Genomic DNA, 72,089 nt, shown 5'->3' on the forward strand with positions numbered 1-72,089 from the left:
ATATGAGCCAGTATCATAGAGTGCAGGAATGTAATTGCTGCTGTATCCGTTAATGATGTACGAATATGTCTAAAGTTCCGTATATTAACATTTACAGTTTTCACTACTTTTTTTAACGTGTTTTTTAAAGGATAATTTCGAGTCTATTACCACTCCCAAATACTTAAATTCCTCAACATTAAGCAATTCTTGTCCACCCAAGCGAACTTTTACTGCGGCCACGGTTGTTTTAGGTTTACTAAAAAACATTGATACAGTCTTTTTAACATTAAGGCACAGGCATGAATCATTCAGCCATTTTTGTAAGTCATTTAATGCTAATGAAAGCTGATGGGCTGCATCATCAGCACTTTTTGCTTGTGTAAAAATTACCGTATCGTCTGCGTACATAATCGTGTCCACATTTTTGCACACATTGGGCAAGTTATTTACATAAAGTGAAAATAGCAGGGGTCCTAAAATTGATCCCTGAGGGACACCTTGCGTATAGTGAAGGTAGGGTGACTTACTATTCTTTATTTGCACGCATTGTTTTCTTTCTGACAGATAAGACTCTATCCATTTAACGGTTTGATTGCTGAAGTTAAATGTTGACAGTCTAGACAAGAGCTTAAGGTGATTCACAGTATCAAACGCACGCTTAAAATCAACAAAAACAGCCGCAACATAACTGTTTTTGTCTAGATAAGACTTCACCTTCTCAACAAAAACACAGACAGCCGTTTCAGTTGAGTGAAGAGATCGAAATCCGAATTGCATAGGGTGCAAACCCGGATTAGAATCATTAAGATGTGCAACAATAGAGTTAGCAACCCACTTTTCTGCTATCTTTGAGAAGATAGGGAGTATGCTAATAGGTCGATAATTAGCAGGGTCTAATTTATCACCCGATTTATATATTGGTATGACATTTGCCACCTTCCAACATACTGCCTGCGTGATTGATAAATTAATCAGATGGGTCACAGGCACCAAGATACAAGATTTGTAATGCTTCAAAAAATTGGTATCAAATCCAAACACATCCCTTGCTTTAGAACTTTTCAATTTAGAGATTATGTTTTCTACTTCATTTTCTGTAATTATTTGAATATTAAACTTAAAATTTTGAGTTGAGGCATCCATATGGGGGTCGGTGTTGCCAATATTTTGTTGAGAGTCACAAGAATTAAAAAACAATTGTGCAATCTCATCAATGGTACTTTGGAAATAATCATTTAATTTAGTTGCTAGGCTGAGAGGCTCTGATACCAATTCATTGGCAAATTTGAGTTCAAGGTCTTTATCAGCATTGTGCTTACTTTTACCAAGGAGTTTATTAATATTTTCCCAAATTAGCTTACAATTTCCTTTGGCACCATTAATTACAGTCATGAAAAAATTTGCTTTTGCCATTCTCAAAGTTTGTGTGACTTTATTCCTTGCGGATACAAAATTTAATCGATCAGTAATTAATCCAAATTGTAATGATTTTTTAAGTAATTTGTCTCTGAGTGTCATAAGCTGTTTACACTCACTATTGATCCAAGGCAAGGAATAAACTCGTTTCTTTAAATGACCCGCTTTCTGAAACTGAGACAGAACCCCTTTAATAGAGGAGTATAGTAGATCACAACATTTATTAGTGTCATCACAAGATAGTATGCTAGACCAATCAAGATTATTTAGAGCTGCAGTTAAACGTTGTTCTTGGCTCTTTGGAATAAATGTTTGTTTTATATTAATGCTTTTACTGACACTTCTCAATCGTTTTTTAGTCAGCTTTCTAGAAAAGAATATGGCATTGTGGTCAGACAAGCCAGTCAAGAAATTATATGTTTTTATCATTCTATCTAGTTTGTTAGAGAACACCAGGTCTATTAGAGTTTTAGAGCGATTTGTTATTCTAGTGGGATCACTGATCATTTGTGTTAGTCCAAAATTATCTGTAATTTCTTTCAGTTTCTTTCTGTCAGTTTTGTTGTCCCAATTTACATTTAAGTCTCCCATTAGAATAACCTCATTATTAAAGTCACAACAACTCAGAAGTGCCTTAAATTGATCATAAAAATCTACTTTTGCTGAAGGTGGGCGATAAAGACATAAAACAGTAAATGACATTTCTGCTGAGAGTGACACTTTAACTCCAACACATTCAATAGTGATTTCATTAGGCCAAATTATTTGTGTACATTTTAAAGAGTCCTTCATATACAGTAACACCCCTCCCCCCTTTCCTTGATGCCTATCCTTTCTAAAGACATTGTAGCCTTGTAATGATACCACTGCTTGTGGGGAAGAGGGTTTAAGCCAAGTTTCTGAAAGTCCCAAGAAATCTACATTTGAGTTAATGAGAAGATGCTCCAATTGTTCCCTCTTACGGGCCATACTGCGTATGTTCAGATGGCCACCTAAGAGCCCTTTGTTTTTACACTGTGGATCCCATATAGTCCTGGCTTGATTAAGAGTCTGAAATAACTTACACGATCGATGTTTTTTAAATACAGGGTTCCTCTGTGTACGCATGGGTGTGATGGGTTGTGGTGACATACTGGGCTTAGTTGTAATAGGGTCCTGCAGTGGTGGTGTTAGTCCAGAGAGCTGCTGTAGCCCAGGTAGCAGAGGTGGTGTTATCCCAGGTAGCAGAGGTGGTGTTAGCCCAGGTAGCAGAGGTGGAATTAGCCCAGGAAGCCTCTGTAACCCAGGTAGCAGTGACAATACTACTGACAGTAGCGCGGGAAGGGGGGTGCTGCGGGGGCTGGAGCCCCCTCGTCATAGCATCAGCACCCCCAAGTAGGGGGCTGTGGACTAACATAATATTGTACCTTAAAAAACGTGAAATAAAAATAAATAAATGGACAGCGTTAACTAACTCTCTTATGCCTAATGTAGTGAGTGTTCAAGCTACGGAGAAAATGAAATACAGTTTGAATTTGTCATGCTTTGTTCCGATCAGAGCTCATGAGCGGAGAGCGCATTTCTGAATATTCCGCTCCCTCGCTCATTCCGCTCAGGGTCGCTCGCTCAACCCAGAATATGTGGAATAAGGGCTGCCTCCGACTAAAGTTTTTTTCTAGTCGACTAGTAGTTGTTCATTTAGTGGACAAATCGCCCCTTTATATTAATTTTATAACTTTAATAGGCTAGCCTATATACAGGATAATGCATGTGTACATAATATAGCCACACTCAAGCGCACGGCCGCACGCAAAGATTGCCACAAAGAACCGGCAAAAGTATTAATGTGTCAAAAATAGCAAGGAGACATTTAATTGTTTATTAATAAACTGGTGTTTTCTGTGTCGCTGCAAAGATGAAGTTGGCGTGGGGACTCGCATGAACGTCAGAGAGAAATGCATGTGAAATGTGATAATTACATAATCAGAGTGTAGCCTATTTCTTTGCGTTTTGAATAGTTTCGTTTAAAAGTAGACATTTCAAGCTTTCTATAATAGATAGCCTATATTTCTCAAATCTGTGAGGCACAAGCTGAGTTTCGGCGCCCTCCAGTTCACGTGCAATGCAAGTGATTGTGCCGGCGCCTTATTACATTGTCTGCTATATATTTGCTACTTATTTATTAAATTCAGGCAAGTGGTTGATAAAACATTGATCAAAATTAAGATACAATTTATACAAAACGAAAATCTTTTAAAAATAGTCTTTCTACAAAACAAAACTCAATGAAGTGGTCAAAATCATGTCTTATCCACTCCATGTCTCCAGCCATATTGCATCTCATGATGTATCTTTATCTTTCTCATGCTGCATATGCTCACTTTCATAATCAACATTGCTTAAATAAAAAAATAACATTAGCCTATAATATTTAAACAAATATGAAACTAAATGTTTTCTTTAATGGCTACAACATATATACAGTACAGAGAAATGTCATGTCTTGTCGTCAGCCACAACATAATGACGTCACATTTTCCAACCCAGCCCTCAGCCCCCCTCGCATGAAACAGCTTACAGCGCGCCTGACTACTGACCTCAGACCAAAACACGGCAAGTTAAGTAAGTTAAGCCTAAGACCATACAGCAATGAATCGCATAGGAGAGTATGGAGGAAACTGATCATATGTTCATGTAACAACTCACAACTCCTTTATTATTTTGGATTGGAGCTACATTTAAAAGTATCAAAATAGACCCGCTGTGAAATGTTAAACACAATACAACTAACGTTATGCCGCAAGTTGTGCCGCCCGGCCGTCAAGTGTTTCATCGCATGCGTGTTACCGATAGTGTAGGAAAACCATTACGCGCATGCGTGAAACGGATCGTGCAGGTGGAACGGATCGTGTACCGACAGTTTAATTATAGAATCCCGCTAGATGTGACGTCATCTGTTACCGCGCTCACTGACTGACTGCACTGCTGTGTGATCGCGCATATGTGCCTTTACACCTGGTTGAACATCGTTGTAAAACCACTTATCGTACAGAACGTACATATACACTCAAGTCAGTGAATGCATTCGACTGGTGTTTGGATTTCATGTGATTTCTCATTGTGGTGATGATATTATGATAATTCAGTATCATTAATAATTTGATTAAAAGTAATTCCATTTTGTAATATAATTTAGTAAGATCGTTTTCATCCAAGTAATTCCAAACTTCGCGAGGCAGACGACGACATTATGTGATCAAATACAGTCAACACGCTCCACAGCGCCACCCAGTGCATTTAATTATAACTTTGAGCTAGTGCATGGATTTATCATGGATTCACAGCATTTACCAGCAAAGAGTAAAATTCTAATAGTATTTTATTTTTCTAATAATAATTACAGTAATATTCGTGCACACCCCTAGTACTGACACTCTGTGTTTGAAGGACTTGCTCTGGTGCATCAAATGAAGCACTCCGTGATCACAGGAAAACTGTCTGACCAGTCAGGTGTTTGTCATGAGAAGTGTACAACAAAAGAGCTATGGTTTGCAGACAGTTATAAGAGTTGATGTTACAAATACATCTTTTGAATATACTGTGTGAACTCGAAGTTTATTTTCCCACTTCCATACGTTTTTTTTCAATTGTTTTGTTTATTGGTCTAATCTGGTTTCTCTTTCTAATAAACCTTGCATTGGGTTAGTCAATTAATTAATTATCTTGTGCTTCATTCCCACCTTTCGGAATTATGTTGCATTGATAAGGAGTTATCACAAACTACTGTTTAGTTGTGCTATCTCACAATCAATATAGTAAATGTAAGGTGTCGCCGATGTAACGGTTAAAACTTGAAGTGGCGATGAGGTCTTAAAATGTATGGAAGGGGTCTTAAAAAAGTTCTTAAAAGGTAGTAAATTTAACTCCATGATTCCTGTGTACCCTCATTCATCTCAGCAAGGCTTGACTCATGACTGAATCACCCTGATATTTGCAGTGACCTTTAACACCAACAAACTCACAGCACTAATTTAAAGCTGCTTTTGACTAACTTTATGCCAAAATGAATATGATATATACACAAACTACCAATCATTGTCATGCGAGGATTCAACCTCGGCTTTGTTTCTGTATTTCCTCTCATGTTTTGTGGAAGTGGCGGCTATTCCTTTTCTCTTGACTATAGATGACACAAAGTCTCATCTCAGCACATTTAAAGGTGAACTATGTAAGATTTTTGCAGTAAAATATCCCAAAACCACTTGGCCAGTGTTATATATTTTGTTGAGTTGATTACCTACAATATCCCAAATGTTTCCAACTATTTGTAAATAGTGAGAAAACTGCGATTTAAACCAAGGAACCGGGACGTGTGAGCAGGTGTGAGGGAGTCGCCAGTAAATGGCGTCATATCCGCATTACCCTTGTTTTCCTCGTACTGCCATAGTAACCATGGCGACAGACGTGGACAACTGGGTTACGCCTAGCGGCGCGCTCACGCTGTTGTTGTTTCGTTCAAACATTATGGACCATGGCAAGCAGACTTTGGGACAAAAGGAGAACTAAAACGAGGATCAATATCAGCGTGGCGTTTTCGAGATTCCGAGAGCTTCACGTCCATGACTAACTTCGACTTGACAGAGACACGAGTGGCGTCTCTGTCAAGAGTGTTGCATGTACTTTATTAGACAGGTGAGCAAATGTACATAAAACCAATCAATGTTATATAGTTCAACATGATGAAATGTTAGAATATGATCTGTATGTTATTCTAATGTTGATCTAGCTTACTGCTAGTCTCATACAGCCAATAAACTAACACATATAATAGCATTCAACACACTCAAATGCAGTTTAGTGTGATAGTGTAACGTTAGGAGGTAGGAGGTAACGTTAGTGAAACAGCGCTGCTTTCTGACCAGTGCGAGTAGTAATAAAGCACTTGCGTGTAGTTCGGTAGAATTAATTGTCCTTATACCTTTATATCCGCGAGACTCGCGTGTTGCGCTGATATCTGTCTCTCATTAGCAAGCGCGCCCTACTTCATACCACAGTCATGTTAAAAACATCATTGTATTCATTCTTCCATAAACATTATTAGATCCACCAGCTTGACGACAAGATCCATAATTTCGCTTAAAGATACAATATGTAATTTTTTTCGGCGCTAGGGGTCGCTAACCTCTTACAATAACAAAGGCGTAGGTTGATGACGCAAAATTTCCTGCGGAATTATGGAACTTGTCGTCAAGCTGAAGGATCTAATAATGTTTATGGATGAGTGAATACATTGATGTTTTTATCATGAGTGTGGTTTGAAGCAGGGCGCGATTGATAATAAGAGACAGGTATCAGCGCCACACGCGCGTCCCACGAGCCTCGCGGATATAAAGGAATAAGGACATTTCATTCACCAAACTACCCGCAAGTGCTGAATTAATACTCACACAGGTTAGTTTATTAGACAAATGAAACTTGTGAGGTAATGCAGCACTGTTTCTACACTATCACACTAAACTGCATTTGAGTGTGTTGAAAGTTATAATGTTATTCCATGTGTTAGTTTGGCTGTATGAAACTAGCAGTAAGCTAGATCAACATTAGAATAACATACTGATCATATTCTAACATTTCATCATGTTGAGCTGTATAACATTGATTAGTTTTATGTACATTTGCTCACCTGTCTAATAAATAAAGTACATGTAAGAGCTCTGTCAAGTTGAAATTAGTTGCAGACGTGGAGCTCTCGGCATCTCGAAAACGCCACGCTGATATTGATCCTTGCTTTAGTTCTCCTTTTTTCCCAAAGTCTGCTTGCCATGATCCATAATGTTTGAACGAAACAACAACAACAGCGTGAGCGTGCCGCTAAACATAACGCTGTTGTCCACGTCTGTCGCCATGGTTACTATGGCAGTACGAGCGGAGACCAGGGATAACACGGATATTACGTCAGTGACAGGCGACAAGTGAAGAGGGATTCCGGGACGGCCAATTATTTAAAATTGGAATTTCTCTGAAATTAAAAATCTTTGGGAACTTTTGGGATATTGTAAGTACACAACTGCAGGAAAAATATCACACTGTGCAAGTGATTTTGGGATATTTTATTATAAAATTCTTACATATTGTACCTTTAATGCTTATGCGTCATCAACCTACGCCTTTGTTATTGTAAGAGGTTAGTGACCCCTAGCGAAAAAAACAAAAAAACATATTTTAGCTTTAATGAATGTATATGCTTTTCTTAATTTTGCCATATCACCTGAATATCAACATTTGTAAAATTTAGTCAGGCAAACCATTTATGAGATTAATTGATTTTAATGTGTTTCTGGAAAAAGGTGATCTGTGACACTGTATTATGTTGAATATTAAAGATTTTTTGGTTGTTTATGAAGGATTTGTGGATGTAGATTTGTATTAAAATATATTGGCATGGCAAGGCATGTTGTTACTAGTATATTCCAGTTCCACACACTTATATAAAAATATATAAGTGTAAAATATAAAGCTGTGAAAAGCGTTTTTATTCTTTATTTGTCTCTACTTACTCTTGAGGATTGTACGTGCTAAGAAAACTATAGCTTTTGCTCTCCTTATTAGATGAATGCCTCTGTAAATTGACACTGTAATGAACAGTGGAATGCAGTGTGTGCTGCTGAATACTGTTGGTGTGTCATGCTGTGTTGTAGTGCAATATTGGATTTCTTGCTGCAGTCCTGTTCATTTCTTCAGGTGTTCTGCTGACTTTGTGTTCCCTCAGGACACACACACACACACACACACACACACACACACACACACACACACACACACACACACACACACACACACACACACACACACACACACACACACACACACACACACACACACACACACACACACACACACACACACACACACACACACACACACATAGACAAACGCATTCACATTTACACTCCTGTGTGTCGAGTGAAAGCCGCCAGCTTCCATCACAGTTAAACAGCACATCTAATGAGCTGTGAAAAGCAATTGAGACAGAGCTGTGCTTTAAATCCATCCAGCTCGGACTCATATCAGCTCTCTCAGAAGCATGGGCGAAGCTGCATGCACTGCATTTCACAGCATTTCATTCAGACATTAAAAAGAAAAACAACCTTTGCAGCAGATGTCCTTTAACTATAGCTCTTCTGAAGTCAAAAGAAGAACAGAACAAGCGGAGACGCACTCAGTGCTCATCCTGAATTGGTTACTGCATGTTTCTGACAGGCATGTTTTGGGTTATTACTTCTTCTATGTTTGAATTATTGGCTTTCATGTGCCTGTAAAGAGCATCATAGATATAGCCTAATGTATTATTTATTACATGTCAAGGCAGCAATGGTGACAATGAATATTTTATTATTTCAGCCTATAGCAAAGCAATCTTCAAAATGTCAAAAGCCACAGCAGCCACAAAATGCTTTGACAGTATAGTACATGCTTGAACATGGCATAACATTGCTAGATATTTAATTTCAAAGGCAGTTGCAATTACATAATACATTGCAATATGATTTAATTTCAAAAACAAGTGGAAAAGCAGATAATGATTGTGTCATGTTTTGGGTCACTGCATGCAGAACTGAACAGTAATTTTGTTGCAGATTTAAGTAGTTGATGAGAATCCCTGTCATGAATATTCTGAGACAAAATCCTTATTTATCAAATATAATTTTGTTATTTGTGGTTTTCAAAAAAGTCTGTGACCAACACAGCACAATAAACACTGTAATGGGTGGCAGAGGAATATGCAAAATAGCTGTATAGAGCAATTAATTATTTTTAAGTAGAAAGCAATATTTTTTTGCAGGATTTTGCTTCTTCTTTTTTTTTTTTTCAGTTCTGAAATATTACACACTGCAGTAAAAGCAAAATAATAGAGGACCTAAAAATGTTGAAAGGTTGTGAAATTGTTAGTCACCATGACATTTTATTTTTATTCATGTGCCTTCATAATCTTTAATCAAAATAACTTCCCCTCCTTCTTACAGCGACATCTCTTCTCTTCTCTAATGATATATTTACTGGTGTGAGGGTGGGGCAACCTGTCACTCACATGGGATCCACCAATAGCAAATCAATTCCCCATGGACAAAATCAAGTCACACCCTACATTTCTTCTTGTTTGAAAAGCCTTTTCACTCGGATATACATTACAATAGGGAAGAAAAGTCTGTCACAACTTCTGTTTCATGCCGACTTTAAACATAGAAATGGCCAAAAATGATCAAATAATATATTTTGAAAGTGTACATGAAAGTGAATCAGAAAAATAACCTAATATTCTTTAAGGGGAGTCTTTAGCTCCGTTGTGCCCTACACCAAGCTAAAGCCAATTCAGATTAATTTGGCTTTAAGTTATATATGAATTATTAATTAAGGTTTCAGCCATGAGATCATCTGCCTTGTGCCATTAATAAAGAACATACGCCTCATCTTCATTCTGCTCTTCATATCCTCTGCTCTTGAGCAGCAATCACATATGCCTGTCAAAGCCCTCTGTATTAATTGTGTCACTACTCAAGCATGTATAAATGTAGCATTTCAGCGACAGGCCATGAATACTTAGTTTATGAGTATCAGACTCTGAATAGGTTGACCTTTCCCTGCAACCAACAGAGAGGGAGAGAGAGCAGTGCTTTATAAGCTCAATCCTCTAATTATTCTGTCCCCCTCCCACAAGTTATAGTCGAGTAATAGGACTTAAACTGTTCAGAAAATGCATGTTTATTTTGCCTCTTGCAGAGAGTGTGTTTACTGCTTTTCGTTTTTATTTAATGAGCAGGGGCATGACCTTTAAACATATAAAAACAATGCAAAGCGCACAGCATCTAGTAGGCTAATAAAACTGATAAACCAAAAAACTCTAAATATATATTATTTTATTATTTAAATAATAATATTAATTATTATTAATAATAGAAAACTTTTAATGTTTAAAAGAAAATGTTAGACCCTATAGTGGAGAAATGATAAAAGTGATCGTGAAAGGTATTAGAAACGTGGGAAATGGGAAATCATCTGTTCTACACAAACCTACATTCAATTCTTATCACACTCCAGCACAGTAGGGGGCGGTATGCAATTAGTACTAGTTAAGTTGGTTCACAATCCATAGTAAATCCAGTGAAGAAGAAGTGGAGCCATAGGCTAAATTCGAAATCGCCCCCTATACCCTCAAAATAGAGCATTATTTGAGGGGACAGCCATTTGTAGTTGTGTCCGAAACCATAGTGGACTTTATTGAGTTCACTTATTCAATCCTACATTGCACTGCAATAACGAGTGTACAACCGATGTACGCTCAACGGCTGTCTGAATCCACTCACTCCTTCAAGTGAACAGTATTAGTGGACTAACGTAGGGAATACTGAATAAGGGTTTAGATTTAGATTTCGGATTCAGCCATAGTTTTTCTTGCATTATCCTTGACAGGATTTCTCAAGCATAGAATGTCCACCTCAATGGTAAACATAAAAAGGATAAATAAAAAGGATAAATATCAGTTAAAATAATAAATATATAAAAATGTAATCTTTATTTATTCTTTTTTCCCCTACTATTTAGAAAAGTCTGTTTATTGACTCTTAAATTTTGCTGGCTGAGGTCACAACCTTGGTGACAGTGACAGCAGCTGCCATGTTGATTTTAAATGTTCCATCCCATCAAAAATGGCATATTGTTTGTGAAGGGATGAAGATGCATTGTGAATGTAAAAAGGGTATTTTTAAAAAACGTATACCTGAGCTGACAATTATTTTGTGTGTGTGTGTGCGTGCGTGCGTGCGTGCGTGCGTGCGTGCGTGCGTGCGTGCGTGCGTGCGTGTGTGTGTGTGTGTGTGTGTGTGTGTGTGTGTGTGAAATTCTAAACTATGATATACACAGTAGAAAGGTATGTTTTCTTTATATTTAAAGTAGCAGCATGAAAATGTCCTTTCATACTTCTGGTATGGCTGGCACTAATTGATTCATCCTGAATAACTTCTGAAATTCCTCATCAGGGACTAATGAGAAGATAAGTGTTCTTCTAAACTCTGAGGAGTCAGATAGAGAGGTATTAAAACTCAGAGGCTTTTATCTTTGTTCTAGTTTAATCAGCGCAGTGACTCACGGCCGTATCAGATTGGCTACAGGGCTAGAAAGTAAACATGTTTTAAAGCTCTTTTTGCTGAATATTTACTTGGTTCCCCCCCTGTGTTCTTGTGGCTAGGATGAGATGTTCTCACTCCTGAGGCCTGGGTTCCTTTCTAGGTTAAACTGATTATTTTCTTCGGAATATAAAGTATGTCAATTTCAATATTCAAAATCCTTGTCCATTTTTGGGTCCCCACAAGGAAAACAGCTTATAAATCATATGTGATGTTTTTTGAAAATGCAGAAATGCAGAAAGCTTTATATGATGTAGATTTAGGGTTAGGGGATAGAAAGTTTGTACAGTATAAAAATCATTATGTCTATGGAATGTCCCAATAAATCAGGAAAACCCAACATGTGTGTGTGTGTGTGTGTGTGTGTGTGTGTATGTGTGTGTGCACGTGTGTGGTTAAGGTTCACGTTGTTGCTGTGGTGAATAGATCATTTGACCTTGTTGTCTTTTTGCATTTCATGAAGAAATAATAATTACATATTTTATCCCTTCTCTTCTGGTCTTTCCTCACCCCACTCAGAATTAAACAGAGAGCTTATAATTATGTGACCTTAAAGATTTCCAATTTGCAAAATTTTACAAGTGTTTAATAAAGCGCTGCAGTGGTTTTGGATTTAAAAATCCTTTTCATTTTCTCAATAGAGATAAAGATTTTAAGTATTACCTTTTGTTGTTCAAATGAGGTTCATCTCAGAGCTGCTTTGTTCATGGTTTCAAACTTTTTATTGAAGAATGTTTTTTGAAATCTATAATGCATCAGAGACATATTTCCAAAACTGGTAACACTTTGAAATAAAATTCATAAATAAACATTACACAATGTTTAATAAATAAATAAATAATTATTTGAATGTAAATTGTCTCATTTCATGATCTGTTATTATATATTGTAGTATATTATATAACATAAGATGCTAGATGGATGTATCGACAGCATCTAAAACGAAGTATTTGCACAGATTTAGAAGTACTGTATAAAAATCTTTATGAAATCAACAATTGGTTTAGTGTCAGAAGTGATCACAATTTGGCAATCTGGTTCTTGAGATATGAGAGTAAAAAAGTCCCACGATGTCAATTATTTGTTGTAAATGAACATAATAATTTTTATATAGATATTTTTGAATTTCTTACTCTAACTATTTCCAAGAAAAAGTAACAGGATGAATGTACAGTGATGATGTGAAAAATATACTACTATGTAGATATTTTTAATACGTAAAAATTACATTTGTCTATGCAAATGTATAAAACACGTGTGTCAGAATCCTTACATAAACGTACTGTAGGTTGATATCCTGATCTTCAATAAGACAATTTTTCTGTTTGGTCATCCGCCAGACTTGCTTCTGAAAAGTAATTGCAAAACAAAAAATTTCAAACCGCATTCATACAATTTTGATAAAAAGTAATATTTTCTTTAATTCATTCAAAAGCAGCACATCAAGGTTTTCTTCTCTATTGATTGTAAATGCTGCAGACTGAATGAGTAATTCAAGTTTACTAATTTTCTCTTAAAGGAAACAATGGCAGCTCAGGTGTGAGAGCAGAAGGTTAAAGAAAACGTCTTCTCTTCTACCTGAAAGTTACACAAATTTTTGTAACAGATTGTGTGACTCATTCATGCAGCCTTCATGCATTTCAATTGAATATCTCCTAAATTCAGCTGATTACCTGAGTGTTCCTGCATGCTGACGGTATCAGCACTTGGCATTTCAATTACTTCACAGTGGCATATCATAATCAATTAAAGGTGCATTTAAACGGGCCACCAAAGCACCTGAGCTCTAATGCAAAACAAAACTTGAGATTTACCAAAGATTAGTTTTCCAGCATTGCCTCCGAGCACAACAATTGGTTTAGTGTCAGATATGATCAAAATTTGCCAATCCCATTACCTTATACTGATTCTTGAGATATGAGAGAAAACAAGTCCTGCAGTTTCTCCTGCCATTTAGTTTTGAGAAATGTAAAACATTTTCACTTTAAAAAAGGATCAGAGAAACATTTTTTTTTTATTGTTTATATCTGTGAGTATCAAGACCATTTTGAGACTGACAGTTTTATTTTATTTTTTGACAATTTTTTATAATTCTGCTTATTTTCTGTCAAAGCTATGGTATGTCAAACCTGATTTTTAGATGCCTTCCATTATTTTGAATTCACTATGAAATCAAACTTGACTTCTTATTTTATTATGGAATATTGCAGTACTTTTTAAAATGATTTATCCCTGCATGTTATTATTATTATTATTTAAATTCATGTGCCTTCGTAATCTTACATCAAAATAACTTCCCTTCCTCTTGCATCGACATCTCTTCTCTGATGATGTGTTTACTGGCGTGAGGGCGGGACAACCTGTCACTCATAGGAGATCAACCAATAGCAAACCACAACCATCCAATCAATTCCCAAATGGACAATCAAGTCCTGCCATTCTTCTTTTTCTTTTTCTTTTTTTTTTTACATTTGAGAAGCCATTTCACTCAGATATTAGTCACAATAGAGTTTCATGCTGACTTTAAAGGCCCACTGAAGTGTCTTGAAATGCGCAGCATTATTCAATGTGTTGACGCAATTTCCACTGAAACAGGAAGACAGGGCGGGACATATTCAAACAGCTCGCCCCAATGGAAAGCATATTTACACTGTGTCTGAATCGTTCCCTATTCCCTATATAGTGCACTGTGTGCCATTCACCATGTAGAAAATAGTAAATGTGTGAACAAATGACCGATTTCAGTCACAGCTTCAGCGTCTATAGTGTAGGGGGCGGGACGCTGCGGCTTTAGGTTGTAGAGAGCATTTGATTGGACAGAAAATCTGATTACAAGCTGAAGTGCAGAGTGATGTCATCAAAATCATTGATCCATATTGGTGGAAGTGAGAGACTGTATGTTTTGAATGCTTATTTCTTCTAAATGTGAATTTTGTCATTGTTTTGGAGCACAGCTTTTAACCATAAGGCTAACATTCATGGTAAAAGGGGCACACAAAAAAACACATTTTGATTTCATGGGGACTTTAAGTAGGTTATATTAGTTAGTAGGCTACACCACAAGGTACAAAATAAATTACATTTTATTTAGTGTTCTAGACTCTGGGTCTCAAAGATGTTTCTTAGAAACATTAGACCAACAGTATTCCCCCAATGTTGCTCCAACTAGCCAAAAACTGTTTAAACAATTAATATTGAATAGTGCCACTGTGATTTGTTAAGGATGTTTGGTGGTTCCCAGCATGCAATGCAGCATAAATAAATTATGCAGTTGCTGTTACTAGGCTTGTTTGAGATGAGCAAAATATGCGCAGAACCGATCACCGGTGATCAGTGCGAGATGCATGCCGGCTAGAAATGTGTCCGAGTGCGGTCCGCCTTGCTCTGATGTCATGCTGACGTATGTCAAAAATCTCTCGCGAGCGCAAGGCGCACGTGTCGGATTCTGCAGTCGAGCGCAGTTGCTCTCCACCGGCTGCGCTGATCAAAAGCATGATGGGAAACGACTTGCCGACGACACAGCTTAATGCTCATTGGTTTAAACAACCATGATGTATTGTTCTCTTTTAAAATGTTTGATTTTAAAACTCTAATATCATGTTTTATGTGTATATGCTGTGTGTGAATATTCCCAAACTATCTGACAGTGCGATCTCTTTGGGTTATGCAATTAAATTTTTATAAAAAAATAAAATAAATAAAAACACATGTGTCTGTATTAAAGAAAAAAATAAAGATAAACATGTATTTGGAATGGAATTAAATAAGTACTTTGGGTGTCTTGTTCCTTTTATTTATTTTCATATAAAAGCAACAGAACTTGAATTACATACAGTTTATTAGCAACACTGTGCACAAGCGTGAATCCCATGATATCCATCTTTGATCTTGCAGGTGTCAGATCCGCTACGAGAAGATTGAACTGTCCGGCTTGCCTGCGCTTTTTTCACTCCTCCTCTCACTGCAGCCGCCTACTCTCGCATACATTTCAGGCGAGGCAAGGCGCATCTCAAACAAGCCTATTGTCACTATTATGTTCAGTTTGTTTTCATTAGTCACATGTTTTCCTTTGTTCAGTTTTCCCGCCACTCCTTTGTTACCATGCTCACCATAGTTCATTTGTACCAGCTGTGTTCTATTAATCATCTCGTTTGTGTTTGTTACTTAAAGTTGTGCCCTTGCCTTCATTCCCTGTATGATCACCGTTACATTAAGTTGTGTTTGCTTTTGCCTGTCTGCCTACCTAGGGTATTAAGATTAAACTTTGAGTGTATTAAACTCTGTCTGTAACACAACATGACAGTTATAGGATTATTTTGCCTATTTGTTAATGCAGTTGCTATTAATTTAGTCATTATTGTCAGTTATTTGTTGTGTGGTGATGTTGAGAGCTCACCTTTTGACATTTGTTGATTGTCACAGTTATTGTATTGATTTCTATGTGCATATTTACACGGAAAGACACATGATAAATGGTGTTCTGTGTAAATGCATATGCACATAGAAATCAATACTTAGTACAATAACTGATTTGTTCTTCAAAGAAAAAATGCAGGGTTCACTTATCATATAAAACTTTATAAGAATAATAATAATAAAAAATCCAGAATAAAATGTCATATTTTATCGCACAAAATTTGCTGATGAAAATGTTATGGCTGAAGGAAACATTTTGCACTTAAAGGGTAACTCTCACCAAAATGCAACCTAGGGTCTTTTTGTTAATCTACCCGAGGTTAACTTTTGTTTAAAAGCATAATTAGAGTAGAAACGCCACTTTTAAATTTGACCGTATTTTCGTTTTCGGTCAAATTGCCTTTTGAATGGGAGTGCTTGGGGCACTTTTATGATAGCATCAAAAATCGCAATTTTTAAAACACTAAGAAGGCTAGACACAACATGAAACTTTGCTCGAAGTATCACCAGGGGCTCTACACATGAACTCGAGCATTGAGAACATTGTTTGTGTACACAGATTTTACTAAAAAGAAAGATTTTGAACAACTCACTGTAGCTGTGTCCGCCGGCATTTTGACAGTCAAAAATAGTTGATCTCCGAATGTGAATGAACTGACTCTGAATTGTAGTATTGCTTCTTATATGAGCATCCTTTTTCAAATCAGCTACAGTGAGTTGTTCAAAATCTTTCTTTTTAGTAAAATCTGTGTACACAAACAATGTTCTCAATGCTCGAGTTCATGTGTAGAGCCTCTGGTGATATTTCGAGCAAAGTTTCATGTTGTGTCTAGCCTTCTTAGTGTTTTAAAAATTGCGATTTTTGATGCTATCATAAAAGTGCCCCAAGCACTCCCATTCAAAAGGCAATTTGACCGAAAATGAAAATACGGTCAAACTTAAAAGTGGCGTTTCCATTCTAATTATGCTTTTAAACGAAAGTTTGCCTCGGGTAGATTCACAAAAAGTCCCTAGGTTGCATTTTGGTGAGAGTTACCCTTTAATAAAATTGGAAAATGAAAAATAAAATGCCTACTACATTAAATATGTGTCATATACAGAATATATACTTCAACAATGTCAGATTCATAAATAGTGAGAGTTGAAAGGGAAGTTTGTTGCTGTATCAGCTTTGCTACAGATCAGTCGCTTACGAGGTATCATTTCAGATGCTCCCTTAGAAGCCAGTGATTTGGAACAGAGCTAACAGGAACACTAAAGTATATACTGCAGGGTTAAGACAGACGTCGAGGCATGCAGGAGGCGGATGAAGAGGTTCAAGGAAATTCAAGGTCACAGGTGATTAGTTGCTGTGTGTGCTGGTGTGTGTGCATACATTTCTCAGCCTTTGGCGTATTATCTCACAAGAGCGATATACGTTACATAATAATGAAGGCGTCTCTGTCCTTGCCCCTCAGAGACACACTAATGTATTAATAATGCAATATGAGAGCAAATGTATGGGCGATATTTGTTCCAGCACAGATTTCATAGAAACACACAGAGCAAGACAATCATGTTGAAATTTTCATATTATCAAACTACATTTCTGAAATGTTATCAAACTGCTAAATCTTAATATGGATGCTTGTTCCTGCCAAGAAATAATAATAAATTAATAAAAAAATGAAAAAGGTAATTGCAACTTTTTAATCTCACATTTCTGACTTTTTCCCCCGTCAGAATTGTGAGATATAAACTCACAATGGTCAAGGAATTAAAGAATAATATTCCCAGAGTGTGTTGTCCTTTCATCTGTAAGCGTGGTTATGCAATGCGGATTCCCGTCCGATAAGAACAAGACAGCCCCCTACTGTCCTTGATATTGAGAAGATCCAATTATACTTGCTCAGAGTTTCAAAAGCCCAACGTTTCATGCTTGAATCTTCTGAAACTTTGATAGGCTTCCCCTTGGAATGACGTAACATGCGTTGAGTGCGGCCTCTTAAGACTGTTTAGTCAGCCTTAAGAATATTAAGAATATTGTTCAGAGACTTTGCTGGGTTGATGGAGTTGAGCTGCACTTCTGAAGGCCAGTTTCCACTTTCATACATTCACTTCAAATGAAAGCAGTACTTGTGTGTGAATTAATTTCATTAATGTCATGTAATATTTTAAGATGAAGCATGCAATTTTACCATTTTAAGTCATTTGTATGTTGATTCGAAACTAACCAGCACAACACAGCAACACTGTCTCAACCAATGGCATGTGTGGGGCGGGACTATCTCTTTAGCTGACCAATAGGAGACCGGGGGAGTGTTCGAGAAACCTTTTTGAAAAGTAATATTTGCATTTCCATTTAGTGATGCTAATTATACTCTTCAGCTAAAGCTTTAGAGGTTACCAAATTGTGGGTCACCGCAAATAAATAAATATATTAAACAAATAAATAAACAAGCCACGTTATCTGATAGGCACAATGGAAAAGTCAGGAAAAATATTAAATGCAGTAAACCATAGTTAGGATAGCAAAGTAAATTAACTTTTAAGAGGGGGGAGAAATGCTTGCTTGTATCTTTAGTAATAATAATAATAATTAATTATATTTATATAGCGCTTTTCTCTGCACTCAAAGCGCTTTACATAGAAGGGGGAATCTCCTCAACCACCACCAATGTGTAGCATCCACCTGGATGATGCGACAGCAGCCATATTCCGCCAGAACGCCCACCACACATCAGCTTACTGGTGGAGAGGAGACAGGGGGATGAAGCCAATTAGGATGATTAGGAGGCCATGATGGACAGAGGCCAATGGGCAAATTTGTGACCACAGAGAGTCAGGCCCTCGGTTTAACGTCTCATCCGAAGGACGGTGCTCTTTGACAGTATAGTGTCCCCATCACTACACTGGGGCGTTAGGACCCACACAGAACACAGGGTGAGTGCCCTCTACTGGCCTCATTAACACCTCTTCCAACAGCAACCTATAGTTTTCCCAGGAGGTCTCCCATCCAGGTACTGACCAGGCTCAACCCTGCTTAGCTTCAGTGGGCAACCAGTCTTGGGCTACAGGGTGATCTGGCTGCTGGTATTTCAATGTACATTTCAATGTTTTCTTTTTTCTTTTACCTGAACATAAACCTGAACCAAAAGCAGTTGAGAACCACTGTCATAGGTTATTATACTAGGCTATTTATTTTTAAATTCTATTTCTTCTCTCACCTCTCATCTGCAGACTGCAGAGGTCTAAAACATTTAATTCATATTAACGATCACATTACACAATGAAGTGATATCATAGCGCAATAATACCCTTCTAATCACTGCCATTTTTAGTAATTTGTGTGCATGCTATTATATGAATGCTCTCTGAAGTCCCCCACATTTGTGATAGTCGGCAAAATCTTAAACCACACCAGCTGAATTCTAACAAGAGTCTAGAGCAATGCTGAGTGAACATGCAGTAATACAATATTGATTTGTCAGGAGCAATGGTATTGACTTCACTAGGTGGCAAGAGTTGCGTCTGACATTGATGTTAGTTGTGCAAACATAAACGAATGGCCAGAGTTCCCTGAAGGTTCATGCAAGTGTCAACTAACAATCTAATGAAATTATTTCAGCCCAGGCAGGATTACCATATTAATGCTATTATCAGAATCTGTTATGCATGATATGCATAGCATCTGATGTTTATGAATTCATGTTGTCTTAGAGACACCACTCTAATTTACCAGCTACATTTTATGGCCAAGTGTCAATGGTTACTATGAATCAAACTGTGGTATGTTTTATTAAAAAATGGTAAGCACCACAGCAACTACCACAGAAAAGCCATAGGCAAGATCAGTATGGTTATATAGATAATTCAGAATATATGTAGAAATGATTGTAATTTATATGTAGGCCTATATTATGCAAATCCTTTAAGTAAATAAATGTTTACGTTTTTTCCCTTATCAAAAACTTTTAATATATCGGTTCTACCAATAGTTTCCATTTATTGATATATTATGCAAATCAAGTAGCCTAAAGTAAATTCATTTCTAATTCACAGGTTTCTACATAATTAGTTATATATATATATATATATATATATATATATATATATATATATATATATATATATATAAATGGGTCTACCAATAATTTTCATTTATTTATATATTATGTGCATGCGGTTCCAGTTTGTAAATTATTTTTTTAATTCAGTCTTCTACATATCTACCAATAATTTCCATGTATTGATATATTATGCATCCAGTAAGTAAATTTATTTTTAATTCACCGTTTTCTACCTAATTAGTTAGTGTGTATATATATATATATATATATATATATATATATATATATATATATATATATATATATGTATATATAATATATATATATATATATATATATATATACACACATATATAAATGGGTTTACCAATAATTTTCTTTCATTAAGTCTAAAGAATAGCACCCAAAACAGCAACAGCTAATTAAGTTTAATTAATAGTCGATATTTTTTTTATATTTTTTTATATTTATTTGTTTGTTTGTAAGTTCTTGTGTGCCAGGTTTATTTATGCTGTTTTATACATTGTTTTAAGTCTATTTGTTGCCAGATTTCCACTTCCACTGTGACATCTTCTTACCCCATAGTGTGTTTGAACGAACTGACTGACAACTAGCCCCGTTCTCCCCTATTTTATTTGGCTGATCGAGGCACCGAGGATGCACTTCTCAACTTCTTCACTTTACATTAGTTTTCTTTTCCATTTAAACATGCATGCGTCCTTAGTCATCACCACGAATTGAACATGCATGTGTCTATCAGAAGACCGCGAGAGAGTATACTTATGCAGTGCATGCGATCTGCCCGACGCGTTTCCCGCATGGCTGAGCCACTGACGCGTCACGCTGCGTGTTCTATTAAATGCCTAATGTGATTTAATTCCCGTTGTCGAACCTCAACCTGTCTCCACGCGCTTGCGAATGGTCTTAAGGTGAAATTACGTCATTCTAGGTGGAAACAAAGACGAGTTGAGCTCTCTGAGCTTCATCAGATGGAGAGAGAGCAGCTCCCTCGCCAAACTCTCCCTGCAATCCGGATAGGATACAGATGAAGAGAGGCCATTCCATAGCATTCCCAATGGTCAGGAGGACGCGGGGATATATGATGCTGAAGATGTGCCGTGCAACTGCAAAGAAATGCCTGTGGATTAATAATGCACTTCTGAGTTAAAACATCCCTGTCCAGTTTTTTCCCCCCACTGTCGATCCAGAGGACAGCAGATGGGACCGTTGAATAGGTGTGTGTTGTTTTATTCTTCTTGGTAATTTATTATGGATCTAAAATATTGTACTTTCAAATTTTAATGGGATGATTTTAAATCCCCCTCTTTCTGTATAGTCTTGTGATTGTGAATGTCCATGTGTTCATTTATGCTGCTTTTTTTTTTACCATCGATTTTTTTAACGAGGCTTGGAGGAGGGGTTTTTTTATGCATGCATACTTGCACTGCAAATTGATTTACAGTCCTATTATGCAACTGAAACTGCATATTGCATGTGTAAAACAACAGTTTCTTTATGCACTGGATAATGCATTTAATTCAGTAGTTCAGCTTCTTTATAAGATTGTCATTGAAAATAAATGACCTGTTTCCTTTCTTTTCTTTTATATTCAAGACTAGAGGGACCAAATGTACAGTGGGGCACAAATCCATAGGTAAGTAAAATGTGATTTCTTTAATAGCTCAGTTGTTTATTCTCTACAGCAATGAGGTCAAATGGAGAGCAAATGGAGACATTTGCTTTAAAAATTAAAAAATGTTCTCCTGTGAAAAGTAATCTGTCATCTCACGACTCTTGTGTCTTCTGAGTTTCAGGACAGATCTCTACAATAACTAAAACTGTGCTCAAATTTGCAAATTTTACCAAAGTCTGTACTCTGTGAATCTCAATATGAATTCAAATGTTTCTCATCTAATTCGAGCTACCATATTATTATGCTTTTTTCCCAGAATTGTTTAAATGACAGGATGAACTTGAGATGGCATGGACTGTACAGGGTTATCCAGCATGATTTGAGTTGGAAGGTGCATCTTGTGTTTTAATTGAAGCATGGAAATCTGATCTTTTGCATAAGGGAGTTGCATACTTTTTTCACAAATGTACATATTTGATTAGTGAACTAGAAATTGTGTTGAATCTTATTTCATATTAATTTTGTCAACCTTCAAAATCCTAAAACTTTTGAGTCCTATATTTTGAATGTGGTCTCAGAATTGTTTTAACCCATTGTACAAGTTTGAAAATTGGTCATTGAAACCCCTTTATAGATCAGTCAGAATTCTGACTACTGTATGTGATGATTATGGTCCTGCATCCTGATTTGATTCTTATGGTAGTTTGGCAGATGGCTCACATTTCTTCAGTCACTAATCATTCATCTGTCCCCTGCAGGCTGTCCTGTCTTCACAAAATCAAGAATAAAAACAGCAATGGATGCCATGCCAGAGTATTCCCTCTTTCTTGTGAGGATTTTGGAGGAATTGGACACCAAATACAGTACCGTTTCTTACCAAGACCTTTGTAAGTCCTTGTGTGCCAGGTTTGACTTGGTCCATTTGGCTAAGCTTAGGAGTCTGCTATTCTACACAGCATGTTTGGATCCAGCATTCCCCGCAACGTTATTCAAAGACAAAATGAGGTGCTCGGTGGAGGACCAACAGTCCAAGAAGCTCATGGTAGCTGCGGACATTGTCACCATGTTTAATCTCATCCAGATGAATGGAGGAATGGCCAAGGACAAGCTGCCAATGGGTTCCAGACCCAGGTTTCACAAGAACCAATCATTTGAGTCCTGTCGATCTGACCCGGATGTGTATAAATTCAACGACAATGACAGGGCATACAACCTCTTGGACACCAGGGGTCATCACATTTCACGTAAGTCACCCTGCCCGAAGTCTGACTGCAACAACTGCCAGCAGTTTATACCAACCTCAGACCCCAACTTCCTCTTGGGAGTCACCAAGGATCTGAAATGTAGGGCAGCATCTCTGGATAAACTACAGCATCTGCCACAGTACGCCAGCGTCAGTCCTCCTCCGTGTGAGATGCAGAGCACTTACTTCCCCATGGACATCGACAGCGAGTCTACAACGGACCAGGAATCTCTTCATATCAACCCAGGGATCAAGGATACTTTTGTGTCCAGCGGAGAGCCTTTTACCGTGCACTCATGCGTGCAAAAGCGGAATATCTTCAAAGAGGATTTCCACAACCTTGTTGCCTTTTCGCCCCACGTGATCACCAAGGAGTGCAGAGCAAATTCCAAAGCTGGTGGTGATTACCACCATAGGAGGGAGCTGAACAAGCCTCCAACTTTCTTCAATCACAGTTTTGAGCTACCGTACAGCAACCCTTACTTTGAACCCGTCAGCTCACCCATCCAGAACAAAGGGCGGGTGAAGCATGAGAGCCTGGACGACTTGCAAGCATCCACCTACTTTGGACCTACAACGGTTTCTGAATGCGTGAGCAGCAGGAGGACTTCTAGCAAGCATGGCAAACAGCCAGCCTGGCCTGTCAAGAGCTTGAGCCTCAATACCGAAGAAGTTCCTGACTTTGAGAGGTCCTTCTTGAACGGCAAAGTGGCAAAGGACAATCATCGTCATAACATGGAAAATGACCAACACTTTCAGTGTACAAAAGACAAGCCCACTGCCTCTCCCTCAGGTTTCTCGAAGAAGTCAAATGGAACCAAAACAAAAGACATGGCTTCTGTGGCTTGCGGACCGAGTGTTGAGAAAAGAGAGTATGGGAAAAGGCACAAGGACAAGAGCATCAACTGTCCATCGTTTCAGTCTGGTAATGTGGACAATGGCATGAGTGTTGGGACCCAGACGGAACAATCCCAAACTAGGAAAGTGAAAGAATACCCTGGTCACAACAAATATGGAGAGAGGCCACCATTTAAACATTCAGATGAAGACTCTGAGATTGTCAGCGACGATATCAGCGATATCTTTCGCTTCCTGGATGACATGAGCGTGTGTGACTCTCTTGGAGTTGTGCAGTCCTCGTGCTACAACAGCAACGGCTCACTGTCTCAGGTGACGAAATCAGACGGGGACAGCTCACCTGAACGCAGCACTGTCAAGCTGAGCAAAACCGGCATCAAACTAGACCGCCTCTTCCAGTCATTGGAGAACTCTGATGATGAGCTCAAAGAGAGCGTCTGCAAACTGGTACTCAGGATAGGTGAGATTGAGAAGAAGCTTGAGTCTCTTTCAGGGGTGCGAGGGGAGATATCTCAGGTCCTCTCAAAGCTTACTAAGCTGGATGAGAAGATTCAAGAACCGGAGGCTAATGGGAAATCAAGTGATAATGGTATGGTGGAGCAGATTAAGACTGACGCGAACCTCTCACCTCACGTTTTTCAGTGTCACACCACTGGACACAACATGAAGGTGGAAAAAAGTCCAGAATGGTGCTGCCCGGAGGATGATGGGAGCGAAAGTATGAGGGTAAAAGCTTTAAAGAAAAGCGTATTCACACGCAGGTCATCCAGGTCGCAAACTGAGGAGAACAGCGTCACTGAGTCCAAAGTTGCCAGCATCACCAACTCACCTCGAGACTGGAGGACTGTTTCTTACTCCAGTCACACAGGAGAAGAAGGGAAAGAAAGAGACCGGCATTGTGAAGGCAAGGACAGACATAGGAAACCAAGAGAGGTAATAAACCTGAATACTTAATATTTTTGTCTTTACTGTGTGTTGAATTTTCTGTTGTGAGTGTTGTAACCCAGATTCTGTTGCATTGCTATTGTGTTGACCTGCTGAATCATTTGATTGGTGCATCTCTTTTTAATCACTTAGTCAAACTGATATGCAAAACAGATTAATGAGATCTTGAGAGTCATCAGTCTAAATCAGAATTGGTCAGACAACCAATTCACTGAATCAACTGAAATGACTTGCTTGCTCATGTTGACTTGAATTGAAATGAGCTCAGAACTGTTACTGCATTGCACATGCTTTTTGAAAACATGTAGATTTTCTGAAGAAGGTGCTTTGAAAAGTATTGTGTATAGTGCCTTAAAATGACTTGAGTTCAAATGCACCATACATCATGCAAATTTGTAAGGCTATGAGATGCAGATCAGTCCATACTTTGTTCTAATGGTAAAATCAGGGTTTGGTGCCCACTATTGCAAAAACTAAATTGAGTAAGGTTAAGTCTGTCATATAATGTGCTGTGTGACATATTTTAGCAAATCTACCATTATATTTGTTGATTACTGAGATGTAGCAACTGTTATATATTTAGAATTAGTCATTAAGAGCTTGGTTATTGTGCAAAGACAAAAAATTTAACCAGCATGGGGATTGAGTCAATCGAATTCTGTAAAGGATCCCAGGTACCCACTTACCTGGTTTTATACAAATCAGTTATGACTACTGGAAGAATGTTACGTCAGACAGATAAGGATGTCAGACCGTTCCTACACCCTTGCACGGTTTTGCCTTGGTTTACACCCCTAGGTAGTTATGCTCAATTACACTCCATCACTTCCCAAAATACATGCAGACATTTTGTTCTGGAAGCAAGCTAGCTTTGATATCATATCTCTAACTAACAGTATAGCCGTGGTCTCTTGCGGTGCAATTATCACACAATTTCCCCATTCTATCCTACATCTACTGTAGCTGTATTTTTTTTTTTTGCAGGGGCACAGACTGAGCGCAGGACACAGTAGAGAATCAGACAAATAATTTTAATTCAATCTCCTCAGAGGAACAAGGATTTCATGACAAATTAGTCCTGTAAAGTATTTACTGGCTCTCGAGATAATATGTTGACACATCTGAGCTGAAGCTTCAGTACTCTGCTGCTGCAGCATTTAAACGTCTTAAGGTGAACAAGTTCAAGGATTCCATGAATACTACATGGAAGATGAAAAAGTTTAATCAAAGCCTCACTTTGTATACAGCTTTAAGAATGTAAAAATACTTAAAAAACAAAACAAAACAAAAAACAGTTTCTGGGCCGAAGTCTTTAGTAGCCAAGTTGGATGCAGTCTGCTCTGTTCTTTGTGGGAAATAGAGAATGGGCTTCCATTCCTGATCACAGGTGGAAAACTATGTTTTTACAGGTTTATCAGTTGTGAGCTGGGTTATGTTATGTTATGTTATGTTATGTTATGTCTTATGTTTTGTACAATTTGTCATGTTATGGTATGGTTCTCTTTCATTTTTGTTTCCTTTATTTGTTCTATTTCTTATGGTAAATTATTTGTTCTGTCTTGTTCTGTTTTTTCTATTTCTTATGTCATAGCTCTATTATATTCTGTTCTATTCCATTCTGTTCTGTTTTACAGTATAATTGTCTGTCTGTTCTTTTTATTTTATTTATTCCATTATTTTCTGTTCCATTAAGGTACAATATGCAACATTTTCTGCCGCTAGAGGGCGCCACATTCCAAACAACAACAACGGCGTAGCTTGATGACGATGTAAAGGAGCGTAGAATGATGGGAACTGTTGTTTTCAACTCCACCGTGGATGTAAATCAGTCAGACGGGAATCGAAAAATCATGTTCATGGATGTTCTATTTTTTTAAATGTTGCGTTTAATGACATGCTTTTTGTGGCGAGGGGGGGGGGGTTTAGTGTGGTCTGTAACGGGAGAGATAGAAACAAGACGAGCGGGACGTAAGTAGGTCAAGTGCAAATGACGAACACCTGTGTCTTTTTGCAGTATTATTGGCGTGGAGAGACCGTGCTGGAATCAGAGACTGGAGAGAAAATTGGACGCAGAGAAAGAAAACCGGTGGATCCGAGCTCTCATTTTTGAACTGTTTTGTGCCGTCGCCACGGTGAATGCGCGTTGTGCGCGACTTTTGTTTGTTTTGTTTTATTTTAATAAAGTACGAGTCCCAGTAACGCCGACCCGTCCTCTTCCTGATTAAGCATGCTTTGTCGACAGAACCAGCTGCAATCAGTAAATAATAATTGTGTTCCATAACGACAGCACGAAACAAGCTAACGTTTGTTGCTTGATAGACGCTACATCTACAACTTCCGCATTTGTCCAGGACTCCACGCAGTACGAGCGGAAACCGAGGGTAACGCGGATATGACGCAATTGACTGGCGACTCCCAGCTCCCCCCTGCTCTAACGTCCCGTTTCCTTGGTTAAAATCGCAATTTTCTCATTATTTAAAAATAGTTGGAAACATTTGGGATATTGTAAGTAATCAACTTAACAAAATATATAACACTGGCCTTGAGATTTTGGGATATTTTAATGCAAAATTCTTACATATTGTACCTTTAAGTTTTGTTCTTTTTTCACATTCTATTCTGTTCTCTATTCTGTTCTGTTTTACAGTACAATTGTCTGTTTGTTCATTCTATTCTATTCTATTCTATTCTATTCTATTCTATTCTATTCTGTGTTGTTTTTTGTTTATATCTTTTCTATACATATGGTATTCTATTGTTTTCTGTTCTGATTCTATTCTATTGTGCTTCTCTTCTCTTCTCTTCTCTTCTCTTCTCTTCTCTTCTCTTCTCTTCTCTTCTCTTCTCTTCTCTTCTCTTCTCTTCTCTTCTCTTCTCTTCTCTTTAATGTATGCAACACTTACCCTTCTTTAGTCTTGGGAATATTTTCATGTTTTCTTAGTTTTCTTCCTCTGCCTCTCGCTCATGTCTTCTTGGCTTATTGCCCTGATTAGAAGCCTGCCAGTTCCTGTATCGTCCCTTCTGATCTTTTTGGGGAACTTGCGAGTGCCAAAAGTCCCTGCCTCTTTGGAACGATCCAAGCTGTAGTTAATTTTAGTGAATGGTCGCACAGGGAACTGGTGGTTAATTAAACCTCATTCACATTAATGAGAACACATAACAACCTTGTGCATTTCACCATTCTGTGGCCATGTATGAGTTCTCCTTTATTTAAAGGTGAAGTGTGTCATTTATTCAATTATTTTCTCCTTGTATGACTTTAATGTAAAGAGTTGACCAATAAATAAGATGTTTATGTTTATTTTCCTGAAAAGTGGAAACATCTTCTGTTCTGTGCCACAATCAAACATGTATCTCTTAGTTAGAGCTTCCTGAACAGCCTGACAGCAACACTGACTCAATGACCAATGGTGTGTGTTTGGGGCGGAGCTATGTGTATGGCGGCAAATCAATGCCAATAATAAACGAGCGCACAACTGATGCGGGCGCGCGCGGTAAATGACATACGCGAGAGGATAACAGATCTACACGCGAAGAAACGGGAACTCGCGAGCTCATTCAAACCTCGCGTGCGCGCATGATCATTCCCCACGCGCTCGCGCTTGATCTGCTCTCGCCTGCTGCTTTTGCTCGCTCGAACACTTTTATTTTTGGCAGTCGAGGGGCGGGACTTACTGTTTTAATAACCTCAAATGTCATTGGTTACTTTTCCCCTTTTCCAGAAGTCAGTTGCGATTGGACGCCTGTCCAATGACTCGTAATTCACTTGACTTGAGACATGAGACATCACTTCATTTGTTTTATTTATTGTGTGTAATGTGATTTAATGCATTGTTAATATAGAATAGATTCTTACCAGATACTTTATTAACAGAAAGTCTTATTGCATTGTGTCGTTAAAAGATATTTAGGCTACAGACTATGACGCATTTCCATGGTTATTAGCATTGCAAATTGACCAAATCTTTTATAAATTTTTAGGTAATATAAGTGGTTAATTATGTTTTCTATTAAATGCAAAAGGGGTTCTGGCTTCTCAAAGTTAAGATACAGTACACAGCATGAATTAGCTTACAAATGCCTTTTCAGAATTTGCTACAAAATATAGAGGAACAAAATTAAACCCAGCAAATTAGATATTAAAATATTATATAGTGATCTTAACCATCTAACTTTTTGTAAGCTAATAACCTAATAAGAGAAAGTATGAGGCAAGTACAGTACACCGTATAAATGATTACACCCCATCTGAACATAACATATCTTCAAAAAAAAAAAAAGCCCTAGATAAAGAAAAAAATCTGAATTTGTTTGGGTTTCAGAGGGGTGTAATCATTTATGCTGTGTACTGTATCTTAACTTGAGAAGCCAGAATCCCTTTTACATTTAATAGAAAATATAATAAACCACTCAAAATTGACATAATAGTAATACACAGGATGATAACAAAAGCTTACACAACAACTCTTGAATATTGATAAACAAGTAATGTATCTTTCACCCAAAGCCCTTGTTATATTTGCAACTATTTAATGGACACGTTTTACATTTCTGAGGTTCTCAGAACCAATATAATTTTGGTTGGGTAAACGTAAATAGTGGTGAATGAGAGTATAGTGGTAATGTAGTGGTGATATACAGCAAATACAGGTGAAACTCGAAAAGTTAGAACATGGTGCAAAAGTTCAAAAATAGAAACAAATTCAAAATTAGAATATTGTGAAAAGGTTTTCATAAACTGTAAGCCATAATCATCAAAATTATAACAAATAAAGGCTTGAAATATCTCACTTTGCATGTAACAAGTCTATATATTAGTTTCACCTTGTAAGTTGAATTACTGAAATAAATAAACTTTTGCACATGAACTTATTCTAATTTTTCGAGTTTCACCTGTATGACTTTACATTCCCATTTTTCTCCAATTTATTTTAGATATTTTAATGCCAATATCACAAATCACAGTGTTATAAATATAAAATGTAAAAATGTATACAAATTTGGGTCAATTTGCAATGCTAATAACCATGGAAATGCGTCATAGTCTGTAGCCTAAATATCTCTTAACAACACAATGCAATAAGACTTTCTGTTAATAAAGTATCTGGTAAGAATCTATTCTATATTAACAATGCATTAAATCACATTACACACAATAAATAAAACAAATGAAGTGATGTCTCATGTCTCAAGTCAAGTGAATTACGAGTCATTGGACAGGCGTCCAATCGCAACTGACTTCTGGAAAAGGGGAAAAGTAACCAATGACATTTGAGATTATTAAAACAGTAAGTCCCGCCCCTCGACTGCCAAAAATAAAAGTGTTCGAGCGAGCAAAAGCAGCAGGCGAGAGCAGATCAAGCGCGAGCGCGTGGGGAATGATCATGCGCGCACGCGAGGGCTTGTATTGCGTGCAGAGATGATGTCATGCGCGCGCGCAGGGTTTGAATGAGCTCGCGAGTTCCCGTTTCTTCGCGTGTAGATCTGTTATCCTCTCGCGTATGTCATTTACCGCGCGCGCCCGCATCAGTTGTGCGCTCGTTTATTATTGGCATTGATTTGCCGCCATATATGTGTCTTGTCTGTCTAATAGCAGATGGGAATTGCAATTCTGTTTCATGACACTAGTGCAGCAGAAACTACACACTTCACATTGAAGGTAACAACTGGAGGTTCTTACTTTTTCAGTGTACAATTTTTTTCTTTTTAATCTTTAATTTTAAAGCAATGCTTTCATGTATTCAAAACAGGGCTGTCAATGGGGTTCCAAGAACCAGCTTGTCTGCCAAACATCCATTCAGCTGTGAATGTTTTGGTAAATGTTTTTCTGGGTTAATGCGAGTCTTATAGTGTGCATCCTGTCACCCTCTTTTATTTTCTTGCTGTCTACATCATCTTGTCTTTAATTGACATGAAGTTGTTACGCGAGCCTTTTATCACGACTTCTTTATGAGAGAATGCAGCCAACGAACCCAGCAGCTCTGTACAGTGGGTGAGAAGATTCGAGAGAACTGTCATATTCAGACAGGCACTTAGCACAACATCCGTTCCTTCTCACAAAGTGCCCTTGATAAAGGGCAAGGCAAACCTTTTTTCTTCTAGCCCAAACAAAAGTGCCAGCTAGCCAAGCGATAAGCTCATGTCAGTGGTCAAGCTAGAAGCACACTTAAATTATTTGGCTCGCAGAATATAAACAACCAATGCTTTTAGTCGCTTAATTTTAAAGGCTATCTTTAATGAGTTTTTAATAATGTCTGTGTGTGTTCATTCAACTTAAAATTGTGCCGGACAAAGAATAGCCTATACTAAAGAGAAGTGCCCTGAATAGGCTGATGGATTTAGATGACAAAATTTAGGATTATATATTTTACAAATGTGAGAGGTATTTCCTGCGCAAATCTCAAAAGCACAATACTAGGTTGTTGTGGTTGCCAAGATGTTGATAATTGGTTGTCAATAAGACTTTCTGATTGGTTTAGCACAGTGTTATTGTATTATTTTTTATATAGTATTATATTATTTATTAATATTTAAAATTTCCTTCTATTTATTTTTATTTTTATTCAAATACATATTTTTAGTTTTCATTTTAATTTTAGTTTGTTTTAGTAATTTTACTATGTTTATTACTTTTTAATACTTTAGCTTTAATTTATTTAATTTTATTTCAGCTTTATTTTAAGTAGCATTTATTTTAAATTAGTATGGTTAGGTGGTTGTTCACTGGCAAAAAAGTATAAGAAAGTAGCAGCGCACCTTTCCCAAACATGCCACATGATATGAGGGATCCTACATGTATTTTTTAACGGTAACAGAATGTACCAAAGTTTCATAGTTATTTAGGGAATTGTTCAAATCACTAACCCCAAGCAAGCAATTGTAATAAAGATTCTTGCTTAGCAACAACACTAATGATTGTGTCTCAATGAGATTACACTTAATGAATTTACAACAGCAGTAAAGATTTTTAATTTATTGCAATGCCATGATACATTGTTTTATAACTTGTAAGTTCAATGGTTATATTACAGTAAGGAGAAATAAATACAGAATCCTTATGATATTAAGTGAGTCACAGTCCCTCTGTATGACATTGAGTCTGACCTACAGTACGTATTATTACACTGCTGCTGCTTTCTTGGCGAGGAATAACCTATACCTATGAATATCAGAAAGACAATATTTTTCCTCCTCTCAGTTGGCCTTCCCTCATTTGAATCTGTGGTTGTTTGATCAGTCTTTCCCTGCTGGAAGCAGGAGGTGGATCAACACTCTTCAGCGCTCACTCCTGTGGCTTTTTTTAATTTTCACCTTAGCTCAGGCCAGACAGAACAATACCTTGCCTAAAAGAGAAGAACATTTAAGTGGGTGGGTGTTATTCTTTTTACAAAATGTACAGAGACAGGGAGACAAAAATGACAGGGCAGAATAGAAATGCTGAAATTATATTGAAATATATAGATCAACTGGTGGGTTGCAACCAAAAAGTGGGTTGTGGAGTTCAGAATTCTAAATGTTTTTCTGGGTCAAGACTTTTATTTTGAAAGATGCATTTAATTTATTCAACACATAATATTATCAAACACATTATAATATTGTATGTCTTTTCTTACTTTACTTTATGGTATTGTTCATTACTTTATAATGGGAAAATATTAGAGAACCAGGTGTTTGTTTATTTACTAATACAACAAGGAATGTGGAGAGGCCATTAAACAACATTCTTATGAAAAAATTGCTTAAAAAGAAAACAAAAAGTCACTAGATTTTTGTTGACTATATTTTGAAAAATGAACTTATATATTATTAAAAGCTGCAGCAGCTGGTTATTATTAAAGTTTTTTTTTTTTTTTTTTACAGTACACACTACTGGTCCCCGTTTTGCAGAATGACCCAGTTCATGATAATCAAATGTTTTATGTTGTAAGCGGCAGCAATTTGGTTTCCCTCTGGGCAAGAATAAGCTACTGACTCAGATATAATTCTTTATAATAGTCTAAAGACTGAGACAATCACACATTTCCAGCTCTGCAAACAAGACCGCAGTCATTCCTGTAAGCACAATGATTCCCGCTTGCACAGTATATATATATATATATATAGCTAGTTAGACTCATGCAGTGCCAGCATGCTTTTTCTCCTGAGAGTTATAGCTCATGCAGGGTTTCAATAACTCTGAATTGCTGAAGGAAAGGACTTTTCTACCAGATCTTACTGTGTTTGCCTGTGCAAAAGTCACCACCATGATGTTAAGGTGTTTTTGGTGACTGCCTTGCTGACCGGTTGCTAAGGTGTCATAATAAGTTGTTAGAATGTTGCTATGCAGTTGCTAGATGGCCCCAAAATCTCAATGATTGTGGTCTCTAGACTCAACTCCCTTCTTCAAAGTAATGATTTTCCATGTGAAAATGATCCCAACTGCTCAGAAAAGCAATATCACACCTCTTCTCAACAAGTTTTATGATTTGAGGTTTTAATTTCTTTTTGCAGCACAAACAGTTGCAGTGTATATTACTGCTCAAAATTTGTAGGGTCAGTAAGTTTTGTTGTGTGTTTTTTTTTTTGAGCGAGAGAAAGGATGCATTAAATTGACCAAAAGTGACAATAATACTTTTAAATTGTTGCAAAAACATTCTAATTAATGTTCTTTAGAACTTTCTATTTATCAAAGAATTCTGGAAAAAAAAATTAAAAAAACTGAAAAACAGTTTTCAACATTATCAGAAATGTTTCTTGAGCAGCAAATAGATATAGCATATAGCATATTAGAATGATTTCTGAAGGATCATGTGACACTGAAGACTGGAGCAATGATGCTGAAAATTCAGCTTTGCATCACAAGAACAAATTACATTTTAAAATATATTACAATAGAAAGCAGTTATTATAAATTCTAATAATATTTCACAGTATTATTGTATTGTAAATGCATCTTTGGTGAGCATAGGCGACTTCTTTCAAAAACACAAAAAAATAACTTCTGAACAATATTTTGAACGATAAGTGTGCATATCAAAATTGCACACATAATAAAAACAAGATTATTTGATCTTACCTTATAAAACTCACTTAATTGTGATATATTTTAAATGTAATATCTTAAGTCATATTGCTTCTTAAGTAAATATACTGTATCTTGATATGTTTAGAATGTTTAGATATTTGTACTGGAAAACAAGACAAAAAATTCCTCCTCTGTGACCTTTCCTCCCATTTCTCCCCTACAGACAGATCGACAGTATGACGCCCACCAGGCCCACCGTTCCTCAAAGCCGCCCAAGGACTCCTACCTGGTGGAGCAGGTGTTCAGCCCACACCACTTCCCTCCCGCGGTCAAGTCTCACGTGAAGGGCAGTCCTCTCTATACGGACCTACGCCTGACCGGCCTCGCCGATGCCAAACGTTCTCAGCCCTCCTGGACCATTGAAGAGTACAAACGCAACTCAGGAGACAAGAACAAGCTCAGCGCCTTGGACCTGCAGGTGAGAGCCGACCTCAGGGGCTTTGCATTGTGATTGCAACTGTGCCAATATTGTTGATTCTTCACTGTTTTTTTGAGGCTTTGATGTATGCTGTGTGTGGCGATCTGTGGGATTAGCTTTAAAGGCTGTGGCGCATGGGAATGGAGGCTTCGATTTTTCCTCAATCAATGCTTCTCTGCCAAATGCCGCCAGTGTGTGTCTTAAGGTCATCAGTGCAGTAGGTGACCTTGTGCGCTGTGAAATATTAATGATCCTTATTTAAATCACTCTCTGTTGACAGTCAGGGACACAATGCAATTACTGCATTTCCTTGGGTTCATTTCAATGCCAACATGAAATGCTGTTCGCAACCGAATTCTGGATTCAAAAGTATTTCTGCGTGAAACTGGGTGTTCAGTAGGATGGACTTTATTGCATTGTAAAAAAAAGTAGTGGTATCTGATTTGTGAACAAGTCATTCTTTTGATTTGAATTATTTCAATGAATCAGTTGATCCAGTTTATACAACTTGGACAATCTTTTAACAAACCAGACTGAACAATTTGTTTATGATGTTTATGATTGATTCTCGAGTCAACAACTTCTCGAATCCGAGAAGCGTTTAATTTTTTATTTCACACATCAGTTGTGGTAAACCGAAGCTCAAGCTTGATCAATTGAAGTGCGAGAACCAATGAGGTTCATTCTCTTGTTACTCAGCACGTTTGAGCTTCCGTAAGAACTAATGAGGTTCATTCTCGTATTACACAGCATGTTTAAGCTTTAGCAAGAACCAATGAGGTTCATTCTCGTGTTACTCAGCACGTTTGAGCTTTAGCAAGAACCAATGAGGTTCATTCTCATGTTACGCAGCACGTTTGAGCTTCTGCAAGAACCAATGAGGTTCATTCTCATGTTACGCAGCACGTTTGAGCTTCTGCAAGAACCAATGAGGTTCATTCTCATGTTACGCAGCACGTTTGAGCTTCTGCAAGAACCAATGAGGTTCATTCTCGTGTTACTCAGCACGTTTGAGCTTTAGCAAGAACCAATGAGGTTCATTGTCGTGTTGCGCAGCACGTTTGAGCTTTAGCAAGAACCAAAGAGGTTAATTTTCGTGTTACACAGCACGTTTGAGCTTTAGCCAAAACCAAAGAGGTTAATTCTCGTGTTACACAGCACGTTTGAGCTTCAGCAAGGTTCATTCTTGTGTGTTACGTAGCACGGTTAATCTGTTTTTCGCATAGTACATAGTAGGGAAGTATTTGATTTCGGACGCAGCTTCGTAAATTAAGGCGTTTTAAGTGTTTTTCACATTAAGCATTGTAGAATGTCCTGCTGTTTTAGTGATTAAAATACTGCAGCAGGTGCGGTATGTGGGTTGAATCACACGTGCCCAAAACTTGCAAATTGTTGACCTATTTTTGTTTTTCTTCTTTTGATATGGAAAATTGACAGGCCTGTGCTGCAGGTTTATGGATGTTTTGCCCTCCAGGGGCCAGTTGCATAAACATAGCCATTATGTTAAGACTGTGTCTTAAGAACTAGTAGGATCAACTAGAAGTTAGTTAGGGGCAATCAGTCTTACTGTTCGGTGTCAAATTAGACCAATATACGTTTTTATGTTACTGACTTTAAAAAGTTATTAACAGTTTTAAATAATACAATTGGATGACTAACTTGTAAGACTAGTCTTAACAGTTTATGCAACTGGCCACAGGTCTTGTGACTGAAAACTAAGCATTTTTTATTAACTTTATGAAGATTCATTGCTACAACAAATTAAAATTGTGGCATAAGACATTGCAATAAGGATTCTTATTAATAGAACTTAAGAAAAGCAAATAATTTGCGTACATACAACTTGGAACGTTTTAGAGAGAATGAGACTCAAAAAAGAATCACTGAATTGTTTTTTGAATCAGTTGGTTGACATGAACAAAAGACTCAAAAAATGAATCATAGTTCCCATTAAAGTAAAAAGTTACATACTGGAATAAACAAGAACAAGTGCTTGAAAATTGAAAAAAATAACTGGCTTTGTATTTAAATTTTTGTTTTGTTTTTTTGCAAAGACCAGGAATATGGATTAAGAAAGTAAAAAGGGTCCATTTTTATTCATGTTGATTTTAAAACCTTCTGCTGTGCACATTTTAGATTAAGGCTTATGGTTGTCCGTTTCAGACAATGTTTATCTGTCTTCATCTCCAGACATAATCGCATTCTATTGATAGAGGAGGGCTCACAATAAAAAGGCTTTAGTGTAGGAGAAAAGCAAGCTTCTTTCATACAATACCATAATCAATGCTCCATTTTATTGACTCTCTCAAGATGGGTATTGATTTTGAATGGATAAAAGCATATTATGGCTCGTTCTGTGTGTGTGAGAACAAAATAAGAAAGATGGAACTGAAAAGTAAATTGCTGACTTCTTCAGAGGCTTGTGCAATGGCTGCAGCAGGATGTGAAATGGTAAATGGACTGCATTTATATAGCGCTTTCACAGACCTATAGCCACCAAAGCGCTTTACATATAGCCTCACATTCACCCATTCACTCACTCATTCATACACCGACGATGAAATGTGCCCTACATCTTTGCATCAAATCTGTGTTACATGTTCACCCCAGTGCATAGACAACTGGCTAGAACCAGGGGTGGTGTCTCTCTCTTTTTGCCCATTTGCAAGAGTTGTTGGTTTTCTGAAGGCCTGCTTACCCAACCACAGCATGAGAGGAGCAGAAAACAGACAGAAAATGTCAAAAAGACAGAACACAGCTCAAGCAATGCTACGTACCAGTGATTCTTAGTGACCCAGCACAGCACATTCGAACCTTGACAAAGCAAAGAGTTTTTTGGATTTGTGCAGCAAGCATGCAATTGTACAAAAAACATATCATGAGGTGATTAAAATGATTTGCAATTTCAATCAGCCATTTCTTTTTATCTGCCCTACTTTTTTTTCTGTTGATCTTGTCACCTGATATTATTTAAATTGCTGTTTTGTTTTGTTTTGTTTACTACAATATGTTTTTTGTTTGTGCAATGTTTGCCGTATATTGTATGTTGCAAGCACAAAAACATTTATCAAATAGATTTTTGTCATCTGATTTCAAATTGGATCTGAATCCGACCTGCATCAAAAATAATTTATTTTACCTATTAGGGTGCTTTCACACTAGCACTTTTGGTGCGCACCCGGGTTAAATTGATGTCAGAGTTCAGTTCGTTTGGATGAGGTGAGCGCGGTTTTCTGAACTTGAGTGCGCACTCGAGAATGGTCTGTGGAACGGTTCATGTGAACTCTGATTTGCTGCTGATATGAACGCATATGAACTCTAGAGAGGAGCATTTTTCTAAATATATGTAGGGAGGGAGGATCAATCGAACTCAGGTTCGGACCATGCAGTCGAACCAACTGTCACACCCTTCTTCTTTGTTTCTTCTTAATTTATTTTTTAGCTGTATGGGAAGCCGCAAAAAAGTTTGAGTGTGTGTTAACATGGACCATCTATTGAAAACCAGTGCAGACTGAACACAAGAAAGCATCCTGTGAACGGTCCATTAGGTGACTTAAAGTAGAAATTCTGTTGTCATAGCAATTACTGAGAGGGAGATTTATAAGACAATTAATCATGTGTTTCTCACAGGAGAGTTGTGTACTGCATTATTTCCAAACTAACTATAGTGTTTATTCCCTGGAACTTTACAAGCCAGCTTATGGTGTAATTATTCTCTAGATCACTGATTGTGTTTCGAGAAAATAGACAGTGTTAACTTGATTAACATTTATCATTAATATTTAATGGTAGTTTTAATGTTGAGCCTTGAATTTATTATCTCTATAATGTCATTATATTTTAATAAGGCTTTTTCTGCCTGTAATGTTTTAATATGAAAAATGGAACTGAAATGCTTTTTAGTAAATGATCAGGTAGCAATTGCACATAAGCAGTCAACTACAAAAAATTTCGTCACCTTAAAACACATGATTGGTATTTCCCTTCACTATGAAATTGTAAAAGTTTTTTTTCACAAGAGAAAATCGGATTATCTTTCTCGTTTACAGCTGGTATTGATATAAGATTACTCTGAGCTTATTGGAGATAGAAACAGCTAATACCTGCGTGAATTTGTATACTTGCTCAGTGTAGTGGAGGAAAGTGTCATCAGTGACAGCGTCCTGCTGCTTGTCATTGATGAAATTAATGCCATCTGATATTCAGAAGCAATCCACGTGTGAAAAATGGCAACACTGAACACTTTGCTGGTATTGATATAAGATTACTCTGAGCTTATTGGAGACAGAGATGGCTGACACCTAGTGTGCGTGAAGTTGTATATGTGCTCAGTGTAGTGGAGGAAAGTGACATCAGTGACAGCGTCCTGCTGCTTGACATTGCTGAAATTAATGACATCTGATATTCAGAAGCAATCCATGTGTGAAAAATGGCAACACTGAACACACTTTGGGTGCAAAAGGTTCCTGGAGGACAGTTATTAGGGGCATTGAAGATGGCATCATCGTCACAGCTGTGGAAGATCATGTACTCTTGACATTAGATGGATGTCTTATAATGCCAGGTTGATTAGACTGATCTTTTGGTCTCTGTTTAAGCTGGTCTTTGCTGGTTGGTCTCCCAGTCTGACCTGGTGAAATGTGTCCAAAACCAACCAGCAGCCTGGCCGAGGAGGGAGATTTTTCTTTTTTTTGTGTCTTTTCTTCTTTTTTCTTTCTTTTTTCCCTGCATGGCCATGTCCCAGTGCATATTACAGGTATTCTTTTGTTATAAATACTTGAAGAAATCAATAAATACATGTAATAGTTGATAATGATATTATAGATATTTATTTATTTATTATTAAAATAAAAAATGTAAATAACATTATTACAAGTTTTTATTTATTTTATTTATTTATGAATTTATATTATATTTATATTATTTTTATTATATTTATAAATTTATATTTTTCTTCATATTTATTTATTTATATTATTTTTTACAGCTCAATTATATTATAGAGCTTCTAACTGCTGAAAAGCTATTGCTGAAAAACAGATGAAAATATTGATGGAAATGTATATTTACTGTACCTTTACTTTATCTATCTATCTATCTATCTATCTATCTATCTATCTATCTATCTATCTATCTATCTATCTATCTATCTATCTATCTATCTATCTATCTATCTATCTATCTATCTATCTATCTATCTATCTGTCTGTCTGTCTGTCTGTCTGTCTGTCTAAACCTAAAAAAAAAAATTGTTATATGACTTTTTGTTAGTCAAATTTGAATTGCAATTCTGCATCCAGTTTAATACCTCAGTTTAACTCTGGATGACATACAACCTTGCTAGCAACACCCTAGCAACTTACCAGAACAACATAGCAACTACATAACACGCTAAAATCAAATCAGAACAACTTAGCAACAACATAGTAACGTAATGACAGCCACCCAAAACACCCTAGCGTCCTGATGGGACATGAGTTATGCACAGACAAGCAACACTCATGTTTTCTTCAGAAAAACTTCAAATGTTGTTTTGTCCCCTTCAGCTCCTTTGGCTATTTTTGTCTGACTGTTCCTATTTTCCTTGCCGTCATATCTGAACATCTCATCCTGAACCGTGTGGCGTATCACCCTTTCCTCTTTCTCATTTCCCCCTCACTCGCTCACCATATATTCAATTAAAATGGCAATTTGATGTAAAATTCCATCTCGACAGAATATGTTGCTTTAGGAATCTGTCTGCAGTTAGTGTGACGAGTGGACAAGAGCTCCATTTATCTTCCACAGCGTTCATTTAACAGCCGAGACCTGGTACAATCACGGTCTGCTCCACACAGATGCTTTCCTTTGCAGAACCTCTCACCTTTTCTGTTCCCCTGCAGGTGCAGGATTCACTCAACCCCAACAATCTGGAGTACTGGATGGAGGACATCTACACGCCGGGCTACGATTCGCTGCTCAAGCGCAAGGAGGCGGAGTTTCGCAGAGCAAAGGCGTGTAAAATTGGCGCGCTGATCGCTGCGGCCGCCTGCACTGTGATACTGGTCATCGTAGTGCCCATTTGCACCATGAAGTCTTGAGGTTTCTATCTGTTTTTCTGTCAGATGGTGTTTGTATCACTGTATTCTTTACTGGCGTTGCACATACGCTAGGAAAAACATGGGACTTCATTTGTGGAGGTCTGTAATATTATGTCTGATTTCAGCCTCCGGCCTTAGACTTTCTTGGAATGTCAATCGAAATATATCACAACAAAGAATTATGGATCGCAATTTGACGTTTGTCTTTTTTATTTACAGTAGTCAATATTTATAACTTGAATAAATTATTTGTTATGCAGTAGATGGCCTTGCTTAAAGGCTCAGAGATGCACCCTTGTTTTATAGTCCAAAATTTAATGTACCGACACGTTTTATGTATGTTTTTTTTCCTGGTATTGCAATAGAAACTAAATGGAAAGCTTTATGTTTAAGCGCATTCTATTTTTTACTTTACTATGATTATGAGAATTTTAACAAGAGTTATTTTTCAATGAATACACCGACAGAATGTTTTAAAGAATGAGTTAGATTTATCTTTGGAAATGACTGGAATGTTTGGGCTTGTGCAATGCCTTTTTATAAGGAATATATATACTGTATATTCAGATTGCTCAAATATAATTCATGTGGTAATTCAATGAGAACACATTTGAACTGAATAGTTCACCCAAAAATTTGAATTCGATCATTATATATACCCACCTTTATGTTGTACTCAAATGTGTGCCTCTCTGGGAATTTATTTGTATTAATTTTTTGTGATAAATTTTGTGCTCTTTTCCATTCAATGACCGTATTCTCAAAAAACACAATAAAAGTAGTCCATATGACGTGTGAATTATATTGTTAATGCAACATTTTCATGGTATAAGCACTAACAAGCTCAAATATTCATCTAGTGTCCAGACTACCCATATTTCATGGAATAATTTTTTTTTTTTTTGCTTAAAATTCTTTCACATAGTGACAGAATAAAAAAAAAATTGGTGAATTATTCCTTAAACTGAGGGGTTTTGATTGTATGTGAGAACAGTAAAATGACTCTATTAATGATGTTATTCATATTGTTTGAACAGTGACACGTGACTTTATTTCCTTTGGATTTGTTCTGTATTATTGTGCCAATACAGCACTTCAAAATCAACAATATCACATTGCTGCTTTCTATTGATACAGTATATGTCATATCTTAACTAATCGTAATATACTTGAATTGCCAAATCACTTTCAACTAGCTCAGTTTTTATCTAAAAGTCGAATGTTTGGACCTGACAACGAAAACTGTGAACTTCCCTTAATGATGTTCACTTTTGACACTTTGTACACTCGTGGGGGTGATATTTCTGAGAAGTCAAGATGTAGGACCATGGGTGAAAACCGCCTACTAGTCAGAAACAATATTTCAGCTATTACACTTAGGTGCTGTGCTGTTCCAGAACTAATGAGCTGCCTTGCTTGTCTACCGCCTACATAGGAGGCTACCTTCTAAGGCAGCATCCTAACTGAAATAGAAACTTAGTGACTCTTCTAGTGCATCTGTAAATGTCTGTGTAATCAGCTCACTAGGGTTTGGAACAAATCCTGAGCAAAAACAGAAAAATATTGTTCTAACTGATATGTGCAGGTTTTTCTTTTATCACAAATCTGAGAATGTCATAGGGATAGAGTGCTGCAGGAATGAATCCTAAAACCCGAAAATGAGTTTGCAATTTTTGCACTTCAAGTTCCATCGTCCTTTAGTCAATAGGTTTTTTAATGGGTTTTAAAGGCCTGAAATAAGGTTTGTGGTTAACACAAGCTCAAGATATTTTCACATTTTATTCTATGACATAAAATACATATCTATTACCCCACTTGTGCTTTTTAAAGCTTTTTTTGCGTCTTGAAAAGGGTGGTTAATAGTAAGAGGTATGGGAGTATAGAGGTTGTCGGGGTGATTAAACATCATCACGCCAAACAGGTAATCTCATCTACTCACTAGACCACTTTTACTGCTTCATTTATAATCACGCTCTTGCAAACTCTTCTAACTCAAACTTTCCAACTTTCCAATTTTTAAGATTGGAAGAGTTGTTGGAAGCTTAATGGTGGTAATGTTAAAGTCTTGCGACCGTGGTGTAGTTTGTTTATGGCCTACGTTAAGCTTTTTACTTCTGCCAATTGTATTTAGGCTTCGAAATTCCTAAAAGTTGTGTTCATTTGTGAAGATTATCTTGAACAACATGTGTAAGATGCAAACTTCCGGGTTGGCACACAGAAATACATCACTTCAGTGCTCTATGACCTCTGTATGCTGATAGCATAACGGTGCATTTCTTACCCTTACAAAAATAAATGGTCTGTCTTTATAGTCTGTTGTATCACAGCAAAAATGTTCCATGAAATTTAAAGGTGGAGTGTGTAATTTTTTTTCAATGTTACTATACTTTTAACCTGTATTAAAGGGATACTTCACCGTTTTTTCATATTAAACTATGTTATTCCCTTAACTAAGACGAGTTGATACATACCTCTCTCGTCTCAGTGTGTGCACTCAATCGCTCTGGCGCGCGGCAACACTTTGATAGCACTTAGCTTAGCCCAGTTCATTCATTAGGGACCAAACAGAGATGAAGTTAGAAGCGACCAAACACCTCCACGTTTTCCCTATTTAAATACAGTTACACGAGTAGTTACATGACCAAGTATGGTGACACAAAATAAAACGTGGCGCTTTTCTAAGCGGGTCAAAGGGATAACTGTAATGTATGGCGGAATAGCACTTGGAAGCACTTCGACTCGGTGCAGTAAAAAGTCACATTGGTTCTAATGACAGAAGTGAGAGGGAGAGGGGGAGAGGATTTTTCAGGAGTGACTTTTTACTGCGCCGATTCGAAGTGCTCGCTTCTAACTTCATCTCTGTTTGGTCCCTAATGAATGAACTGGGCTAAGCTAAGTGCTATCAAAGTGTCGCCGCGCGCCAGAGCGATTGAGACGAGAGAGGTATGTATCAACTCGTCTTAGTTAAGGGAATAACATAGTTTAATATGAAAAAACGGTGAAGTATCCCTTTAAGCAGAACCAAAAGTAAACAATTTGTAGATGGACAGCACTGAAGAGTGCACAATGGGTTGTAGGAGTGTTTGGGAAACCTGTTTGGTACCACTAGTGCCATAGAAATTACACACTTCATCTTTAAGAGAAATTTAATTTGCACATAAGAACGACATTAATAGAATGATACATTCTAAAAGTGAGAATTTACAGCAACTACTTTTAATCTTACAATTGTTCTTGGGAGTTCTGCAACAGCATTGTTTTTGACAATGAATACTTTTTGAAATATACACATTCATATCCCTAGTACCACTGTAGTTTTGCAATGTTATACTCAGAGACTTATATGGGTAATTCACAAAATAATGATGCTCCTGTCATTTATTTACTCACCTCATATAAATCCAAACCCATATGCTGATATTGAAATTCTGAAGTGATATGACATCATTGTGTAGGGAGAACTGAAAATCACTGAATCACACATTATCAGCATCAAAATCTCTTCATCCATATCTGTCAGTCACGTCCGACGTTATATTGAAGACTGACAAATGGGGTCTCACTTGGGAGCCTCTTAGTTTTAGAAAAACGGCCAATGGAATTAGCGAATGGAATTTGCATGCCAAGCCACTCCCCCGTACATACGGGTATATAAGATAGTGGCACACATCCTCTTATTCCGATTTTTGCTTCGGAGCCGAGTAGCTATTCTACTGAATGATTTCTCTTCCTGTCGCCTCTACTACAAGGAAGCATTCTTGCTGGTGGTCTATAGCGTATTCAGCGGTGTTTCGTCAGCGGTTTGCACTGATAAGTGTAGCGATTCCCCTGGGCACATCAGCATAAAGAGAAGTTTCCCTAAAAGAGTCTGCATCGGAGAGCGGGCTATTGTCCTCTGGAGAGGAAGATGAGGCTGAGCTTCCACCTTCGGGGGTGATTTCTCATGCCGAGTCGGATTCAGAGCTGCTACGTGCAATTGGGGTCCACGTCCAAGGCCTGTAAGACAACGACAACCCTGGCTGCTAAGGTATCATGGCCCTGGTATGATGCCACCGCGGGCTGGCCCCAAGTCTCCTCGTCACCAAGGGTGTCCCCCTATGGCTTCTACACCTGCTCCGGCGCGGCCAGAAGCAACACCTCAGCTGCAACGTTGAGCTTCCCACAGGAAGGCGACGCAGCCCGTCCCTCAGGCCGCCAAACCAAACGTCTAATGAAACGGCCCAGAGATTAGGGGAGCTTCTCTGCATCAGGAGGTGCTCCTTTCCGCCAGAGGATGGCTGTGTGGCGAATCTTTTGTTTTCTTTTAAAAAAGAGATTTTTCTGTTACGCCTTGTTTTCTGGTACTCACATAATCAATTAAAGAGCAGTTTTCTCAATCTCTGGGCCAAATCGTGGTCTGGCAGTGAGTGACTGTATGCTCTGCACTAAGGGAAGTGGGTATTCGGATTCCAAACTGTCTAGACGATTGGCTCATTCTAGCTCACTTTCGAGATCTGTTGTGCGAACACAGAGACCTGGTGCTCAGACACCTCAGCCATCTGTGGCTTTGGGTCAACTAGGAAAAGAGCAAACTCTCCCCTGTGGAGAGCATCTCTTTTCTCGGTATAGAGTTGGACTCAGTCAATATGACATTGCGTCTCACCAACATGCGCACACAGTCAGCGCTGAACTGCCTGAATACATTCAGGGGGAAAACAGCGGTTCCACTGAAACAGATTCAGAGCCTCCTGGGACATATGGCATCCGCAGTTGCAGTCACACCGCTTGGATTGGTGCATTTGAGACCGCTGCAGCACTGGCTAAACAGCCGAGTCCCAAGATGGGCATGGCGCCGCGGCACACTGAATGTGACCATCACACCGATCTGTTACCAATCTGTTCCAATACCGGTGTGCCCTTTGACAGACACAACCCAGATAGTTGAAAGCACAGACATGCTGGCACACAGCTGACCCTAGGGCCTATGCAAATACTCAGACACTGTACAAGTTCAGGGAGGACGGGGAGCAGGTCTTGATGGTTGTGCCTTTCTGGCCAATCCAGTCCTGGTTTTCGGACCTGACGTCCCTCGTGACAGACCCTGGATTTAAGTGGCCTACCACCAGCGTTGTTAGACAATATCCCTCAAGCCAGAGCGCCCTCTTCCAGGCTCCAAGCTTTTGCTCTGAAGTGGAGTCTGTTCGCTGAGTGGTGCTCTTCCCACCAGGAAGACCTCCGGAGATTCCTGAATGGCTTTCGGTATGTTGCTGCCATTGTGTCACATCATGTTGTAGTTGACGGTGAGTCAATAGGAAAGCACGACCTGGTCATCAGGTTCCTGAGAGGTGCCAGAAGGTTAAATCCTCCCAAACCACACCTCATCCCCTTTTGGGATCTCTCTGTGGTCCTCTCTGGACTGCAGATAGCTCCCTTTGTGCTGCTGGAGTCAGTTGAGCTTAAGATCCTGTCCCTAAAGACAGCGCACCTGAACATGCTCACTTCCATCAAGAGGGTGGGGGGGCTGCAGGCATTTTCGGTCAGCAAGTTGTGCCTTGAGTTCAGGCCGGCCTCTTCTCATGTGATCCTGAGACCACGGCCCGGATATGTGCCCAAAGTTCCCACCACTCCCTTCCGGGACCAGGTGGTGAACTTGCAAGTGCTGCCCCCAGAGGAGGCAGACCCAGCCCTTGCGTCGCTGTGTCCCGTCCACACTCTGCGTATTTACATGGACCGCACGCAGAGCTTCGGAAGCTCTGAGCAGCTCTTTGAGCACCTTCTTTGCTCTCCGGGTGAGTTCCCCACTTGGTAAGCCCTGGGTTGAGTTTCCTCCGTGCATCCTTCGGCAGTCAGATATGGCAGAGGCGTCCAACGCCAGGCCCGGTTCTCGAGATGCATGCCTGGTCAGCACTTGATGCTAGATGCCCCATATGTTGTGATTCCCCTTGGTAATTCAATATGTGTATTGTTCCACTGTGCAGTTTCATTGTCGATGTAACCCTTGTTCCCTGATTGAGGGAACAGAGACGTTATGTCTCTCCTGCCACATCCCTGAACCTCCGCTGAATGACCGGGACCCCCTCTCGGCTCCTCAGTATAAACTTGAATGAGTGGATGCATGCCGCCATCTTATATTCCTGTATGTATGGGGGAGTGGCTCAGCATCCAAATTACACGTGCCAATTCCATTGGCCATTTTTTTTTTTTACTCAGAGGTGATTGGGGATCCCAAGTGAGACCCCATTTGTCAGTCTTCAACATAATGTCTCCGTAACAAGGGTAACATCAGTAACCAAGACGTTTTGTGTTGCAGGAAAAAAATAACAGCATGATGGTGAGTAAATAATGACTTGAACTGTCACTTTTGGGTGAACTATTCCTTTAATTGACCTGATCATTAATTAGGGCATTTGAATGTGATCTTTTCTTTGATTGGCTGAATGTCCGGTGACCTTGCCTTCAACACAGGAACTGTGTGTAGTAGCACGCTGTAGAACCTTGTAAATATTTTCAGGTTTAAAACATATTGTGTGAATCAAGTGTAACTGGAGTCATATTCTAATAAATCTCTTACTGTTCAGACTGTTGAATGTGCATCGATCTATTTCTTTTTATGTTTTATTATAATTTTTCATATTTATACTGTATGTCTCTATTCCTCTGGATATGCTCTCTGAAACCAGACTATGACAGGTATCCAAATATGGAAAGTATAATGATGGTATTTTCCCAGGAATGTTGAGGCAACAGAAATCTCGAAATTTCTAGGTGTGAAAAGCTTCTCAAAAACTCATTGGGATCAAACTTGCATTCGTAGGCTCTGTTGCAAAAGCAGGTGAGCTGGTTTTAACCAGGTGATATTAGGTTTATTATTTTATAAAACGTTTTGTTCAAAGCTTTATTTGAATATGTAGTGCATGTTAGATAACATTACGTCGTAAATCAAATCCGTCCTTAGTTATTTTAATGTTTTTGTCAGGGTTTTAAAAAGGTGCATTACATATAACTGTAACCTAAAATAATGTAAAGTAAAGTTGTTTCAGAAGCCGTGCAAGTTACATTTAATGAAAGTTTATTAAAGTCTGCATGAAACTGAAGTTGCGATAGTCTTGTCTTCCCTACTGTGACATATGTCCAAGTGAAACGGCTTCTCAAACAAGAAATCAAGAAATAAGTAGGGTGGGGCTTGATTTTAACCAATGGAATTGATTGGATGGTTGTGTTTTGCTATTAGTGGATCTCATTTGAGTGACAGGTTGTCCCGACCTCACGCCAGCATCATCAGAGAATAGCCTATATGTCACTGCAAGTGGGAGGGGAGGTTATTTTGATTAAAAATTATGAGGGCACATTAAAAATAAATAAAAATACTGATGTGCATTGATAAATCATTTATAATGAACATTGCAATATTCCATTACAAATAAGAATAGTCAATTTTGATGAATCATTCGCAATAAAATGAGGACATAATAAAAAAGTAAATTGGGACAGATTTGATGTCATGTTAACTTTAAGTAGTATGAGTATGACTACTGCAGCAGCTCCTCTCAGGTTCTCTCAGCGTGATATCTACCCCATGCTGTATTCTGGCCTGCTGAGTGGAGCTTATAAGGAATTTGGCACAGGCTTGTGTGTGTAGCTGGCACTGACCTGGCACTGGGGACATTATCAAGAGCAGATCTTAACTAGAGTGCCAGAACCCACTGAGACTAGAAAACACTTTTCAGAGGGACTCTGTAATGAGGGACACATATGAAAGATATTTTAGAGAATTTTAAGGACATTGATTGCCATGGTTTTCCTGAAAGTGCAAAGTACAGCAAGTTCTGTAAGTCCTGTTTATTAGTTATGGGTGATACTTGATTTCAAGTTCAGCTTTCTAGATTTCAAGGCCATTAACACAAATGTAAATAAAATACTTTGTCAAACACTCATCATTTTAAGGCATCATAAATGCAAAGGTGCATTGCATGTACATGTATCCGATGGCAATCCCATAATGTATAGTTTCATATATATTGTTGCTTTTATGTTGGCTTTATTGTGCTTGACAGACACAGTCCCCTTTCTATTTCATTATTTGGAAAAGAACGATGGGAAAATTCTTCAAAAATTTTACATTTCTGTTCCACAGAAGCAAGAAAACATAAGGGTGCATTTGTAAATGATGAGAACATTTTCATCTTTGGCTTCACCATTTCTTTAGTCCTGGTTTCAAAGAAATCTGGTAAGGCAAGTCAAATCAAAAAAAAAAAAAAAAAATTGCAGATCAAAGTAACACAAGTGTAAATTGATGTTTCAGCACTGGACAATCCAGCAGATTGGATGCCTGCGTTGTATTTTTTTCTGTCTGATAGCAGACGAGAACTGCACAGCTAAGCAGAGGCTGTTTTCTCAAGCATAACAAAAGCATCTTGTCAGAATCAGCAGCTGCGAAACGGAGACGCAAGCAATCTAGCAGACTGAATCTGTGTATCGAAGAAACTAATGCCACATGACAAACAGCCGAAAAACAAGCGCTTTCGCTTTGGTCCCTTGTTCAACATGATTCAGCTTTTATTCAGTGATATATTCCTGCTTTTGAATAAAATCTAACCTGTGAACAACTGCTTTCTATAAATATTTCAGTAGTTCCTGGATATAAAAAGACAAAAGACCAATTTAAGATCATAGCACTAAAATGAGAGCATCAGTTACATGGTTTTAATTGGCCAACAGCTCACACACAAATATGACAATAATAAACAAAATATATGATAAACGGAACTTAAGAATCTCTTCCAAATCTAACTAAATATGAAATAATGAGGTCTCATAAAACCTGAGAAGAACACATCCAGTTGATATTTCACCCCAAAATCAAAAAAAGGAAATGAAAGAAAATGCAATGCATTTTAAATAATGGATTTGATTCTCAGGAAATGTGTGAATATATATATATATATACACACACACACGCACACACACACACACACACACACACACACACACACACACACACACACACACACACACACACACACACACACACACACACACACACACACACACACACACACACACACACACACACACACACACACACACGTTTTGTGAGATTCAAGCTATTCTGACTCTGTAAAAGGGTTCAGTAGTTCGCAAGGTTATGCCACCCTTCTCTGTTCATTGTTTCCCACTAAGCCAGACTTTATTCATATCAATATATCCATTTACAATCCCACTGAAGCGTATCTCTGGGACTGGCATATTACAGTATATAAATCCTTATCACTGCTGGACAGATTCATCACATGCTAAAGCACTGACCGTGTCAGACACAGCCCGGCTCTCAAATTCATTACATCGTTGCTGCTGCTGCTGCTGCTGGTTCTTGCTGGAAAGGTCTTGACCAAGTACAAAGTGACTGTACAACTCTGACATGCTGTTCAATTATGAGCAAAAACGTTTCCAACCAAAGCAATTGTCCTTATTTCCAGCAGCCCAATTATGATTGTTTATTTCTTAAAAGTTTGGAAAGGAACAAAATGGCAGATTTAAGGTGAAGCAGGTTGGAGATTGTGATAGGGATGACAGGTGTTAAGAAATGTAATGAATCTGGTTCCAATTATATAAACGAATCTTTTAGCAATGTTTTGTGCTTTTTTTTTCTTTTCTTTTTTTACATTTCAAAAGTGAAGCAATCTATAGCATTTTGATAACGGATTACAAAGACTATCAATTTTATTATTGTTTTGAATAACATACACAGATTAATCATGAACAGTATTAAGAAAATAAATGTTTATTAAGAAAATAAATGGGATCAGCCTTGATTTAATGGTGACTTTAAATGCACATTACAGTAAATCTGTAATTTATTTGATCAGTAAACTATCCGTTAATTTCAGTTTGGATACACAATGACATGCAAATCAACAAATCAAAAATCACTCCAATTATTCAGTGGTTGAGTCATTATATAAGTGGATAACTTATGACTGATTTCTAAGTCTTTTTGACAGATTCGTTAAAAATAATCAACTGGTATCTGTGCCATTGCATTGGATGATTAATTTGCCCACTGATAGCACAGGCTTTTCTTGGTTATGATATGAATATTGGATATATATATAATAATTCAGCTTAGTCACCTAATTAACTTGGCCAAATTCTCATTTAAACATAAAGTGGATATGGCAGCTAAATTAAAGAAGCCTCTATAACACCGCTAATGTTTCTGGCCTTTGACCTTACAGGTGTAATGAGATGCAATAAGATCTGCTCCTCAGGAGCTCGTACAGCCTTCTGTAGATCAGGGGTATTCAATTAAAGCTCCAAGAGTTCTGCCTCTAAATATCCTTTCCAGAAAGGTCCAAACAGTCAAGGTTTATACTGTTTTGTCAGTATGCATAAAAAATGCAATTAAACTATTCAAATAAAGTTTTTACTTGCATTATGAGAGTCACTTTTGAACCTTGATGTACTGTCATTTTACATGTTAGAGTAACATATTGGACATGAAATTGGACATGTTTGGACATACAAAAAATTGGACATGTTTGTATTGTATTTTTATTATTTAACTGGAATGAAAAATGCAATTGAGTGAAAGAGCAGATCACAGATTTGACAAACTATGATACCTTGAAAATACAATAAATTCTCAGGAAATGTGTGAACTGATTTTCTGTCATGACAGCACTTGGAGTTTTTAGCATGTTAATGGATATGACAATGTTAATATGTTTTGGTATTGGCGGAATAGATATTCGCTGCTGCTGTTATTGCTCCTGCTGATGATTATTGCTTCTGCTGCTGCAGAGCAAGTTCAGGAAAGTTGAGCAGCAAGTTCATTGACTGCTGATACCGCAGGAACCAATCTCTATAGAGAACGATGTGATTGCAAGCAGATGGTAAGGATCTATCAGCCTGCACCATCTAGAGTTTCATGAAAGAACTTTGTATTATTTTATGCATATCATCAATGCAAAGTACTGTAAGTCGCTGTCAAATGCATGACTCTAAATGTAAATCATAAAGTTTCTCCTGCTGCTTTGTCAAATGTAATATCTACACAGTTTATAAAAATGCTAAAAACTAAATTTCATAAAAACAGATGTCCCAGACAACCACATAGCGTCGGCCCAGATCCGGGCCACATCTGGTACATGTGGATGTGGCCAGGATCTGGGCAGACACCATGTTGCTGTCTGGGATAATATTACATTGGAGGTGAACAAATAAATCACTAGTTCTTATATACAGTTCTCTATAAAAAAAACAATAAAAAAAAAAACATGGTTCAGATGGATTGAACCTGTCTTCTGCCTCTCGACCTTTGACCTCTTACCTTTGAGTCTCTAGGCAAAACAATTTAAGTGGTCTAATCTTATAGTGGTACCATTATATTGGAATTAACACAATATTTATTTGTTTACACATTTGTATGCATGTTTCAAAAGCCTGCTAGATGGAACTTTAAGCTAAACCTCTGTAATAAACCCATAAATCAAAATCAGAAACTGCAGTCTGCACAGATGAGCAGTCCAGGGCTGTTTCATCTGGCTGACTAATATGAATGGAAGTAGTATGAACTACAGAAACATAAGTTGTTTGACACATTATACACGATGGGCCCTATCACACACCCGCCACAATGCAGTACCAAGCGAGTTGAAAGTGTCTTTTGCTAGTTTCAGCCTGACGCAGTTATCCTTTTCACGTCCTGCGCCACGTTGTTTAAATAGCAAATGCATCTGCACCTATTTGTGCACCCATGGGCGTAGTGGTCTGAAAAGCAGATCCGTTTGCACTCTGGAGAAGCATTCAGTCTTTCCGCTTGCAAATTCCGTCATGTAAATAGCTTGCAATCTTTCCGCTTGCAATCCGCCATGGCGCGAGTGCAACTGGCTTTTAAATGGAATGGGAGATGAGACTCTGGTTGGTTTATTTCACATTACGCCCTAAACACACTCATTACTCAATGAGAGAATAGGGACAACCCTTTTAGACCATGCGCACTGACCATTTTTCACGTCGTTAAACTAGCAAAAGTGGATTCGGACACACCCTAAGTGACCATGCGCTTAGATCATTAAAATAGGGCCCTATGCATTTGTAACCGACCCGCTATGAGCAGGATTTGGACCAGCGTCTCTGAAATGGAAGGTGAGCGTGCTAACAAGGACGCTAAATACCACAGCCTCTAATGTCACAGCCAGGAGAGTGAAGTTTGCCTGCACAGCTTTTTGCTAGCTGGCCTCCATTGCACACTTATACACTATGTATACACTATGTAACAGTATAGATAATGAAGTTTATAAGTGTAGCAGGATGCAGTTGTCTGGCTCATGCCTCCTTAAGTGACGCTTAATTTGCTGCAGCTGTGAGTGGTTCTGGGCAGTTAACTTTGAGCCAATCACGAGGGCTACACCCCTTTATAAACCGGGACTTTTCTTTTGACAAATGATGTCACCGGTACGCGACTTGTCTTGTTTACCTGCCCAGCGACCTGATGTCTGCCTGGTTATCTGTCTACCGTAGCGCTGCAGAATCCCTGGTGCGGCAGCAGCCCTTTCACCAGCTGAGTGCCTTGTTAGCGAAAAACCATTAAGTCTTTGGGTGTAAGTCCCATCGTGGCGTAGTCTGCTATTTGCCTGGGTCTAAGCCCAGCCATATATATTCCACCTGCCACATTTGGCGTATAGTCGGCAGGATCGCTTGGTAATGCCAGAGACGTGTTCCAATTCTGTTTTTGTTTCTCTTTGGTTTTTTCTTTTTCCTTTACAAGCAAAGCAGCAGCTGTTCTTTGGTGGACCGGTAACAAGGCAGGTAAGGTGGGGATTATTTTGTTTTTTTGGCCAATTGGATTGTGCACTGCCAAAATATGGAACAGGGGGTGGCCGAGGGGAATGAGTTACAGGAGTTGAGGGACTTGATAACTCAGCTGAAAGCCGATAATGAGCGCCTATGTCAGACCCCAGGCTTTGTCCCTGGCCGGGCTCCTGGCCGGGCTCCTGGCCCTGCTCCTGTCTTGTGTAGTTGACAAGGCAAGAGTATTTGTAACCAGTATTTCTCGTCGAGTAGCCGTAATGGCAGAGCACTTGTACCAAGTGTCTCACGTTTCTTGTGGTGTAGCCGTCATGGCAGAGCACTTGTACCAAGTTTCTCGTCGAATAGCCGTCATGGCTAGAGCACTCGTAACAAGTGTTTCTTGTGTAGCCGTCATGGCAAGAGGATTTGTACTAAGTATATCTCGTCTTTCTCGTTGAGTAGCCATCATGGCCAGAGCACTTGTACCAAGTGTCTCGTGTTTCTCGTTGAATAGCCGTCATGGCCCGAGGACTGGTACCAAGTTTCTCGTGGTGTAGCCGTCATGGCAGAGCACTTGTACCAAGTTTCTCGTTAAATAGCCGTCATGGCCCGAGGACTTGTACCAAGTTTCTCGTGGTGTAGCCGTCATGGCAGAGCACTTGTAACAAGTGTCTCATGTTTTTGTGTTGTGTAGCCGTCATGGCCAGAGGACTTGTACCAAGTATCTCGTGTTCAGTGTGTAGCCGACATGGCAGAGCACTTGTAACGTGTCTCATGTTTTTGTGTTGTGTAGCCGTCATGGCCAGAGGACTTGTACCAAGTATCTCGTGTTTCTCGTGGTGTAGCCATCATGGCAGAGCACTTGTAACAAGTGTCATGTTTTTGTGTTGTGTAGCCGTCATGGCAGAGCACTTGTAACAAGTGTCTCATGTTTTTGTGTTGTGTAGCCGTCATGGCCAGAGGACTTGTACCAAGTTTCTCGTGGTGTAGTCGTCATGGCAGAGCACTTGTAACAAGTGTCTCATGTTTTTGTGTTGTGTAGCCGTCATGGCAAGAGGACTTGTACCAAGTATCTCTCGTGTTTCTTGTGTAGTCGTAATGGCAGAGCACTTGTAACAAGTGTCTCTGGTGTTTCTTGTGTAGCCGTCATGGCAAGAGGACTTGTACCAAGGGGCCCTCTCAGTGTTCGCTCTACTAGCGTCCCACAGCGAAAGTGAGTGTCTTGGGGCTATCGTCGGGGCGCCGATTTAAAAAAACCGGGGCAGATTGTAGCAGGATGCAGTTGTCTGGCTCATGCCTCCTTAAGTGACGCTTAATTTGCTGCAGCTGTGAGTGGTTCTGGGCAGTTAACTTTGAGCCAATCACGAGGGCTACACCCCTTTATAAACCGGGACTTTTCTTTTGACAAATGATGTCACCGGTACGCGACTTGTCTTGTTTACCTGCCCAGCGACCTGATGTCTGCCTGGTTATCTGTCTACCGTAGCGCTGCAGGTATGGTTAGCTTCGTTTCTCTTTCCACTTGTTAACTTTATAACGTGAGCTTATAGGGAATGTTCCATGCCATAGAATCCCCGGTGCGGCAGCAGCCCTTTCACCAGCTGAGTGTGCGCCCTGCGATCAGCAATCAGAGCTCAGGGCCTGTGACGCAACGCTGTTAATCATGGGTATGTTGCTATACTGAGTAATGGTTGAATGGTTAATGTGGGACATATTTGTAAATGGACATCCTGTGCATTTTTAGGGAGTGCTATTTAACCGGGGGTGCGGCCGCCAGTTGACTACATCGACACTGAACATCTGCTGCTTTGCTTACGTTTTAATGTCACGATTTGTTTGCGGATATAATATGCTCATGTCAACAGCTGCGGCTGCCTTTTTCACCCGGGACCTAGAATAAGTGGAACCGTGGTTTGCTCACGTTAATCGGCAGCTTCCTGGTGATCTCGTTCCTCCTGTTATACCGTGAATTGGTTTCATTCAGCATCATATGGCCAGTTTCATGGTTTAAGTGTGGAGTGTTGGATGGACTGACACCACTAACTGTAATTATTTTGGTCTATATTTTATAGGCTCAGTGTTTTGTTTGTTTATTTAAACTCTTGTATGGAGGCTTTTGTCTGCTGCTGATATACAAGAGCATTATTTTGATTTATTTGGGTTGATTATTTATTTGTTTTGCTTTGTCTACCCCGACCAAAGATCGTTAAGCCAGAGGGCATTTTTGCCCCATTGTGCTGGATGGGCTATGATATTTTGTTTGTTTAATTTGTATTTCGAGTTGTGATTTAATTGCTACCCATATCTTTAACTCTAGTACCATCTTGGGTTTAATAGTGTTTTGCAATTGTTGTGTGTAGTTTTGGTTGATTTTCACGTGTTTGTCTTTTGTCTAGGTGCTGAAGACCGCCAGTGGGAGCAGTGCCCCTTGTGGTGGTGGGTCCCTTGGTGTGTGCAGTGGCGGTGCGTTCACCAAATATGATCATTTCCCTTGTGGTGCGTGTGTGAAATCTATCACGTGTGAGTGGGGTGTTGTGTTATGGATGTTCATTGCTCGGGCCACTAGCCTCCCACTGGTAAGTTTCAGCCCTAGCTTCACCTCGTGTGTGTGTGTGTGTGTGTGTGTGTGTGTGTGTGTACATTGTGACTAGAGTATATTGTGTGTTTATTTGATTTGGTGTCAATTACATTCTATTTGCTGTGAAATTCGTACTATATGTTTGTTGTGAAATCTTGAATTTTTGGAGTGACTCTGGTGTGTATGGCTCCATTGGTTGTACATTTTTATAAAAAGTAAAAGAAGAGAAATTAATAATAATAAAATTATATTTTTGTATTTGACCACTGTCTCTGGCTGATCCCTTCACGAACCTGAGTGCCTTGTTAGCGAAAAACCATTAAGTCTTTGGGTGTAAGTCCCATCGTGGCGTAGTCTGCTATTTGTCTGGGTCTAAGCCCAGCCATATATATTCCACCTGCCACATAAGGTTATTTTGTCATTCAACATCAGAGTAGCCCCCCATGAAGTGTCCAACATTTTTTATTTTCGGTTAATTAAGTAGTTAATCTGGGTATTTAAAGAGCACTTTTTCTATTTGGAATTTTCAGTGAACACACTACTCGTACAGTTTATACTACAAAACAGCATAGAATAGTGCTTACGCGAATTGGGACGCACCTATAGGTTCAATATAGCCTAAGATACCATCAAAAAATTGACAGATTAAAGGAACACTCCACCGTTTTTTCATATTAATCTATGTTATTCCTTAAACTAAGACGAGTTGATACATACCTCTCTCGTCTCAGTGCGTGCGCTCAACCGCTCTGTCTTGCGGCGAAACTTTGTTAGCACTTAGCTTAGCCCAGTTCATTCAATATGGGCCAAGCAGAGAAGCTACCAAACACCTCCACGTTTTCCCTATTTAAATACAGTTACTCGCGTAGTGTAACTCGACCTAGGACGGTGACACAAAACAAAACGTTGCAACTATATTGTATGGCGGAATACCATAGCAAGTGCTTGTAAGCACTTCGACTTGGCGCAGTAATATCTTCACTAGAGGGAGCGGGGGCCGGTGAGAGGATTTTTCACGAGTGAAGATATTACTACGCCAAGTCGAAGTGCTTACAAGCACTTGCTATGGTATTCCGCCATACAATATAGTTATCCATTTTACACGCTTAGAAAAGCGCAACGTTTTGTTTTGTGTCACCGTCCTAGGTCGAGTTACACTACGCGAGTAACTGTATTTAAATAGGGAAAACATGGAGGTGTTTGGTAGCTTCTCTGCTTGGCCCATATTGAATGAACTGGGCTAAGCTAAGTGCTAACAAAGTTTCGCCGCAAGACAGAGCAATTTAGTGCACGCACTGAGACGAGAGAGGTATGTATCAACTCATCTTAGTTAAGGGAATAACATAGTTTAATATGAAAAATCGGTGGAGTATCCCTTTAAATAAAATGTACTCACTACACAAAATGTACTCGTTGATTGTCATGTTAAGTGTAATTGTCCAAAGTTCACTGATAAAGGCCACAATGAAAAATAATCACGTGTGCCATGTGTAACGGTTGCTCTGTTGAAGAAGGCACAAAGATGAAGACGAAAGGTTTCCAGGATAATTTAATAATATTCCACAAGGTAATACAGACAGCTAATGCAGACACAACCAAACACATACGAGAACGGACAATGATGTTGGGTGACGTCACTTCTTGTTGACGTTCGAAGTATTGTCAAGCAAAATGGAGGCTAGCTCGACCCTCCCTCTTCATCCCTCCCCCTCCCCCTCCCCCTCCCCCTCCCCCTCCCCCTCCCTTCCGTGCTTCCTGAAACAGAAAAGGAAACTTTTCCGATGTAAATTCGGGACTTCGCGCGTTCCTTCTCCTTTTCCCTCTTCTTTGCTATATGTTCATCGGAACGTCATCTCTAATGGTCGTGTGTCGGACATATCAAAATCCAAGAGAATATAATTCTAACATTAGTCGTTGTCGTTGTCTAGGACAGTTCTCCTCTAGCTAACTTCCCTCTTCATGCTTCTTTCTCCTCCACTCCCCACACCCCCCTTCATTTGCACGCACACTAGCCCCCCGCCCCCAAATCATTCTTGTCGGCTGGAGCAATGTTTGTTATGCTTCGTGGTGCAGGTTGGCCCAGTTTGTTTTTGTTGCTGTTTGTGGAGCCTGGGCTGTCTACAGAAACCACGTTTTTTTTACAGTGTTATCAGGGGACAAGCAGCTAGTGGATATTGAGGAGATGTTTGCTGTATGTGACAAAAAACGGCAAACGTAAAAAACGCGTTGCATCGCTTAGAGCACCTTTAAGTAGTGCAGATAACAAGGTGCCAATCAAACACAGCTGAACTAAACTACTGTAACTCATAATGATGCGTGACCATGGAGACAGGATACATGTGATGAAACAAACTAAAAGTTCAAACTAACAGAACTGTGACACCATGCATCCTGTTTAAGCTAACAAATAATTACTGGTGAATGGTAATGTATTTGATGTCAAATGGATGCGCTCAGGAGGACTTTTGCAAATCGAAAAGCATTTCCATAGTGTTTTGTGTTGCAAAAGACAAGATGTTCCAGATTTCTGGATGATGTCATGCTGTGAGATGAATCAGCGTGGCTACTGAGGAATTGAGTGAAAAACAAACAACACAGGAAATGAGTACCTGCAGCAAAAGAAGAGAAAATAAAATAAACATCACTTACAAAAAGGGTTCATCTGTGATGGTTGCCTTTAACACCTCAGTCATCTGAAAATGCTTCAAATAAAGCAGCAAGAAGGAACAATGTCTGAATAAATGTTACTAAACAAAGCTTTTCCATTCAGAAAATAAGTGCATCCGAAAAAAATGACGATGTTTAAACCCTTTGTTCCCGGGAGTCATGGGTGATGGTTTCTCTGTGTCCTTTCATGTTTGGAAATCATGCTAATATTAATCCAGGCCCCATTGACATATGTAGAACTTTATTTATTTTGAGAACTTTAACTTATTATTATTATAATTTTGGAATACACATATGACCCAGAGGGGCTGCATATAGAATATCACTGGGGTGTCCAGCCGCAGGTGGAATGTTTCAACCCCAGGGGTGGCAAGGTGGCTTGGGAAAGACACATGCTCAGAGAGGCTTACAGTGGAAATACACATGTGGGGGTCACCCAGAGGGGGAACCATGCACATGGAGGCTCCTGGCCAAGCGCGAAAGCTGCCGGTGGCATAACTCTGGCGTTGACGTCGACAGTGCTGGAGGAGACTCAGGGCTTATTAGGCTCACCTGAGGAAAATATCGCACGTATCCCGTCCGTGGAGAGGAATGGCGAGCAAGCGAAGACACCTGAGCAGAATCTAGTACCGGCTAGTCGAAGCGAGTACGTGAGAAGAAACTGTCTCCACTCGGAGATTACAGAATCTCGCGAATGTGTTAGGTGTCGCCCAGCCTGCAGCTCTACAATGTCTGTTAGCGAGGCGCCATGCGCTAGAGCTCAAGAGGATGCCACACTCCAAGTGGAGTGGGCCGTCACACCAAGGGGGCATGGTCGACCTTGCTGCTGGTATGCCAAAGCAATGGCGTCCACTATCCAGTGGGACAACCTTTGCTTGGAGAGAGCCTTTCCCTTCAGCTTCCCACCATAACAGACAAAGAGCTGGTCTGAGGTCCTGAAACACCGCGTTCTGTCTACGTAAGCACGGAGGGCGCGTACTGGACAGAGCAGTGCCAAGGCTGGGTCTGCCTCCTCCAAGGGCAGCGCTTGCAGGTTCACTACCTGGTCTCGAAAGGGTGTGGTAGGAACCTTGGGCACATATCCAGGCCGGGGTCTCAGGATCACGTGAGAGTTAGTCGGCCCGAATTCCAGGCACGCTTCGTCAACCGAAAATGCCTGCAGGTCCCCTACCCTCTTGATGGAGGCCAATGCAACCAGGAGCGCTGTCTTAACTGACAGGAACTTAAGCTCCACTGATTGCAGAGGCTCAAAGGGAGCACTCTGCAGGGCAGTTAAAATCACTGAGAGGTCCCAAGAGGGTACGAGGGGAGGACGAAGAGGATTCAGTCTCCTATGAACGGTCTGAGTCGAGATAAGATGGAGACATGGAAGTAGGCGTCCTTCAGGTCGATCGCTGCAAACCAATCCTGCGGCCGCACGCACTGGAGGATGCGTTTGGCCGTGAGCATCTTGGCATGCAGCGAAGCGGAATGACCGGCCCAGGTAAGGGTGGCATAGCGGCCCTGTGCGGGGGCACGGCCATTAGCCGCGTCCTGCCAGAGGAGGCCAGGGGAGGACCAGCGTCCCATGGGGGCGTGCTCTGGCAGGGGTCTGGCGACAGAGGGGGATGAGAGGAGCGTGGCCCGTGGGCGGCGCGTGCTGTCATCCACAGCCTCTTGGGGCTCAGAGAAAGAGCATCAGTTCTTTTGAATGAGATTCTCCCCCAGCCCTCCACCGGGGGAAGGAGTGGTCCTGCTACCAGCTCCTGAAAGAACTGAGCCCTAACTCCAAGCTGCCCGTCTCAGGAGTGCTGCTTAGCCAGGTGTTAGCTGGCTAAGGGGCAGAGACAGGCGGTGCCAGCCTCCAGCGACCTCCTCGTGCTCAGGCCGGTGAAGGCTCGAGGGGAGGAGCCGCATGGAGGCGGCGTCGGCGGGAAGCAGACTAAGGAGACCACACGGATGGATGACCGTCAGTGCAGAAGCCTCAGTCCGCTTCTGGAGTGATCGAAGACTGTTGGGCGCAGTCCTCAACCACACCGCCGACCAAGCTGCCCGTCTCAAGAGTGCTGCTTAGGCTGCCGTGGCAGTCTAAGGGGCGGAGACGGGCAGTGCCGCCCTCCTGCGACCTCCTCCTGCCCAGGGCCGGTGAAGGCCCGAGGGGAGGAGCCGCATGGAAGTGGCCTTGGCGGGAAGCAGACCAAGGAGACCACACGGATGGATGACCATCAGTGCAGATGAACCTGAGTCCGCTTCTGGTGGCCGAAGCCACCCCGCCGAAGAGCCCAGCCTGGGACATGGGGGAGCTGAGAAAGTGAATTCTCAGACCCCCTCACATCAACCTGGCTAAGCCCATGTCTGGACCACTCTAGTGGACACCACCTGGCCCAGGATCATGCAGGTACCGATGTCGCCCGAGAGCGAGGTCAGTAGTGTGCGCGGTGGAACGACCAGACCGGGCATGGGAGGCATAGCGTCCCAGCAAGGGGGCGTGGTCGAGTTTCCGCGTTCTGTCAGTGTTGGCCAGGGAAGGACTAGCGTTCCACTGCTGCCGGTTCTGACAGAACTCCTGAGTCAGCACTGCCTCGAAGGCGAAGGCGACACACAGGACTGCATGCCTGTGTCACAATAGTGACAGAGAACATACAGACCAAGATCGCCTCACGATCAATGGCAGCGAAGGCGGAGGACGCCCGAAAAGTCACGTGGACTCCCGCGGGCCGGAAGCGTCCTGATGCACATCCGGGAAGCCTACAGCGCTCGGGGGGAGGGCGGCGCCACTCCAACCGATGCTTTCAGCTGCCCGGGAAAGCATGGCCATCAGCTCTGGATCTGACTCGACTAACGCTGACACTCCTGAGGGAGGCAACATAGTCGAATCCTCATTTCCAGAGGAATCAAGCCCGCCTTGTGATGCTGTGAGTGACATGACACCATCTGCTGGAGCCCCGAATGAAACACTAAAGAGGATTGAATGAAAAGTCCCCGAGAGGATCCAGGCACACACGGAAGCCCCACGGTTTGCGATGTGGAGGGGGGGGCGTGTTTTTTATTTTTTTTATTTTAGTATTATTATTTTAGTATTGTACCACACTGTAACCCTCAGATCACCCTGGCCACCAGCCAAAATATCCCGTAGGAAGAGATAGATTGGGGTGTGGCAGAGGGGACTCTACCCACTGAGATCATTGAGTCTCGATCTATAAACATCGCGATGGTCATGTTCCCGCAATGAAAACATGACTCATCCACGAGCGCTGCCGAGCGTGACTAAGCCCAACATGCGAAACAGCGCTCGTGACCGTTAGGCAGATGAATCACGCACCCACATCCAGTAAATACACGGGCGAACCGTCTTGAAAAAGACGTGCCACGTGCAGCTCTTTTAGAGAGGAAAAAGCTCAGCAGAGTGCTGAAGCGCCCAGGGAGAAACACACTCACTGTCGGCAGATCACTGCACAAAACAGCAGCAGGCAATGCGATCTCGCTGGAACGCGCCATCACACAAACACACTGAAGAGCCGCTCGTAAGACTTTCGTTCATCTTCGGAACGCAAATTAAGATATTTTTGATGATATCTGAGAGCTGGCTCACTCCTTCATAGGCTGCTAGGTAATTGATATCTGCCAGCCTAGAAAAGTTAGTAAAGACATCATTAAAATAGTCCAAGTGGCTCAACCTTAAGTTTATCAAGCGACGAGTATGCTTTTTGTGCGCAAAAACAAACAAAAATAATGACTTTATTCAACCATCTCTTCTCTTCCATGTCATTCTCCTAAGCTGTTGACGTAGTGTAATTCTAGTGTAATCCTCTGAGTGAATTCACGTAGTGTAACAGCGCAGCGCTTCTGGGTTGTACGTCAGAACGTAGGCTCACTATTGGCCAGCGCTGGTCATGTGTGGCATGTGATGCTGGCCAACAGTGAGCCTACGTTCTGACGTACAACCCAGAAGCGCTGTGCTGTTACACTACGTGAATTCACTCAGAGGCCCACACAGAAGAAAATGAATAGTTGAATGAAGTTGTTATTTTTGGGGGGTTTTGCGCACAAAAATGTCGCTTGATAAACTTAAGGTTGAGCAACTGTAGTCACTTGGACTATTTTAACGATGTCTTTACTAACTTTTCTGGGCTGACAGATATCAACTACCTAGTAGCCTATGAAGGAGTGAGCCAGCTCTCAGATTTCATCAAAAATATCTTAATTTGTCTTCCAAAGATGAACGAAAGTCTTACGGGGTTGGAACAACATGAGGGTGAGTAATTACTGACAGAATTAAAATTTGTGGGTGAACTAACCCTTTAAGGCTAAATGGGCAGGTGAACTACTGAACTACTTATTTGAACTCAGTTAGTTACATAGGCAGCATTTCTCATTTTCAGGGAATTTTTGAAAAGATGATGATGAAGTTTTACATCTAATATTTATCTTTTATTTTTGTAATGTTGTGATGAAGATGATGATGAGATGTAGTGGATCTTTTGCAGCATAAAAATTTATTAAATAAAAAAAAATAATGATTTGTCCGTGAACACAAACAACAACTAGACATAGAACAGAAGGAACTGAGGGCAATACACAAGATAATGAACTGAATATGAAACAGGTGTGAGATAATCAATGAACCAATGAATAACCATACTAACGAATAAAAACATCCTCAGCAACCATAACAACAAAAGAATCACAGGAAATAATGAAGACAAACTAAAAGTCCTTGAAAATGAAATGGAAACAACAACAAAACGTGACAATTTTATTTCAGTTACTGAAAATAATTTTGAATAGTTCAATATTTAGTTTTAGTTAAAGGTGCATTAAGCAACTTTTTCATGTTAAAAATACCCGTTTTCTAACCCATACATGCTTAAACAATTGCCTGATGGGCTGAATGAGCCCTTCTCTGATCACTGAGATTGTCTCTATAATCCTGTAAAGTAAAATAAATAAGAGGGATTCGGGCCGGAATTTTAGACTGGGCGTGACATCATGCGCGTTCACGGCACGCTCACCTGGCTGTCTGGCAGGTTTGTGTATTCGCAGCAATTCTCCGTAGAAGATAGATTCTAAGAGACCGGCTTGTAGTTCATTTCAAACACCAACGCAAACTCCACGTAAGATAAAAAAAAGAAAACTTTTGTCCGTGAGCGTGCACACTTCTGGCTGCAGTTTCGCTTGCCGCCAGAGGGGGCATAGTTCTGCAAAAACTCAGAGACTTGCGCAATGCACCTTTAATGCTAATAACGTGGCATATTATAAGCTCTTAAAGGTTTTTTTAGATTTTAGTTTTAGATTTTTCCTGGCCTGCTGTCTTTGACGTCACAGCTCATGATACTTTTTGGATTTGGTTTTGGAATTTGATGCCATCAGCCAATCAGCTTTGTCCTGATGTAATTTTCCTGTGATTAGTCACATGGCATTTATGACTCAGGTCATTGGTTCACACTTGGCTTAAAATCCAAACTGAGGGCATATGAGCATAGATGGCAGCATGCAGGTCCGACCGCACACTGACAGTTTGATGCACATTTTCACACAAAAACATCAAGCACTGGCTGAAATCACCGGTTCCAATCTGATTGCCAGCTGGGAACAAAGTTGTGCTAAGATGGTAACAGGATGATACAGTGAGCACTGAGGACGAACAAAGCTGCCAAATTTTGCAAGGTTAGTGCCATCAAGTCTTTTGAAAGAGTTTTGTTTGAAGCACTTAGCAGTAAGTAAACTACATTTAATTTTTTATTTTTTTGTCATTTAGCAGCTGCTTTTATCCAAAGTGACTTTAGCAGCATTGTCATCAGCATTTTATCATAAGACTTACAATATTTGCACCACACAATGCTGACTTTAAGTTTAAGATAAATTAGCACACAAGCTGGAGCAGAAGTGAAGTGCAGAAAAGAAGAGAAAAACAATAAAAAAGCAGCCCTTTATTTTTTGGGAGAAATATAGTGCTTATTACTTTTGAGCAGGCATACATTTTGATTACAAAGTCTACAAATATTTAAAAATTTTTTACAGTGTTTTTCATGGATCTTGCTGCATGATTGTATAAACAAATTTTCTGCACTGATATATTATTGTGGTAGAATCTCTTAAGCAACACATAAAATCAAAACAAAATGTGGTTGATCTCTTAACACACCATTTATTAACCATAACAAGGGCATTAAATCAAGGCATCATGATACATGATTGCAATAAGCACAGGGTTGTGCTGCTGACCGTGCTGCTGACCTGCTACCATCATCCTTCTTATTGAGCGATGAGACACACGCAATCAAATGAAGAGGTCATTAGAAAGAGTAAAGTCACTTGATGTAGTAATTAAAATAAGAGAAAAAAGAACATGAAACAATGAAGGCAAGAAAAAGAGTAACGTAAATACATAATAGGTAGCTCAAGCTCAAATTTACTCAAGTTAATTTAGTGCCATAAGCAGCAAACAGGCTCCCTTGTGTTTCTCTATACCATTTATGAGGTTGAGTTATTGTAGTCGTCCCAAGAGCAGGAAACTTCAGTCAGGCACCAAATCCTATACGTGCAAGCCAGTAAAGGCAAGGTCAAATATTAACAAGAATGCAGGCACTTTATTACGAAAAGCTACATTTTTTAATCGACCTGTATGATAGTCTGATCCTGATGTATGTGACGTGATTTTAATTCAATGGCATAGAAACTTTCTACTGATGAAAACATCTGTCATGATTGACAGGTTGATAGTTGAGGGTGAGTAAAATAATGAAGTGATGGAAATAATTTGGCATCTGTCATACTTATGATTTTACTGTTATGAATTTTAGATTTTTGGTTGCACCTGTTCTTTTGTTGGTAGAGCAACAAATAATTGTCAGGATCTCAGAGACTTAGGTTAGGTAAAGAATCTTAAAAAATTACACCCTCTTAATAAGAATCACAAGCTGAAGTGTAGTAAAATACATGAAGACTGATTTGATATAGGCTTTATAGACAGACAGATTGAGAGTGACTCTAGAAGGATCAGCACCAGATCCTCTTCTACCACTGTTTGAAGAATTCATCTTCTAGAATCTGACAATAAGTTTTGGGAGTTTCATCTCTGCAAAACTGACTTCAGGGTAGAAGATGGACTAAAAATAAACTCAAAATGAAATAAAAAAACTTACTGTCAGATTCTAGAAGATGAATTCTTCAAATAGTGGTAGAAGAGGATCTGGTGCTGATCCTTCAAGAGTCACTCTCAATCTGTCTGTCTATAAAGCCTATATCAAATCAGTCTTCATGTATTTTACTACACTTCAGCTTGTGATTCTTATTAAGAGGGGGTCATTTTTTAGGATTCTTTACCTAACCTAAGTCTCTGAGACCCTGACACCTTGCTCTTCTGGAGACTCCAGGTTGCAGTTCTGGAAAATGGTGGCGCTGGAGACTAAAGGGTTCCTGATGATTTCACACTTAATTCTTCACCTTAATTCTTCATTCTTTTGCAGTTAACATGTGTCTTTTCTTCTCCACCTGTTTTTGTCTGACCCTGCTGACCCAATGAGCATATCACTGTCCAATGGTCATGCCTTAACTGCAATTTATAGTATTGCATTAGTGTTGTATCCTTCTCATGGGCATTTAATAATTTTTGACTTTTCAGTCTTAGTTAAATCATGTTTTTGGCATATTTTATCTGTAAAAGAAAACTTGCCTAATAATTCTGCATACCTGAATTAAAGGCGTTTTTCATGTCCAGCCTTCATGAACAATTATATATCACTTATAAATGATTAAATACAAAATTAATAGTAGTTATCAAGATTAATATGGTTTGGAATTGGCAAAATGTGCCTGGGAAAAAAATATGATCAGAAAATCAACGTGCCTAATAATTCTGTATATGCCATCTAAATAATTGCATTCACAGAGACTAAACATAATTCTTAAACATTGCCTCAGTTCACCTGTTTAAAGGTGACCCTAGACTCCTTTAAATTCCACTCAAAACCTTACAGCTTAGAGTAGTCACTGAAATCCAACGCCTTAAGGCAATATCCGGTTTTCTCAGTGGTTTAATATGAAAAAATCAGGATATGTGTGAAGGGGGTTCAGCTGTGGAGTGTAGTTTCTTGGGGTTCAGTGCTGAAAAGGAAACGGCAGCTTTGTCAGTGTCAAGTCTGTGTCTAAATCTCTCCACAGGTTGAGGAGGGATATTGCACATATATCTGTGTTGAGAGGTAAACAGCTACAGTATAGGGCACTCGTTGCCTTAAGGGTAGGGGTGTGAGTAAGTTGCATTCCTCTACTATTTAAAAAAAAAAAAAAAAAAAAAAAATCTTCCCAATGTCCTCTTGTGTAGTGCTTGATTATTGGAATTTTTAGCCCAGAAGTCATGATGAAAACTGACTCTCATCTTTCACATTATTTGTGAATGTGATGGATAGTGGGCAGTTTGGGACAGAGCCAATATTTGCATCACTAGTCTAACTTAATGATCTTGTCAATTGTTGTTTCAGATGCATTGCACAATCCATTCACTGAATAACAACAACACTAAAAATGTGGATGTGGCCCACAGGAATTTGTTTTATTGTTGTTTTGCTGCTTTAGTAAATACATTTGAAAAGTGTTTGGCGTGTATTTCTCCATTTAAAATGTGCTCAAACGCTGAAGGGTCTTTATGAGCTGTGACAGTGAAGAGAATTGAAGGGTTTTAATCCAATATTAGAGCTTGTACATGCTCTATGCAGCGTGAATGCATTGCATCACCTCAGTGTTTAGCGTCTCATTTGATTTTGTGTTGATTGTGGTTATACCTCGTTATTCTTTCATGAGTTATAATCTAATGTGGCCCTGTGGGTGAAAGATGACAGAGATATTAAAATCAAGTAACAAGCCAATATATCTTGTCTGGAAATGTGTTCACAACACACAGAAAAAAAACATATCAGGTTCCCCCAGTAATTGTGCCAAATAAGCCTCATATTAGCTCACCCTTCAGCAAGCGTTCATGTACGGAGTCTTAATCCCCTATTTTAGTTTCCATCCGTACGTACGTACATACATGCGTACAGATTCTAAAAAAAAAATTTGGGACCATACATGAAAATGGCATATATTCAAATGCTAATGTAAGGTCTAAAATTGGATTGTATAGAGGGCAGCCTGGGGGATAAAATCACAATGCGCCGCATGTCGCCAGTGGACATGAGTCAGACTTGTGAATGTGTCTGGCTTTGTTTTGTTTTGTTGTTGTTGTGATTATGCAGGAATGTTCAATACATCCAGTTCCATATTTAATACAGAAATGAAAAAATAAAAATAAAAATCAGACTCTCTTGCGCCCTTAGCCACAAATTCCTCTCAGAAAACTGCAAGGGCACCGAGGTCAGAGAAGAAAACCAGCACACTTGGAATTGCACATGGAATTGCTCATGCTGTGAAGCCACTGCACCTGAAAGCTGCAGCAATGTATACATTTGTATTGCTCATGGCCTTATCTGAGCTTTTCCAGTTCTGCTCAATATTTTATGTAATTTATTCCTGTGATGCAAACCTGAATTTTCAGCAGCCATTACTCCTGTCTTAAGTGTCACATGATCCTTCAGAAATCAAAATTCTACTGACCCCAAATTTTTGGACAGCAGAATACATGATGTTTTGAACTGTGACTACTTCAATGTCCAAATGTTTTTTTGTTTTTTTTGTTTAAAACCATTTTTGTGAAATTTTCAACAAATATTTGAAAGAAATGTCACTTAGTTTGATTTTTAATTGTCTATGTATGTAATGATATTCAAACATTTGTAAGTATTCAAGTGTTCAAAATAATGCTTTTTGGCACCATGCACTGTACATTTACTTATGCAGTTTATTGAGTCACATGCACATGCTCACATGGACAGGTTTTTATTCTGGTCATGACCGACAGACAGATCATCTCTTTCTAATATAATATCTTTCATAACCACAGCAGTGAAGCTCATTTCTGATGCATTAACTTCGCCCATGATACGCCTACACTGCCCATCCTGTCAGAATAATTTAGTTCAGTGTCTCATGACATAATGTAATGTACACCAGTCACGACACAAATCAATAAACTTGTTTTTAATTAAAGAAATTAAAGTTCAGTTCAGTTCCGAGTGGAAGAAAAAGTTTATCACAAATGCATTTGAAACAACATATGACAAATTGGTAAAAGAAAATGAATATCTATGTGATATTAGTCATAGAACAAAGTTCTTCCAGTCTTTGTGATGTGGTAAGAAAGATTCAATTCTATTATATCTATCCCATTCAGTTTGATTCTATTCCATTATACTTTTCTTTTAAAAGATTGCTCTTTTTTTTATCTCTTATTTTATTTTGGTCTTTTCTATTATATTAGATTACATTCTATTCTATTCTGCTCCATTATAATTAACATGATAATGTTCTGTTTTTAACTTTTATGTATAGCATGTTCCATTTGATTGTCTTGTGTTATATTGGTTTAATCTATGAAGTTCTATTATGTTAGACTTGTTTTATTTATATTCTATTCAATATGTTATTAATGAGCAATAGTACTGTACTGTGATTCTCTCTCTGGCTTGTTAGAATTCTCAAATGCCCAGAATTCTTTGTGCTGCTTTAAATCTTCAAATATTGCCTAATATGACGGCAGTGTGTGTCTCACGAGATGAGCTCTGATAAATAAAAGTAGTCAGTAAAGTCCCATATTTCCATGTATGCATCAATACGTTGAACCCATTTACAAGAGACTGGAGCTTCCTCTTATGTTCCACAGCCCCTCTTACAGTACTGACTCTCTGGCTTGTTAGAAATCTCAAATGCCCAGAATTCTTTGTGCTGCTTTAAATCTTTAAATATTGCCATCTCAGTTGTTCTGAATGTGTCCTATTGCGCCTTCTCTGTCAAATTCTCTCTCTATCTCTCACACACACACACACGCGCACACACACACACACCTCAGTGACCTTTATTAACCGCAGCGTCTCTGAGAATGGATCCAGCCATTCGGTAAATAGGACACAGCCCTGCATGTGCGACAAGAGACGAATAAACAGCAGATATTTCAGCTCGGATGTTTGGCTTCATAAGTCACAGTATTCAAACCAGCTCTATGTGAGCTTCTGCTTACTGGGTTAGTTAGTTTTCAGAAAGAAAGAAAGAAAAAGGAAAAAAACACTGGAAGGGCAGTTTTTTTTCTTGTTAATGCTGCAGAATACATGTCTCAGGGAATATTTGACAGAAAAATAATGATGCAGTCTTTACCATTCTGTGAGATTGCTGGTTCGGCTGGAGCATAGGGCATAGGATTTATGCAACGTGCATGCTTTCATCTTTGCAAATGGGATCTGGAAACTTTTTTTTTCTCTCTCTCTCTTTATTTATTTGAGATATAGTAAATATTAGAGCTACAGGATTTCACTGATTAGCTAACGTCATTAAAAAGAATGTGCACAAATCTAAACACTTCATTAGCAACTCCTAAGGCATATCAAAAGTAGCTTTGTATAGCAAACGAAACAATAAAAACAGACAAAAAACTTTACAGTATTATAAAATGTATTCTATTATTATATGGTGTAGTTACAGCATATACCAGCAGTGGCTATAAATACATAAACTATACTGGAACCTATTTTCCCTATTTATGTAAGCCTATATTTGTTTTGTTTAATCAGCTGAGGTGGAGGATATGGTAACAAATTTGACACATTTATAATATCTACAAGTAGTTTTATTGTTATTCAGTGACTTACAAAACGACGTACTTCAGCTTTGATCAAATATCCAGTTGCAGAAATGTTGAAAATATATTTATTTTTTTGCAAATATTTCTATATAACCTTACACGGGTATAACAAATGCCTATATAATTCACTTCCAGAGTTGAACTATTCCTCTGCTTCAAGTTGTGCTTGGTTGTTGCTGATTTGAGATCATTACCAGTATAACTGATCTGGATGATTCAAGAAAGGCTCTCTACGAGCCCCTAAGCACTAATAAGAGACTGCATTCAGACCCACTTTAGATGTCACCCCAAGGGGTTGAATTCATTTACAGTCAGGATATCTTATTTGCCGCTGCGCCTTCTATTGCCTTCAGTGCTCAACTGGATTAAACCATTAAGCCGTGGTGTTAGGTAGCTATTTCTGCAACATCTGCTACCAAAAATTGCCAGGCCCTTTAGAGGCGACGGAAAACATTTTCCAGCTAAGAATGTATTTGTCTTCCTGCTGTTTTTGATGCTAAAAGAAGTTGGTGAGAAGTTAGAAGAGGTCTTAAAACAGATTTAGAGTTTTCTTTAAACTAAAAAGCGACATAAAGGGAATAGTGCATTGTAATTTACTAAGTAAAACTAAGTGCATTTCACTCAAATGTTACTGAAAGTTCATTGCTTTAAGTAGAAAAAGTTCTGTAAACTCAATAACTGACTGAGCAGAACTCAAACTGAATGTTACTTAATGCTTCTGACTATATAAGGAGAGTTCAATGTTAAAAAATAAGTGATTGTGTTTTTGCATTAATGTTTGGGTTCTAATTTCAAAGATTTTATTTTATATTTAATCAAACAGATTTATAATTTAATATTTAGAAATTATTTTTTGTGGACTCAAAATGAAATTTCACATTACAAATACATTTTTGTTAAAAAAAAAAAAATGGTTTAAGGCAATCAGTTTCCTCAAATTATTTAAATCATTGACTTTTACGGTTTGACGTGGTCAATGGGCAAAAATAAGAAGGTAAAAGACAGAAAGAAAGAAGTAGACAAATTGACACTGGCTTTATTATTTTTAATCTAACTTCATTGTTTTAGTAAATTGTTCATTAGGTTTTATAGGGAATGGCTCAGAAACCAACAGTGCTAATGGGAAACCAAGCTGAAACAAACACAAACAGCAATAATGGAGTGAGGTCACATTAAATAAAACGAAACAAAACTAAACAGAGATGAAGGCCTTGCTAATGGGCCGTTGCATGTAGAGATTCAGCCTCCACCCAAAGCCTTGGCTCATGCATCATTAATATTGTTCAATTAATAATGCAGTCAATGCAACTATTAAACACTCATTTGACTATAATTGCCTTGCAATCAATCTTGTACGTGAGACAATCGAACTCTGAGCTCTGATTGGATTGGATCTTCATCGCAGGGCCTTGTTCCAGGATCCATTGCTGGCAGCTGCAGTTTGGCTGTTGGTTGGTCTGCACCAATTTGTACTTACCGAGAGGGACACAGGCATTAGGTCTTGTCATTTAGACAAACAGGCTAATTTCTAATCACTTTCACTTCCATTTTGGGAGAAGAATTGCATAAAAAGAAGACATTCTTTTATGGTGTTGGAGCCCTTGTCTCTCATTGTGAACCAGATGTACAGTTGTGGTCAGAATTAATGGTAAATATTACTGGTAAATATGATCAAAAATGGCTGTAAAAAATAAATCTGCATTGTTTATCTTTTTGATCTTTCATAAAAAAAAAAAAAGCTAAAATGTAACCTTTCATTGAAGTAAAATAATTGAAAGTGGGGGGTAAATCGAATTATGAAATAAATGCTTTTCTCCAAAACACGCAGGCCATAATTATTGGCACCCTGTTATTAAATACTTTTTGCAACCTCCTTTTGCCAAGATAACAGAGTTTTCTTGTATAATGCCTGATGAGTTTGGAGAATAACTGACAAGAGATCAGAGACCATTCCTCCATATAGAATCTGTCCAGATCCTTCAGATTCACAAGTTCATGTTGGTGCTTCTTCTCTTCAGTTCACCCCACTCATTTTCTATAGGGTTCAGTTTAGGGGACTGGCAGCATGCTTCAGAAGCTTCAGAAGCATGGCAGAAGCTTCA

At 39.0% G+C, this 72,089-nt stretch overlaps 1 protein-coding gene and 1 long non-coding RNA gene across 3 annotated transcripts; both read left to right on the forward strand.

Moving 5' to 3' along the window:
- Positions 1-20,897: 20,897 nt before the first annotated feature.
- minar1 (membrane integral NOTCH2 associated receptor 1) lies at positions 20,898-40,264 on the forward strand (the record flags this gene model as incomplete). The annotated part of the gene is made up of 5 exons (XM_082154318.1): positions 20,898-21,258; positions 21,638-21,677; positions 22,415-24,690; positions 33,930-34,184; positions 40,067-40,264. The coding sequence occupies exons 3-5, from the start codon at positions 22,453-22,455 to the stop codon at positions 40,262-40,264; spliced, it is 2,691 nt and encodes an 896-aa protein (XP_082010444.1). The 5' UTR covers positions 20,898-21,258; positions 21,638-21,677; positions 22,415-22,452.
- A 13,820-nt stretch (positions 40,265-54,084) lies between these two features.
- On the forward strand, positions 54,085-55,876 carry LOC309483648. Of its 2 annotated transcripts, none has more exons than XR_014200610.1 (3): positions 54,085-54,529; positions 54,605-54,702; positions 54,780-55,876. It is a non-coding gene; the product is annotated as an uncharacterized lncRNA (long non-coding RNA). The 2 variants fall into 2 exon arrangements; XR_014200611.1 differs by having other exon boundaries at positions 54,091-54,529; positions 55,432-55,876.
- Positions 55,877-72,089: the final 16,213 nt, after the last annotated feature.

Source organism: Leuciscus leuciscus (genome assembly GCF_965113295.1).
Source record: "Leuciscus leuciscus genome assembly, chromosome: 2".
NCBI classification, from domain to species: Eukaryota; Metazoa; Chordata; class Actinopteri; order Cypriniformes; family Leuciscidae; genus Leuciscus; species Leuciscus leuciscus.